Here is a 70,755-nt window from a genome sequence, read left to right as displayed (position 1 = left end):
AAACGGCATGAGCGGCTTGCATGCCGCTTTTCCTATGGCTGCTTTGCGCATATGCGTATATAGGGTGTTCAACCTAAGGCTTTACACAATTTTTAAAAATGGACTTTTTGTTTAAGAAGGCATTATCGACATAGCATTGTCAGTGCAGTAGCACATCATTATTGAACACGCAAACGTTTTAACTTACTTTTAGCCTCCTTAATTACTTAGAGGCGTGTAGACCACCGTAAATAATATCCATATCAGTTTTAGAATTTCCAAAACGCAGTCACCCTCGGCACTGGGGCCCAGCAAATTTTGGCTACATCGCGACAAAATACATGCGCTTTCGAGAAGCTTGCAGGCAAAGCAACCTCTCCAGTGCAAGCAACTCGTCGAAATAACCAAAATTTGTTTGGCCACAGCGCCGATGGTAACAGCATTTTCGACATTATAAAAACAAATAGGGATATTACTTGCGCTGGGCTACACGGCTCCCAATAATTAAGAAGCCTAACTGGAGCAGTTAAAAAGTGAATTATTCAGTATTAGTTAACCTGCATGCTAATTAGCACGTCTTAGCTGTACTGTAACGTAGTACATCGCAGACAATGCTATACCGAATAACCACACACTTCTAACTCAAACAGCCTATTTTTAAGAATTGTGCGAAGCCTTATCTGAAACACTCTGTGTACTGAGGCATCCTCCAGAAGTGTGTTCGAGGGAACGACTTAAGCATATTTCAAGTTAGCATGGAAGCGGTCAACGTGTTAGCGCATAATTTCTGTGGCAAAGGGCTACAGTTTACTGAAGTGACGAATATTCCTAATTGGTTGGATGTCTGAGTAGGCGGGTAGGAACTGAGATGTGAGCTCTGCACACACCTGTGCGACCTTCATGCCGCAGCCGTCAATAGCTGGCTGCGCCTCGACGCGATAAGAAAATCGTCTTTTTTTTTATGACCTCCACATTCCGGAAGCTTACGTGGCAAAATTTGCTGCAGTATTTTCTGCTCTTCCAGTATATTTCTAGTGCGAGCTATCAGTACATTCCAAATATCCTCGAATTATACATGTACGACCAAGGGATAGCCCCAAGCAAATAATACACAGGGCTCTCATCAAGTGTGTCCCCCATGTGCAAAAGAGAGTCCACACGCTAGCAGTGCACTGACGTAAGGTATTGCCTATGGCACATGGCCATAAAATTCGGTACTGAAAACCATCTTTTTACTATTTCCATGTCGCATTTTCATGTTAACACTGGCCTCACTTACAGTAATGCAACTAGAGCACATGAAAACTGTTTAAGGTTAGTCTAAACTCTCGTGTAGTTTGGAGTTACCAAAGATTTGAAAGCACAAGCAATGGCCCAGAAGTAGGTGATAATTTTTATTGAACTGTATCTCAGATGACCAGTTATTGTAAAATTTATAGTCTGTTTTATAATCTCCTCATGGCTTAGCCAGTGATGTCAGTTGGTTTGATTGCGGATGTCTTGTCAGCTACTGCTGCCTTGAATGTTGTGTTCAGTGCGCGAGCGATTTCTATCTCTGTTTCAGACACAACATTGTCCTCAAACTGCTTCATAACGTCGCAGGGGAGATCCATGGACGGGCGGAGAGGCTTCAGCTTCGCCTTCACAGGGCCCTCGATTTCGAAGATTATCTGCTTCGTATCTGCGCAGACGTACACGTGGAGGCGCTGGTCAGACAAAAAATTGTGCGGACTTCTTTTTTGCCTTACTCACTTCGTAGATTAGTTTTGGGAGAGTCTCAAAATAGGCGCCAAACAAAAAAAACTCTGACATGGTTCCTTTACGGCGAAAGATTATGCCTCTTGGCACATTTCTTGTTTGAAAGCACGAACTGATGGCCGAGTTGGTTAAGCATTCTATGATTGAAAGAGCGCAAGGCCGAAGACCAAAGAAGAGAGCAGAGAAGAAGGAAACGGACAACACAGCGCTGAACTAACAACTGACATTTAATTGGCACGCTGCTCATATTATTTTATTATTTACAAAATACTGCGGACACTGAGTCCAAGCAGGGTGGGCGAACAAAGTCAATCAAGAGACACAAAAAACGCAACATTTAAAAAAAAAACAACACAATATAGAAAAAATAATAGGCTAAAACTCTTGGGATAATGGTTTAACTAGCTCATTCCAATCTGTTATTGTGCGTGGAAAAAACGAAAACTTGTAAGTGTCTGTTCTAGCGAATATAGGGGTTAGAGAACTGGGATGGTGTTGACGAGTTTGTCTGGTTGGTGCCGGCGTTAAGTATGATGAGGGATCCAAACCAAGTTTGTTATGTAATAAAAGAGAAATAAATTCTAACCTAAGCTTTCTTCGCCGATGTTCAAGTAGTTCAATTTTATTAATCTCCATTAAAGTGGTGGGGGAGTCAGACCTTGCATATTTATTAAAGATAAACCTGACAGCTCTTCTCTGTATTCTCTCCAGATTTTTTACGTTAGAAAATGCATTTAGGCACTAAAATAGAAAACAAAGCAAACAGCTCATTCATGCACTCGGATTCTTAGCTTGTGTTGGCGTGCAGTAAACGATGCGACATCGTGTGCAGATAAGGCATGACAACAATTTTGACAAAAAAAAAATTGCTCTCATCCCTTATGTGCACGAGTTTTCGCATCGCTTTAAGAGGGTAGGGGACAAGCATGGTGTGAAGGTTGTTTTTTCTGCCCCTCGCAAGCTGGGTAAGTTAGGGCCAGCAGCTCAGAGAAAACAGAAAGGTGCCAAACGGAAGACTGTCTGCAAGGTGAACCATGTGAATAAATTCGTTAATTGCAATATAGTTGTTCTATACCAAATTCCATTATCATGTGGTCGTACTTACATAGGCCATACAGGCCGTTGCATTAATATTAGACTTATGGATCATGGCAATTCGTTGCAGAAAAAATACACGAACCTGGCAAGTCATTGCAGTGTGCGTAAATGCGTACCATTCTTTGACGACAGAGAATTGTTATTTTTCATAGTGACAAGACTACGAGAGAAGTCGCCGAAGCATTCCACATCACCAGAAAATCTAGCTTTGTTAGCGAAAGAAATGACATTGCTGCACAAAGGGCAGATTGGACGCAGGTACAACACGTGCGTTTGTTGGGGCTTGTTGCAGCTTTTATCTCAACTTTGGTGTATGACTATGCGCACGTGTGCCCATTTTTGTTCGTATATATTGACATTTTCCTTCAAATAAATTCAGTTGTATGTTCAGCGCCGTGTTTGTCTCTTCCTCTTCCTGGTCCTGTTGTTTAGCGCTGTTTGAATTTTCGCGTCACCATGGAACACCAGCACACCCAATCTGCCGTCCTTCGGCTGCGAACTTCAACACTGGATGCCTGGGATCAATCTGCCTTTCTCACAGATATCTTATGTAATCTCTGGTTCACAAAACTGAGGTTTAAAAGGAAGTTATGTGAAAAAAAAAATGTGCATGCCATACTTATATCATTGATTACAAGCACTTTGAGAGAAAATGCTCTAATAAGAGCGTATATCCTACACAAGGAAAGAATGGGCGGCTATTATGTCATAGATGGATGCACGAATTTCTCGGCATTGATTCTGATTGGGGTGGTAGCAGCAGTCACCTAGCCTTTTAAATTAAACTGCTGTTGAATTACCTACTCAACGCCAACGTGCACATGGCATGCTAGACAACAAGAGAAACTCTATCCGATCCCGAGTCATCGTTGCCAGTAGTCGCGGGATGTGCTCTGTGAATAAGGGCAAGTCAGAAGCTGGATGAGTCATGTCATTAGTGCCTCAGTGTTCGGTATGAACTCGACTTCGCAAAATCATACTCTAAGCCTAAATGCTGATAACATAGTGCGGTTGGTTTACAGTGTTAGTATGCTGTAAGCATCCACTCTGAAGCTTACCCCAGAAAAGCTCTCGCAGTCTCGCGAGGGGCAAGAAAGCACATGGCTCAAAGGTTCCCGCGTACTGCTACCATGTCTTCGTGGTAACAAGGCACCTTATTCCGATACCATTTTTCCAAAGGAAGACCCCCTCGCAAATTCATAACTGATAACTGCAGTATGAGAGCATTCATTTCATACAACTGGCTTTCATTAGTACAGTGCAAACTGCCCCTCAACGCTGTGCGGGCTAATGGGCTTAGGGCAGGATGCTTGCGTAAAAACGCGTGAATTCTGAAAAATATATACATTGTCAAGCTGTTTTATCCTATTTCAACCAACTGTTTGGTACAGTTAATCGCTAGAAAAAAAATAAGCTTATTAGGAAAAAGAGGGAGATTTAGAACCACTCGTAAAATTGTTGACAATGCCAGCTGCACTGCAATGTTAAGGCTGTGTAATAGGCTTACGAAAGCGAGAAATTCCGTGGCGTCTTACCTGATTGTTACGGTAGACTGGAAGATCGGCATTCACTGGCAACCTTCTTGATGCAGGCGCTTATATTGGGCCCCGGAGACTGGTATCCACTGGTATGGAGACGCCCACAATGCGTTGCAAACGTGTCACGAAACTGATAGCATTATATTTAGTACCCGTACACATACTGCACCGGGTGACTGAAAATAACTTTATTAGCACTGTGGAGCGATTCGCCTGCGCACGGCTTCTGGAGGACTTATTGTGTTTAGTGATGTGTAATCTGGCCTGAATTCTTGAAGCTAGAACAAAACACTGACGCAGGTTGATAGCGGCGTTTGAGTGTTTTTCTCTTGTCAGTGTCGCAATACACGCGTTATCAGATATCCGTTCCCGTGAAAAAATAGGAACTTGCAGGTTTAATAACGTTCAAATAGGGTTTCTTTCGCTAATCAGATTACTTTTTGTCACATTGGCCGTAGAATGTTCCGAGTTCTTTGTACTAACATTTGGTCTACCCTGTGAGTAATAGTGCAATTAATTTTTCAGGCTGCCACATGCCACCTGCTTCACGCCCCTAGACTGGTCCAAAATCGGGCCCGCTAGATGAGGTGGGTGCATGTCTGCCTGCTGTGCGCGCCCTCTGTCCACGCTTTGCTTGGGTTTTCGCAGCCTTTTTTTTTTTTTTGCTGTCGTAGCACGTTAAAATTTGTTGCGCTGCCGGTCAACAATGGCAATCGCATAACAGAGAACAGAGAACACATTTTTCATCGTTTTATTGACACACATATCCCACCCGTTACATTCACTTTAAAAGAGCTATTTCTCAAACTAATCTGCATGTCTATGTTACACCATTCTGTAAAATACAAATAATAAGCGTCGACGCACCACGGGTGATAAGTTTGTCAAACGGCGAAGCTGACATGTCTGTACATCATATCATGCATCATCCACGCAATACATGCGCGGTCATTCCCACATAATATTCACGCAATAGAGAAGGATCAGTCTGTGCACCGTAAGTGCTTGCAGCTTAAAACGTCCACGATGTACCTTGCAATCGTCATCATCCTAATCACCAGCCTGACTACGCCCACTGCAGGGCAAAGGCCATGTTCGACCATCTTGGGTTCTTCAACGTACACTGACATCCCACAGTACACGAGCCTTTAGCATTTCGCCTCCACCAAAATGCTACCGAAGTGGCTGGGATCGAACCCGCCTCTTCCGGATCAGCAGCCGAGTACCATAAACGCTGAGCCACAGCAGCGGCTGGTGGCCTGCTTGTGACGACGCCACGCCAAAGGGTCACGTGACCCGGGTGGCCCACCTAGGTTGTTTCTCCGGCGGGCGGCCATTTGGGCCACCCTACGCCGCCGGATTTTTCGCTCACAACGCCGACCTTCTGGACAGCGGTGCCTGTAACTGTGTCGCGTTAACATAGCCTCTGTGAATGCAACTGAATATTCTAGGCAGAAGGCGCGTCAATCATGAACACATGCACAATCAATGCTACGCAATTCACGCAAAAAAAAGCGGTAAATCGTACGTGTCCATCTAAAGGGGTTAATCCTTTGTTCAAGCAAGCACGGGATGTTCCGCTTGTCTCAAGTCCGTAACGGAACTGCCCTTCTGCGGGCTACACACAACCAATGCGCACTCGGAAACCGGCAGTCACCGCGCTTTGGCGGCGCGTCAGGGAGGGCGCGCCGACGGCGAAAACACTGTGTGCAATGGTTTGAGGTGGCGAACGAGGATCTAGAGGGATTAGTACACGCACTTCCTGCAGCAGAGGTGAATTCGCAGCCTCCTTCGTTGTCCGCGACACCCCAGTGGCCGGGCACCCCCTTCGAGCGAACAAAACATGAGCGTTGCGCGAGGCGCTCGATGCGCTCGCAGATCGCGCACAAAAGCTGGAAACCACGTTCACTGCTCTCTAGGCTTCTGAGGTCGAGCCAAGCGGCGCAATGGAGGTTCAAATCCGGGCGGTTGGAACGTGCGCCTTGTTCCCCAGGTGGAAAAAAAAAGTACTTACTGCCGGCGTAAATAGAGACATTAAAGTCTTCATATTAGCCACCGCACCGCGAATCGAGGCTCCGTCCGAGGTGCTCAGTTAGGTCGGCGTGCGAGACAAACCCGGCGATTAAGACTGTCCTGATTTGATGGTGTTGATCTCTTTTATAATCAGTTCTGGTAATTCGCCCGTATCCAGACCTGCATCGATGACTGCAAGCATACACAAGTTCTGCAACGTCGGTGCTAAGTGCAACACGTGCAGGTCCGTCAGCTCCTCTTCTTCCTCAGAAATGTCCTCGAGATGCTCTTCTTCCTCAAGCCTCGGTGGAGGCCGGAAGCCACCGAAGACCAACACCCTCTCTCCAACCACACAGCAGCCGGGCGAGTGCCTCGCAGACGGGCCTGATCCAACTGGCGTCACTTTAGTCCAGCACGACTGTTCAACGTCATATTTGTGCATATCTGCAAAGTAGGTGTTCAACATTCCGTTGTAGCCACCGAAGATATACAGCTCTTTGTCGTACACGAACGCAGAGTGACATTCACGTCCCTCCGGGGCCAAGCCTTGCACTTGTGGGCGGACCCACGTCGCAGTGGTCGTTTCCAGATAGTATAAGCAATTGTCATAAGGGTCGTCGATTAGTGAGTCTAGTAGGCTGCCACCCCAAACGTACATCCGGGTTCCTATGGCAGTCGCCGTGTGGCAGTAGCGCCCGAGGGGGGCCTCTCCGCTGGTCGGCACACGATGCCACTCTAGGGTCTCCAGGTCCAGAAAACGTACAAAGTTCGATGAATCCCTGTCCATGCCACCAAATATGTACATCCGGTGACCCAGCACACACGCTGACTTGTTGATGTCCGCTTCCGGGATTTCACCGCTGACGTCCGAACGTCTCCATGTCATGGTTTGAGGATCGAAGCGGCATAGACCATCAATTACTGGGCTGATGTGCCATCCATCCCACAGGTAGGCGCAGTGGCCGTAGGCCACAATTCTGCGGCCCGTGATGTTCATCGGCTCATCTTCGCGAAGTGACTGAGTGTGCATCCTATCCCACCGGTACGAGACGGGGTCGAAGGTGTACACGTCGATGAGGTAGCCCGAGATTTCATCACTGTCCGGGTAGGAGATGCCGAAGCAGACGAACGAGTAAACCTTCCCTTCGATGGTGACCGACGTTTCGTTGAGGAGTCCTGGAATACGGTTGAGCCTCGCCGTCCACATCGTTCGATGGCAACCAGTTCTTACAAAAGATGAACCGGGCCTCCTTTCTTTACAGCTATCGGGCGCACGCTGAAATCAAACCTGGTAGGCGTTGTTCGTTTCTCAGAGTGAGCTGCTCGTGCACCGTCTGCCGGAATCACGGTGCGGTCGGCTGTGTTCATATCTGCACGGGACAAAGAGAGGAGGAAGACGTGATAGAAGGCTCTCTTCGGGAGAGTGCTAGGCGATGGGAAACGCTCTGCACTGCGGGCGGTGCATGCGCATGCGCGTGCGAGCGCGACGCTTATCGTATTCCTCTTCACCTCTATTGAGCGCATCGTTCGGTGTGATGACGTGACGAGCGAGAAATATTTGAACACTTGACTAATGAACATCTTGTCTAATTTATTTGCATGTAACCGCTATTCAGGCCCTGTGCACGTGCACTACTTCAGGCGGGCAGGATATTTCGAACGGAAGAGAACAGATTCCGCGACGACCGATAGCTCGACGTGAAACTTAGGCCGGGAGAAACAACGAACATCAGAGCTAGGCTTCCAAAGGTGCAACCGTGAAGCAGCGTGTAAATGCATTCGAAAATCTGGCTGCAAACGAAGAGCGCACCAAGGTCGCTCATATCACGTGATTCGTGGGCACGTATCACCGCTATCTTAGAAAAAACACGAGCCCTAAAGTATACGTGCCGCGAATTTTGTCGCTGCAGTTCCCGTTTACAGGTGGTAACCGCGCTCTCCGTTTGGTGCTGATTGTAAAGATTTATACTAGAATAAAGGGAGCGCAAACAAGATGTTGGAACAAGAAGGGCCGATTTAATGTTAATGTTCATTTTTATACCAAATTAACATTTAAAAATGGTTTCTGGGTTTATGAGGGTTTAACGCCCCAAAGCGACTCGAGCTATGAGGGACGTCGTAGTAAAGGGCTCGGGAAATCTTCCGGAGGCTGCGGAGGCTTTCTGTGAAGGGCTTCATCCTGCAGTAGAAAGCAGCGGGCCATCTGATCTATTTAAAGCATTGGAGTTTGAGGACAGAGTAGGAAAAATAGATTTTAAGCAAGTAGATATAACCAAGCGAAGGTTATCTGATTGGTGGCTAAAAATGAGACAAAAGTGAAATTTCGCGAGTCATGGCTAGGTGGCGTGAGCCACTGCCCCATTTATAGGGTGCAGCCTTATCCATCTATCCACCCTGAAGGCAAGGAAATAATCGCGGGGCTACCGGCCCGAATGGGAGCGCTTTAGTCTTCGCCAGCATTTAGCAGATAGCGCACTGTATGTGCCATCAAATTCATATTTCTTTGCGGTGATAGCGACCGCGTTTGCCTGTAGCGGCCTTCACTACCGGCGCCGCCAACTGGTCGTCTGGATGTGTACTACTCGTATGCCCTGCCCAGCAAAGGGAAGGCTGCTGCAGCTTAGCGCCGAAGGCACTGGCGGTGTCATATGATGGGAGAACTGTTTTTTAGAGGACACCATTCATCGCTGCGCGTGTTCCCTCTGCGGGGTGATTTCCAGGAGCACACTGCTGCTGCCTTGCATGGCCTGCAAGACCGGCATCTGCCAAGATGACGCCGGAGGCCTTTGTCCTCTGGACCGGGAAGCCTTCGACGATGAAGAGTGCACGAAGATTTCTTTCCCCGAGAAGGAAGTCGAGAGTCTTCAAGTAAGTGCGCAGGGCCGGATTAGCAGTTAACTTATGATTTAACTGTTCATTTTCCAAAGCTGTCTTGAAGCGGAAAATTGTTGGCCCTCGTACGCCTATATTCGTTTACCATTTTATGCACGGATCTTGAAGCCATAACACATGATACCTGCGAGGCATTATCTTATTAATTTTTTTACACCCAGCCACGTAGGCTGAGTTGTTACGGCGTTAGGCTGCTGGCCCGAAAGACGCGGGTTCGATCCCGGTCACGGCGGCTGAATTTCGGTGGAGGCGAAATTCTAGAGGCCCGTGTAATGTGCGATGTCAGTGCGCGTTCAAGAAACCCAGGTGGACGAAATTTCCGGATCCCTTCGCTGCGGCGTCCCTCATTGCCTGAGTTGCTTTGGGACCATAAACTCCAATAAACCAAACCAAATTTTAGAGGGTTAGCGCCACTGGTCGCTCTCCGAGCCTCCGAGTTAGGCTGATTCCAAGGATGGAATCCAAGATGGCGGCCGTCATAGCAACGACACTTTATTAGAGCGTTAAGCTCTACTTCTCTCTTTCCGGGTCTCAGCGTTATGCGTTAGAACGCAAATAGTAACCGAGTGGTTGCCATGGCCACCGAGGCGGTTACGGCATGGAATAAAATAATAAGAGGCGTCAGCCTAATGCCCGAGCACCACAACTGGAGAGTTAATTATGTAGATCCGGTATTTATATATTGGGTGTCCCAGCTAAATGTAACCAACGTTTAAAAAAGGCGAAGTGTCCTAGTCGAGTGGAACCAACTGAGCGTTGTTCATAGTTGCTTGGACTTGTCTTGAGTATTTTTTTCGCTTTTCGAAGTTAATTAATTAGATAAGGTTAAATAGCTAACTTTCTAATAGCTAACAGCTAACATAGCTAACAATCTAACGGCCCCCTGAATTTTTTGGCTTTTTCCCCTCACAATACTAGGTGGGGCCCCTACTTCGGGGCCCCATTGGCAAGCAACGCCGCCCGCGTACGTTGAACCAAGGCTTTTAGGGTCTTTAGGTCTTGGCAGCCGAGCAGGACAGCCTCCCAGTCCTCTCTGGTGGGGTTGGGGTTAGGGGGGGGAGTTAGAAGACCGCCCGACTCCGGCGGTCGAGGCGTCAGCAGTTAGAAGCGCGTTCGGGCATTTGGGATGAGTCTGGCACCGTCCTGTGGCGTAAACTCATGGTGCTTACCCCTTTGACAGGCGGATGCATACACGCTCGGAAGCAATTGAAGCAATACTGCTTGCACTTTCAGCCCGCCGCGTAGCGAGGCCGGTAGCTACCAACCGCGGCCTAACTCCAGCTCCTGCCACGCGCGGCGCGCTTAGCGGTCTGACGTCACAGCTGCAAGAGCGGGGCTCCAACTCGCGCCGTCGCGTAGCGAGGCCGCAGCTACCCAGCGCGGCCTAACTCCCGCTCCTGCCGCTCTCAGCGCGCGTAGCGGTCGGTTCAGGTGTCCACCTAGATGACAGAGAATTACTGCGCTGTTTTCTTTCCTCAAAGAGCGGTGCGTTAAAAGGGCAAGGAATGGCGCAGTAATTCTCTGTCATGTCGGCGGACACCCGAATCACAGGAAGGGAGGAATGCCACCACCCGTTCGGCGCGATGCCTTGCCCTTTGAACGCAACGCTTTTTGAGGAAAGGAAATTCTCTGTCACCTCGGTGGGCCCCCGAACCGCACCGTACAGGAAGGGAGGAAGTGGGAGTGAAAGAAGAGGGAAGCTTCTACTCAATCGTCCGTTAGCGTCAGCCGCTCGTTTTGGCGACCGAGACACGCATAAATCTCCCAGCACGTGGGGGCCCTCGTTTGGTGAATATAATGCCATGTAAAACAAATGGGCAAAACTTTCATAAATAAGCTTTACAAAGAGCACTACTAAGACACACCACCAGGCTAACCAGGCGCAGCCAGGGCTATTGCTTTCGCAACTTACCGGGCTTAACCAAGCTAAGCCTCTGCCAATTTTTTGAGGGCTTCCGCATCGTTCTGCACTTCAATGCCGCCACCATCACAGCTCCTTAAGCCGAGTAAAGGAGCTTGATGGAAGGAGAGGTAGGCGCAGTCTTGGGGAAACCGCTCGCTCTGCGAGCTATACGGCAGAGCAGGAGACTGGTGGCCCCTGCCGTCAACGCCATGATTTTGCGGCTGCTCACGGAGGTGACAAGGCCGTCACGGACCGCGACTGCTTGCCCCGCACAATTGCAGCCGAACGCTTTGACCTGTCAAGAAAAACCTGCGAGAGACGCTGAGTGCGCTGCAGTGTTGGATGATGATGATAATGCTGAAGATGAAAACTTTTGAAAACCAAAAGGACTTGGGTTACGCGAAGACTGATCGGGCCATTTTGGAACAAAACTGCTTGTAGGCGGCCCCTTTCATGATTTTGGCTAGTAACAGCTACAGCCGTTGCGCTATGTACGCAATCATTTTATGCTTACAGCTACTCTCGATTAAGGGAGAGGCAGTAACTTCTGTGAATGGATCGGCGAGATCATCGTGCGAAATTTCCTGTGCCTTTGGCGTGGAATGATCATTAAACGCGAAAACCGAGTATGGAGTTTTTTCGTCACGATTCATCATGGTCTCCACCATTATCACGCATCTGCTAACCTGTCTGTTGTAGCACGTCTGTCGTCATTATGCGGCTTCGCACACAGAAGGCGTGCTTTTCAAACGTGCCCTTTCACCTTGAAGGTAGTTAATCCTTTCTTCGCGCGCTAAAGAGATCTATAATGACGGTAAGTCTACTATTACGGGTTGAAACCTGCGATAGAATTTCGAAAAAAAATAAGAAAGAGGAAGTGAAGCAGGGTGATGACATGTATTAATTTACAATATACATTCCTGGAAGCGGGCTGTCCTCAATCGTAGTACTTATGAAATAAATTAGCATGATCTATTTCAGGACAGGCTAAGGATGCTGTAAAAATGAATGCCGCTCAGATTTATTAAGGCGGAAGCCTTCAATGCCTCATCGTTGTAAGCAGGAGTTGTCGACAGAAATGTCAAGCTTTTCAATTGGTGGAAATGGTCATGACGTCACAGTGAGCGAATTTCGGATTCGCGCCAATTGTACTTTGGCTAGTAACCATGCAACCAATTAAGGGGATCGTACAGTGATGCCCCAAGTAAGTGGGAATGAGTTTAGTTAATTGCTTAATCACCCAATTAGCCTAATTAACATTACTAATCAGGCGAGATAAATAAATAAAACAGAGTAGGAAATTTGTCGAGTTCGGGAATCGAACCCCGGCCTCCGGAGTGCGAGAGAGAAAGAGACAAAGAACTTTATTGCACAAGGAATTCGGCGCACGCCCCAGGGTCCCCGCACGACCCCACTGCATTCAAGTGTTTATGTTCCTAAGGTCCATAACACTGGCAGCCCGGCCGGTTGCGATGGCCTGCACGGCCGGGTCCTCCGAGCGCAGCCGGGTCTCCCAGTCCTCCCAGGTCTTAAGGTTCTCTAGCTCCCGCGGGGGAGGGTCCGCCGGGCACAGAGAAAGGATGTGAAGGGAAGAGGCGAAGGGTTCTGGGCATAGGGCGCATGCCGGAGTGGGGAAGGAGGGATGATAGTGGGCTAGGGTAAGGGGTGAGGGAAGAGAGTGTCTGTAGTCTGCGCCAGAGCGTTGCGTGTTTGTTATCCAGGGAGGGGTGGGGCGGGGGGTAGAGCTAACGTGAGGCTCTGTAGGCCTCCGTCAGCTCGCTGAATGAGTGCATGCGCTCCTTCGTGAATCCCCGATCCGAGGGCACCTGAGCCCGGTTTCATAAACCTCGGGCTAAAAGGTTGGCGGCCTCGTTTCCGGGATTCCCGGAGTGCGCGGGCACCCATATCAGCTCCACTTGGCGGGGCGGGGGTGCATCGGGCGAGTCTAGTATGCCAAAAGCAGGGACATGGACTCGGCCTTGAGCAAAATTTAGAATCGCAGTTTTAGAATCACTCAAAATGCACCGGGCTTCCGTGCGGGTGATAGCAAGTGCAATGGCGGCTTCCTCTGCAGCTTCTGGGGAGGTGTCTGGAGGGAGAGGTAGTGTGAGAAGGGCGGATAAAGAGGTGTCCACCACAGCTGCTGTCGCTTCATCACCCGTGCAGGCAGCGCCCACCCTACGGCGTCCGGCTCGGGGGGCCGTACGCTCGATGGAGTGCCTTCGCACGGGCTCTGCGGCGCTACTCATGGTGGGACGGGTGCATATTCCTCGGGAGCGGCCTGATGAGGAGCTCCTGGTGAAGGGGTCGTGGGATGGCGAGGAGGGTTGGGTCGTTGGCCGGTATTTTGATTCCCACGGAGTCCAGGATATACCGACCTGTGGAGGTTTGTGTGAGCCTGATGTATTGTGGGTGGGCCTCCACCAGTTCCCCGATCGTGCTATGGAGGCCCAGGCCTAGTAGTCTGTCTGTGGGTGTGTTGAGGGGAAGATGAAGTGCTACCTTGAATGCCTTGCGAATCAAAGCATCCAAAGCATTTATGTCATGCTTGGATAGTTGTAAGTACGGGGTAGTGTACAGCACACGGCTGAGGACAAAGGCATGAATGAGGCGACATAGGTCGCGCTCCTTCATGCCTCTGTGATGTCCCGAAACTCTTCGGATGAGGTGCGATATCGCGCCTAAAACCTGCTTGAGTTTCTTGAGGGTGGTGGTGTTTTTGCCATCGTTCTGGATGTGTAGGCCCAATACACGGAGGGTGCCAACCTCAGGTACCGGGTCACCATTCAGTTCAATGACAATGGGGGAGCGGGGACAGCGGTGGTTCCTAGGACGGATGAGGAGCAGTTCGGACTTCTCTGGGGAGCAAGACAGTCCGATGGTCCGTGCATAATTTTGGGTGAGTGTGGCTGCTTCCTGTAAGGTGTTCTCTATGAAGCCGTCACTGCCGTGGGTGGTCCACAGGGTGATATCGTCGGCATAAAGAGTGTGCTTCAGGTGGGGAATGGTTGCCAATTTTAAGGCGAAAGCCTTTAATGTCTCATCGTTGTAAGCAGCAGTTGTCGACAGAAATGTCACGCTTTTCAGTTGGTCGAAACGGTCGTGACGTCACAGTGCGCCAATTTCAAACGGGGCCAATTGTACTTTGCCTAGTAACCATGCAACCAATTGAAGGGATCATATAGTGATGCTCCAAGAAAGTGACTCAGCTTTAGTTAATTGCTTAATTACCCAATTAACCTAATTAACTTTTCTACTCAGGCCCCATAAATAAATAAAACCGAGGAGGAAATTGATCGAGCTCGGGAATCGAACCCCGGTCTTTGGAGTGCGAGACGAGCATGTTATCCACTACGCCATGCCAGCTCTTTTTTTTTTTTTTGTCTTTATTGCCACGCCATGCCAGCTCGATGGTTTGGAATGAACAAAGGCGCGTCTAGTGAATACGGTGTCTTCGCTCACTGCCATACTCCTCCCTTCCCTTCCGGCGAGGTTTAGGTGTCAACCGAGATATGAGAGAAGGATAGATTTCCTTTCCTCAAAAAACAATTTACAGACGAGCGAGGCGTAGAACCGAATGGGGGATGGCGTTCTATGGACTCCCTGGCAGCGTTGCAAGACGCTGTCGTGTTCCACTCTTAGAGGCGAAGCTTAACATCTTAACCACACACCAGTGACCGCACTTTAGGTCAAAAAAGTGTACCCCCAGCCCACCCCCTGAATTTTGACGGGTGTCCACCGAGATATGTGAGACAGTTACTGCGTAATTTCCTTTCCTCAAATACAATTTTCATTTTCTTCATTACGGGTCATCTTTGTATTTCTTCTTTCACTCCCACTTCCTCCCTTCCTCTACGGTGCGGTTCAGGTGTCCACCGAGATGAGAGAGAATTACTGCGCCATTTCCTTTCCTCAAAAAGGGTTGCGTTCAAACGGCAAGGCATCGCGCCGATTGGGTGGTGGCGTTCCGTGGCAGCGCTACAACACGCTGTCGCGTTCCACTCCTAAAGGCGAAGCTTAAGCGTCATTAATTAGCAGTAAATTAGTATACAGGCATTAATCAGTAATTAACCAGTAATTAGTGATTTGTCATCACTTAGTAATTAGTACTCAATTACATGTGATGCCACCAGTGCCACAGAAGCAGCCAAAGTGGTGCGTAAAACGCTTTCGCCTCTACGCACTTTAGACAGTCAAAGTGGCCCTGAATTTTTCGGCGAGGGGGATGAGGGTAATGTTAAAGAGAAAGGGGGAAAGGATGCATCCTTGAGGGGTGCCGATACTCTGAAGCGTGTAGTAGGGGGAAGACAAAGGGCCGAAGTGTATCTCAGCTGTGCGGTCAGTGAGGAAAGTCCTTTCCGGAGTGCGAAACAAGCATGCTAACCAGGAGTGCAAACTGCGGGGCTAGTTGTGCCTTCTGTGTTCTTGTCTTGCGTCTGTTTTCGCTGGTTCCCTTTCTATGCATGCTAACCACTCCGCCACGCCAGCTTTTTTTTTATTGCAAGTTCCGCCACTCCAGCTCGATGGTTTGGAAAGAACAAAGGCGCGTCTAGTGAATGCGGTGTCTTCGTTCACTCCCACCTTCCTCCCTTCCCGTTACGGCGAGGTACAGGTGTCCACCGAGGTATGCGAGACAGATACATTTCCTTTCCTCAAAAACCAATTTACCGACGAGCAAGGCGTAGAACCGAACGAGCGATGGCGTTCTGTGGACTCCCTGGCAGCGTTGGAAGACGCTGTCGCGTTTCACTCTTAGAGACGAAGTTTAACATCTTAACAACACATCAGTGCCACAAGCAGCAACACCGCGCTTCAGGCTTTCGGCTCACCGCACTTTAGGTCAAGAAAGTGCCCCCCTGAATTTTTCATACGCCACCACATAGTTTAAAAGAAACGCGTGTTAAGAACAGGTAGTTTTGATCAAAAGCAATAGGCTCATGTTGGGCTTTGGCACAACTAACACATGTCCTACGAGTCCAGCAGTATATTTTCAGAATCACACGACATTTATTGCAAACTTTTTTGTTAGAAAATATCAACATAACCGGATTATATAAGAAAATGCCGCATAGTCAACGAAACATGTTACGGGAGTCGACTGCCGTCTGTATCGAATGACTTACGCGACCAGCGTGGCGAAATGCTCTTCCGTGTTATTTTCTCTGAGGCGCTTTGTCGCCATTTCGAGTGAGCGCAAGATGCTTATGCGTGGCTTCGAAGGAGTTGCTCAATAATTTTCACTACTAGAGACATATGGGCTACCTTCTTCGTTGTCTCTGCGTGAAAAGGAGCGTTGCATGCATCTGCCAGTTTCTATCCCCTGTTTTTGTCACAAAAAGTGCAATGTTAACTCCCACCGTCAGGCACCTAATTACCTACATACTATAAATTAACTTTCCAGTCACTACGGCTACCGCCAATGTTTATATTAGTCGCATTTATAGACTGCTGCCTTCGGTAGAATTCATCTAAAGCACGCGTGTTGCGAGATATTTCGCTTCATTTACGGTAGCAAGACGGTGCCAGTCGACGTGAAACTCCTACCAAGTTTGACGCAGCTGTTGCATGGAGCGTTTATTCCATTCCGGAATCCCAAAGCCAAAGGCCAACTGTTATCAGTTTCACCATAAACTCTACGCCGTTGGCAGCCGAAACGCCGCGCCACGCCGGCGGGTCTTTCACGCCGATCGCCACCGCCTTGCACGCGCAATTTTATGATTCCAGATGAAAATTTGGGTGGTAAAATCTAGGAGTATTTGCGTGCTAGGAGAATTATACCAAAATGGAACCGTGAAAGAGCTGCCTCTATATTTCCACTATGAACATTCTCGCTTACGACTGGTACTGGAAAGGTTCATTGATTCATTTTGATTGATAACCTGCCCAAAGGTGATAGTTACGTGACCTTGCGTGTCCCTTGTGCACAGCTTCATTTCATGTACCTCTCAGCGAGTACATTTCAGAAATTTGTTATGCTTAACATTGTCCATGCTCTATAGTTAACGCAAGTGTAAGCGGTTCACTGCTTAAATAATATAATTAGTAAATAGCCTGAGTATAGGACGGCACCGCTGAAGGGTAGATAAGAGTTTGCGTATAGAGAAGTTGGTTTGCGTTTCTGGAGTCTAACATTGTAAAGTGACTCAGGCTATGATGGATGCAGTAGTGGAGGGCTACGGATAATTTCGACCACCTGGAGTTTTTAACGTGCACTGACATCGCACAGTACACGAGCTCCTAACTTTCGCCTCCATCGAAATGCGACCGTCCTGACCGGCATCAAACCAGCTTTTGCTAAGAGAGCGTCATACGAATGGAACCAGACAGGACTCGATTTGGACACCTGTAATGTAAGAGATCCACTTATTGTTGAAATAATACAATATATACTAAGTAGAGCTTAACCCCCCAGCCGATAGTAGGCTATGAATGGGGTTGTAATGAAGCGCTGGCTTCATTACAACCACTGACATGAACTGCATTTTTTTTTGTTAAGGACTGCATTGCTAACGTAAGGCATTGATACTGTTTCGAGTTTAACATAACGTCGCTGCACTCGTACCCACATCAGATTTCAGTGCTTCGTGAGTCCCTTGATGGAAAATTGCTACTGGCTCAGCAACTGTTGTTTTACTTCAATTTGACAAAGAAATTCTCGTCATATATTTTTCCTTCCGCATCAGCAGAAGCTGCGAGCAGGCAACAGATAAGCTCTGTGCGTGTAATGTGCGTTTAATGTGCACCATTCCGCTTTAAATTCAGTGTTTCAGAAAATGAGTGTCTGAATGAAAACTAATATCGTCGTGTAATCACCCCAAGGCGACACTGTAGTCTTTGTCAAAAATATACAGCCGGATTCGTATGCTTCTAAGCCATTTCGCAGGGCTCTACCGCACATTTGACAGTCCTAATATTGGGAGGGTTGAAAACCTAAGTTCCTCCAGCTTTCGCGAGATTAGAGTCCCTGAGTATGCAAGAAGTGAGTATGCCGAGCTCGGAAAGCAGATCCCTTGGGCTGCATACATTTAACAACGACTGTACATGCACGGGCGGTCTGCAAGTCTCCTCTATAACGCTTGCATCACTTCAGTGACAAGAGGGCTACAAATGTTTCTTCCTCGCGTCGCCTGTAGGCGCCACCACATCCCTATTTTGAAACATTTTGATTCGTTCCAAGATGCCCCCCGTGGCATAGTCATCCAATTGTCTCTTTAGCCCCGGGATTAAACTAATTGTCCAGCGTCCAAATTTAGTGTCTTATTCACCAGCACCAGTTATCCACATTTTTCCCCCTTCAACCTTTGGGCACTTCTCTTCAGGTGTTGGTCTTCTTATCAATTTCCTTGTGATTGTTTCTGGATGACCAGTCTATTACCGCAACAGGAGGGAAATTTTAGCGCCTGAACCACCCGGACCTCTTCTTGACCACGCATGTCTGGGGCAGCGGAGGCTTCAAGCGCTTGCAGACAGTGTCCTTGAACTGCTTCTGAAGCTTCTTCTGGTAGCGTTTGTTGAAGTTGCCGTCAATGACCACGCTAGGCACGTAGTTTATGGGCGGCTTCAGGGACATCGTCCGCAAGCCCATCTTCCGCAGAAGGACCTTGCCCTGCTGCGAAGAGGCGCAGCCCGTGATCTTTGCGGCCTCCATCTTGTTCGCGTTAGCGCACTTGATGACGGTCTTCTCCGGCTTCCAGGCACTGAGCGTGCATGCGATGAAGGGCAGATGCTTGTCCGTGTCCGGGTAGAGGTTGATGGCACACGCGTGGATTAAGCTCACCTGGCACTCGGCCTGCCCATGCCAGCACGAGAAGGTAACTGTGTTGCCAGAGCCCGGGAGATCCTTCATGCGGGCCCTTCCAAAAGGAACCATCTCGACGATGAGGTGCCTTCGTAACTGGCCGTAGACGGGGAGGAGCTGCTTGGTGATGAACCAGGAGCTGTCTTTGCAGTACGGCTCGTAGAGCACCGTCACGTTCACCTGCGAGGGGAGCATATTGTTTTTTGTACGTACAGTCAGCGCGTAGTGGCACCCCTTTTGAAGCTAATAACGAACCGTTAACGAAAACGGCACAGGCAAAGCACTCGTGTCCGTATTACGTTCTGGAATTTCCTACGTCCAGGTGAAACAAAAAGTGCAGACACCAGATTTCGGTCGTGGGTTCTTTCTTAGCAGTGATCCGCGGCATTAGCAACTTGCCAAATTAAATTCGTTTGCAATTGGTAAGGAATTAAAAGTTAATTTTTACCTTAATTTTGCTTTTTAGTTTACGCTTTGGAAAGCTAAATAGTGCGTATGAAGTCGAAGTTTATTTCAGTGTCGTGGCAGGCACTCCGCATCTTAATTCATTGTCGTTAGGGATCTCGGAACAGGCTTGTCTGTGAGTTGTATTGAAATAGTACAATACACCAGATACCAGATTTTTACGACCAGCCTGATATAACTACATTTGTATGTCGCAACGAGCTCCACTCTGCTAAAAATGAAGCTTAGCGAAAAGACATCAAGTTCGAATAAAAATTATTATCTCGCCATAGGTGAATACCGCGAGGGCATCCAAATACATTAGCATGTTATGCAGGATTCTAGAGGAGAAAACACGCCACAGAATAACGCCGTCTATACTATTTACAGTTTCAAACGTGGCGAAATGGTGAAATCGGGAGACATCACGATGATAATTCTTTTTAAACGCTGTAGGTAAGTCACAAAAATCAAAAGACAACAAGGGTAATCGCAATATACATCGTAAGAAAAAAAGAAGTTAAACAGATGATTGGTAGGACTGCTCATTTAACGTTGTATAATTTACTAGCGTATATGTTTGCTTTTCAGTCGAAACAGCCGGGAACTTTTCAAACAAACATTTTGATTTTTTTAATGCATTTTGTCTAGACACGTTCTCCTCACTTTTTGTTACTCCTATACTGGCGTGCAACGTGGAACAACTGGTCGAAAAGCATGTGTGCGATGGTTGTGGTACTCAACGTCGGACGTGCTTCTGCCTTGAAAACAGCGAAGCGCTAATAAAAGCAGTGGTCGCTCCCTTTGGCTATAGCGCCGCGCGTCTTCACTTGCTAACCTTATAAGCTTCGACATGCTTCTAATGTTGGCGCCATACTCCAAAGAACGTCCAAAGCGACAGCCACGCAGAAATGGCGGCCTTAAGGACCTTAAGTGCCCATTCGTAACTAGTGCTACTGCACGATGTTCTATGCTTAGCCTTGCTAAACCATGTGCTTATTTTTAAGCTAGCGATTAGTCCCAGAGCAACTAACCGCAGCCAGACGCTCCTTGCGACCGGACTTTACCTATATGCACTTAAGTCAGTGTTTCATCCCGCTCACTTAAATTCCTTCCTTTGTTCTCTTCACTCACCGTGTTTCCCGCTTTGTTCTTTGGTATCATATTCCTTTAATCATGTAACATGGTTTATCGTATTCACACTTGTTTCCTTCATCACGCTAACAGTTTTGTTTGCGTCCTCGTTCTGTTCTTGTTCACTGCATTCCGCCTAAATAACTGCAGCTATTTTGCGTTTAGTTCTGTGTTCCTGTAATATGTAGTGCTGAAAAGTTGGCTTCATTTTCGGCGTCGATGACGTTGAACGAAAAATCCACTAAAAATCTCCGAAGGAGCAATCTAGGGGCAGGAGGCAGTTTAACGACTGATCGCGAGAGGTTGACATAGGAAACAGCAGCCTGTGCCAGACAGGCAGCTAGAGTAGATATCTCGAGGGCAAGTTTTTTAATAGAATCGCGCAAACGGGATTGCTAGCACAATAAGTATTTATGGCCAACATTCGGCATAAAACTCCCAGGAGGCGCCAGGTACCAACGACCTCTCGGCGCGTTGAATCATCTGCGGCAAAACTATTTTAACGGGAGGAAGCGCTTTAAAATAAAATGATAATGGCAATACTAGCTGTGCATAAATAACCTAAAGCGCTTCACCGCAACATTTGTTCGGCGTGATCTACAGTTGCCCTATATGGGAACAAACCACTTATGGAGTCTAACACGTGTGAAGCTCTTAGTGACTTTGCTGCACGACCTGGGTACGGAGGGGGATATTCCTATGAGTTAAAGACGCACGCATTCTTTGTAGGAAAACGCTATATTCATCGCATGTCTCCTAACAGCTAGGCAAATGAAACGCCACAAACGTTCTTTCAACATGAGAATTAAGGCTTCCATTGCATCTGCGAAGACAGTGCTTACGACATTGCGACTCCTCAAATTGAAATCATAATTATGTCACTCTTGAAGGAAAGTCGTGAGGAACGTAGAAAGGCTTCCGAATAGTTTATTTGGTGCGTTTACGTTTCACAATGACTTTCATAGTGTTTAGCTGAACGATCTAAGCAACTTGCTCAGATGCCATAACGTTTTAAAATTTATTTTTGTTCCAAAGCTGCTCATCAGCGAAGCGCGTGCATGGTTACAATGCTGAAGGAAGTCTGTAACCGGTCGATGTTCGATCATTCTTTGAATACCTTGTGATAAGGTTAGTACTGGGAGCCTAACACGTTCCAAAAATGTTCTGCCTATTGGAAAAGAAAAAGACTCACACCGAGAAATTTGTGATTGATGCTTCCTTAAGTTATTCCCCTCAGATGAGAGCTGCTTGCAGACTAAGTTGGGATAACAAGAGACTTCCTCCGCGAACTACCTCGCATGAAAGGCAGAAAGGGTCAATATAAAGCGCTAATAAACTCGTAAAAATCACCGCTTTCACTGATGTAAATAAATGACCCGTTCCATCGGCTAGCCCCACATCTAGATTACTTCCAACATCAGAAAAGACTGGCCGTCGTTTGACGACACAGTAGAGCTAAATGAGCATCTACCACATCCCAATAATTAAAAAAACTGCAACTGCAACTCTCCAGCAAGCGCCCTGTGGTGCGAAATCACACAGTAAGCACTGTGCACCATAAATTTTACTAACAAGGGTACTACTATTTCTCCCACTACGTTATCTGTATAAAATACGGAACTGGAGAGACAGAGAGATCTGGGCTCACCTTTTGCGGACCGCCAATAAACATTTCCGTGGTCGGTTGAGCTGGCGCTGCCGGCTTGACTGCTTGTGTCAGCTTGGTCTGGGTGAGACAGGGAACAAAGGCGGAAGCTAGGATTCCCAGCGACAGGATCAGCAGGTCAGCCCCCATGCCCCTATTTTGCAGGCGCTGGTGGGGCGCCGGCTTCTGTGGCGACGCGAATACTGCCCCGAAGCTCTGGACTCAGCTTTGGGCTGACGCTGGACCATCGCCTCAAAGGCGAAAATTTTTTGCTGCTAGAGCGCTACGTGTAGCGATGGCGATTAGTCCTGCCCGTCTAAACTTCTTTTTCAGGCACTTCTACGTCTTCCATATGGGTCGGTGGAACACTTTGACTGATGATGCATCTGAAGTAAAAAAAAAAGAAACTCGGGAAAACGAGAGAACTGAGTCTGAAGGGCACAGGACAAGCGTTGATCCTGAATACTTTTTTTCAAATGGCCGTGTTTTTGTATGGTATGGTAAGTGTACTCCAACGTCCCGCTGCTGCACGTGGGTTATGCAGGACGCCGTAGTTGAGGGCTACTGATAACTTTTGAACTGCGTGGTTCTTTATCGTTCACTGAGATGGCGCGCCACACTGGCTGTTATGTCTGTCGCTCGCATAGAAATGGAGCCAAGGTGGTTGAGATTCGATCCGAGAACTTCAGCTCCTGCCTTTGAACGTCGTGGGCATTCCCCAGTAGCAACACCAGGTCCCAGGAATATCCCAATCATATCCGCATATCCCACCTCAATTCTGTACTTGCGTAGGATGCCCTTATGAAGTCGTTGTTTTTGAAGTCCTGACACGTGATCTGGTGGATATCTCGTTCGGGCTATAATGCGGACGCTTACTACATATGCATTCTTTCTGTAATTCTGCGCGTATCCTTGTAAGATCTGCTCCCGCAGTAGAATCTTTGCCTCGATATATGTTCACTTTGTATATCAGGCGCCTTTTATATGGGTGCATGGCTCTCTCCGCCGTAATATTTTTGCCATGCCAGATGTATAGTAAACACTAGAGCCTTGAGTGCAGAGGTTCGAGTCGTTAATTCACTTTTCGATCAATCTAGCACTAAACACGACCTCATGTTCAGCACGGGTGGCGATGCATTTTATTTCTGGGTTCTTCCTCGGTAGGCCGCTAAACTTTCAAGTTTGCCACGCTCGGATGTCGGCAGTGGAGAGTGGATAATAATTAAAAACCTAGAACCAAATGTAGAGCTCTTTTGACACAAATTTAAATACAAACGTGTTTTGTATTTCATACTTACTCTGAAACAAACATTAAGTGATTGTATATACGAAGCCATTTACGTGCTGCGGTCCTGCCCTGTTAATGTCGACCGCGCTGGCAGCGCGGGCAAGGTAGATGTACTATGGTAGCGTAGGCTCCATAGAAGCCCATACGTTCAAAACATGGCGGCTTGTGGTGCGCAGCCAGCGCCGTCTTCGAAATGCGTGGACAACTAAAAACTGACGTCATAATTAAAACAAAAACGCGACGTCAAAGTCACGTGTTTTAGTGACGTCATACACGTGACGTCAGCGTCAGGTGCTGCTTGGCGGGAAAAATAAACTGCTGAACGCCGCTACGCTTCAGCGCGACAGAAGAGGAAGAGGACGGAGCTGTGCTGACGTGTCTCGCATGGGCTCCCGCCTCGAAGCCACTTTTCGGCATAAAGAGTCAGCCTTCGGGCTCGAATTTTTCGGACGACATCCGGGCCATTGTCCAGTGCCTGCTGAAGCCGGATTTTGCCAATCTACGGACACCTAGGCATATTGCCGGCTGACTGCCGGCCTAGCCATCGAGCTCGACCTAGCTCGGACACCAGTCTAGGTCCAGGAAGAAGGAACAGGGTGCTACCGGAAAAGGAGGAAGCCACAGCCGGAACAACTCCAGCTCCTTCCCGCCCCTGGGGAACCCTGCAGGGAACGACAAGAGAAGCTCGAGCCGCGGACGCAGCGATAGCCGCTCCAATAAAAAGGTGAGCTGGCCAGCAGAGGCCTCCCAATCTATTGACGCTCGAGAGAAGGAGTTTCAGATCCAACTACAATCCCGAGACAGAGAAATTTCCAGCCTTAAAAAAGAGTTGGCTGACATTAAACGCCTGTTACAAGCGCATCAGGTACAGAATGCCACTGCGGCTAGAATGCCACCCACCGCGTCCCAGGCTTCGACCAATAATGCGATGGAAACAGACGCTATTTCCCACACTCCCTCCACCGCGTCCCAGTCTTCGGCCCATAACGCGACGGACCCAGACGCCAGAATAGCAACTAAAAGACCGCTTTCTACAAAAGAAAGCGAGGAATCCAAAAGAAAGGCCGAGGCTTCGGAAGCCGACACCCCACAGCCATCGAAAGCGCCTACCAAACTCAGGGCAGACATCAATACTCTGTCAGAGAGAACTAGCGCTATATCAACAGAACAAGCAACCTTCCAAGGCCTCGTTACTACCAAATTTGCAGAGATAGATATTCGCTTTGCAACACTAGAGGGACAGGTATCCCAAATAGCCACCTGCATGCAGCAAATAATGGATAGGCTTACAACTATCGAGGCCCGCCTACCCCCCATCTTGGATCTGTCCACGACGCCACAACCATCTATAACCCAACATGGCACCACGCCAAAAATTTGAAATTTGGCAATGGAACTGCAGAGGCTTCCGCCGCAAGCGGGCCCACTTGCAGCTCCACATCCAACAAGCACCGTCTGTTCCAACCCCAGACGTGATTGCATTGCAAGAAGCTAGCGGCAGGGCTACACTGCCAGGCTATAAATCATATCTGCCACCTCATTACGATACTAGTAACGCAGCCGGCTCCTTCACAGCCACTCTGGTGCATAGAAATATCACCGCAATTCAACATTTTATAAATGATTCGGAAGAAGATTACACCCTACTTGAAATAGTACCAAGGCAAAAAGGAGACTCAAATCTCTTCATCCTTAATGTATACAACCCGCCCAGAAACAAAGGCAATGGACTTCCACACTTGTTGATAAACACGGTAAGGCTGGCTGCTAGGGCTCAACTAATAATTGTGGGAGACTTCAACGCTCAACACCCAGCATGGGGATATACCAAAGCAACTCCGAAAGGGAACCTGCTCTGGCAAATCATACAGTCACTAGGGCTCACAATGCTAAACAACCCGAGTGACCACACACGCATGGGTAACAGTGTATGTGTAGACACATCTCCAGACTTATCCCTCTCTAAAAACGTCAAGGACGCAAAGTGGGTCAACACCGGGCAAAACCTTGGTAGTGATCACTTCATCCTTAGCATCACCTTCCCCACGACAAAACTTAAAAACAAAGCAAAAGAAATACGAACCACGGATTGGGACAAGTTCAGGCAACTTCGCGACAAGACAGCTCCAAAGGAGATCTCTAACCTTAGCGACTGGGTTATCTCCCTGAATGAGGATGTCAGCTCCACTATGTTGTGGTGCTAGTTGAGAAGGAGGAGCAGATTGCAGACTCAAAACTATTACACCTGTGGCAGGCACAAAAAGGCCTCCAAAAACGCTGGAAGAAGCAAAAACACAACAAGCGACTACGCAAAAAGATCGCTGACATCGAGAGGCGAATCGAGGAACATACACTTACTCTCCAAACACAACAATGGCACCAAATATGTGAAAGCGTCAATGGACAGCTCGGAAATAAGAAGACATGGCATCTTCTAAGACACCTGCTCGACCCAGAACAAACACGTCCCGTGCAACAAAGTCAACTGTACAGACTCATACATAAATATGAGGGCACAACTGAAGACCTAATCAAAGAGCTAGCAGAACGTTATCTAAACACGGATGATGGTACCACACAACCAGACTACCGGGGAACTCCTAATCCAAATTTAGACGCAGACATCACAGACGCAGAGGTCTGGTACGCAATTGGAAAACTGCGGACAACATCTGCGGCAGGACCAGACAAAGTAACAAATAAGACTCTCAGGAACTTAGACGCAACGTCGATCGCGGCGGTTACAGACCTTATGAACAAATACTGGCATGCAGGCAACATACCACCAGAGTGGAAACACGCGAAAATCACTTTTATTCCTAAAGCGGGTAAGAAACTCAGCACTGAGAATCTACGCCCAATTTCATTAACATCATGCCTAGGCAAACTCATGGAGCATGTCATCCTCAATAGGCTCCAAAACTATGCGGAGGACATGAACCTCCTACCTGAAACAATGTTAGGATTCAGGGCCCAACTATCTACCCAGGACATACTCTTGCAGCTTAACAAGGACATAATTGAAGCTGACGAGGGAACAGGAACGAAAGCAATATTGGGTTTAGACCTTGTTAAAGCTTTCGACAACGTCACCCACAAAGCCATTTTGACAAACTTGTCAGAAATCAACCCCGGAGAAAGGACGTACAACTACATCCGATCCTTCCTCACTAACAGAACAGCAGTGATAACGGTCGGAACAATAGAGTCTGCCCCAATCACACTAGGAAGTAAAGGAACGCCACAGGGCTCCGTCCTGTCCCCTTTCCTTTTTAACCTCTCCCTCATCAAAATTCCCCCCAAACTGGCACAAATACCAGACCTACATCACACGTTCTATGCAGATGACATCACACTTTGGGTAACCAAAGGATGCGAAGGCTACATAGAAGACACACTCCAAGCAGCAGTGGACATCATTGAGGCATGCGCATGGGAATCCGGCCTCACTTGTTCTGAGCAAAAATCTGAACTCTTCGTGATCCGTCGTAAACAAAGAGGTTGGCGTACCACAACATCCCCCCCGCAAATAAACGTCTATGTTAATGGACGACCTGTCAAAGAGGTACAGACCATGAGAATACTGGGGTTGTATTTACAAACAAATGGAAAGAATACTGACACACTCACTAAGCTAAAACGCACGGTAGAAGCGACGGCGCGATTAATCCGCCGCATAGCTAACCGCAGACAAGGGGTGAGGGAAAGAGATTTATGCCGACTAGTGCAGGCCTTTGCGCTAAGCAGGATACTCTATGCCACCCCTTATCTCAAATTTTCGAAAGCAGAAAAGGACAAATTGGATAGTATGATACGGCAGGCCTATATACAAGGCTGCGTTAGGACTCCCACTGAATGCCTCAACCGAACGGCTTATGAGGTTAGGAATACATAAGACCTACAATGAACTGAAAGAAGCCCATTTAATGGCTCAAACAGCGCGATTAGCCAATTCCAGAACTGGCAGGAGTATTCTTACCAGGCTCGGAATTAACTTTCAACCTACGAATAACGATGCTAAAGTAGACTTACCCCGCGACTATAGGACGGCCCTACTAATCAAACCACTCCCCAAAAACATGCACCCCTTACACCATGAGGGTAGAAGACAAGCACGAGCCAAGGCCTTACATAACAAATACAGACAGTGCGCTGCAACACTTTATGTAGATGCGGCAGAATACAAAAATACCAATGCCTTTGCAATTGTGGTTGTGAACGAGAATGGCGACCAAATCGTCTCGGCGACAATCAAAACGAAATCCTCTGAAACGGCAGAAGAGGCGGCTATAGCCCTCGCCCTAGCACATACCCAAGGGAACATCATCCTCAGCGATTCCAAAATGGGTATCAATAATTTCGCTAAAGGGCGAATTACAAACACCTCCCTTAGAATCCTTAACGCAACCAAATTCTCACCAAATTATTCCGAATTGATATGGGTCCCAGCCCATTCGGGGAATCCGGGGAACGAGGCAGCCCACAATAAAGCCCGAGGTTTCGTCGACCGGGCAGTGGATGAGTCTGGCTCCCTGAATTTCACGAAGGACTCCATGATCACATATCATGATCTCACCAATCATTTTAAATTAGAGAGGAGAATTTTCCCCCCTCCAGACAAAAGACTTACTAAAGAACAAGAGGTTACGTGGCGTCGTCTACAGACGAGATCGATACGCACCCCATCACTCCTCGCGCACATTTATCCAGATCTTTACAGCCAAAACTGCAAACACTGTGGCCAACGTGCTACCTACGATCACATCCTGTGGGACTGCAAAATAGAGCCACCTCCGGGTGATCTAGTTACAGCTCCTTCTCTCGAGCGGTGGGAGACCGTGCTGGCTAGCTCTGACCCCAGAACGCAAGTTTTGGCGGTGGAGTGGGCTGACAAAGTCGTCGAGGGCTATGTACTCTCGACCACTTAACGCGACCTCTTGCCAAGCTCTTCCCGGCGAATAAAATGTTTTACAATCAATCAGCGCGACACCCGACACGAGAACGAAGAAAGAAGACACGAGTGCCGACCACCAACGCTATTTTTAGGTAGTCAGTTCTCGTTGTGCCTTTTTCCTTCGTCCTCACCTCAGGTGTCGCGCTGAATGTCGCAGGTGTCGCGCTGACGCTGAAGCGATGAAATGTGACGCCGCCAGACAGGTTATCGCTCGCACATCGTGCAACCGCACACCTCTTTTTTGCGTACGGGGGCGCCATGGCCACAGACGATGCCCTTTGGGGGCAAAAGCGACAGAACCGCACCCAACGGAACGAAACTAAACAGAAGCGCTGGCAAAAGGCAAAAGCGGAAACTGTACACGAACGATGCACACCAAGAACTCGAGCAACAAGCAACGAGGTAAAAGTAGGGCTAGTAGAATCGAGTTTCAAACAAAAGCAAGCAGAATGGTCAAAAGATATGACCAGGGTATTACATCAGAGCACCGTCAACCTTGGCAGCGGGACGATGCCATTGCCGCTACTCTGAGCGAACGCTGTCATAAATTTTTACTAAGCAAGCGCTATACTTTCTAACAAAATGCACACAACTAAAATATTTTAAAAAGGAATCACTGCAATTGTTTTTGATTGCTTTTGAAACGCAAAATATGTCCTAATTATTTTCCTCTTCTAGTTGTTTGTCCACTCATTTCATTTTGGCGCTTTAGTTCCACCCATAATTTGATGTCGCTAGCACTTGGTTCTGGACCGCATTCGGGCTCCGGCTTCGCGACCTATTTCAATAGACCTTGGCGCGGGCAGAGGCACGGGCGCGGGCTTTGGCGCGCTTGGCTAGCGCGGGTTTTGGCACGTTTGGCTAGAGCAGCTAGCGTTTGGCGGGTGTGTCTGCATTGTCTGCGCGCTGTCTGTCACCAATTGAAACGCGCGTTGAAGCGTGGCTGGCGTGACCATTAGCACGTCCAAAGGCAAGTTATTTTTCACATCTTGTTCATGCGGCTTCTTTGCACACAGGTTCTAAGGTAGCCACGCAACCGTTATTTAGTCTGTTCTTTAGTCTTAGTCCTGTATGGTGGTGGTGTTCGTCTCAAAGGAGCATGTCTGTATGCATGCTTTGTTTCGCCGCATAAGGTCACTGCAGCATCGGGTACTCCCTATGCATAACGTTCCTTTATGGAGTTTCCGCACAAACTAAACTGCGACGGTGACAACGCTGGGCGGAGGCCACGGTGGCCATTATGTTGACGCGTGGCAAGTGCTCGAATTTTTTGTGCTGTCCGTTTACATGGAACTTTGGAGCCAAATATGAAAGTGTATAAACAGACACTTTGTGCCGAGTACAATTAAGATAAGTGCCGCTCGGTTGCAATTAAGATAAATGCCGCTCGCTCGCGGCGCTGCAAAAATATAGGAGTGTAGAATGTGGCAATATTTTGAGTGCTTAAAAAGTGTTTTGAAATATACTAGACCACTGCAGTCGACATTTGTTTGCAAGCGCTTCCTCGTGGATATCAGCTTGCTTGAGACACCTTCGCACAGAGAAAGCTTTCACTTCTTTAAACCTGTTTTTTATACATTTTTCTGATTTGAAAACCACTTTCTCTTTACAGGCATTCTTTATTGATACGCAGGACACGACACGGATCAGTCTGGACGCTCATTTCAGCGTCGCGTTAGAGGCGCCGTAGACGCTAGCCTTGAAGTTGCGTCATCGCAGCAATTGTGCACGAGCTTGCAGGCGCCGTGCGGAGCTAAAATTGATTCAGACCAATCAGACGAAGAACCGAAGCAATATGATTCTTCCTCAGACCTTTTCCGTCCTCAACGCTCGTTTCAGCGGCGCGCACGCCACAGTGTAAACTCGTTGCATGCTTATCGCCCGGTGCACGTCAACACGCTCATGTGCTGCCACCAGAGATGTTTGAGTATAATGTTAGCGACAGGCAAACAGGGTGCATTAAGGTCCGTTTCAGGTACTGGGCAGTTAAATTCAACCTCTCGCACCGCTTCCTTAAAGCACTTATGAAATACCTCCTAAAGTCATCTCCAGCGGATCTGACTCAACTACCGAGGTCCGCTGTGTCGTTGCTGGGAACGCCCAGGAGAACAGCAGGAATAGTCAGCCTCGGAAACGGACACTACTTCCATTTTGGTCTCGCGGCTGGTCTGCAACATGCGTTGGGGGAAACGTGCAGCATATCTCAACTTCTAGAACTCGTTGTCAACATAGATGGCTTGCACCGTACTAAGAGCACCAACGCGCAGTTCTCGCCCATACTGTGTCAACTGAAAAACGTTGAAAGTATTGAGCCTTTCCCCGTTTGCGTGTACTTTGGGCACAGCAAACCTGCGAGCAGCAATGAGTTGTTGAAGGAGTTTGTTTTAGAACTCAGAGAAATCCTAGCCCTAGTTTGTGAGGCCCCTGTCCGTGCATTTGCGTTGTCGGTAAAAGGACACAGTTTACACTCCAGCTGTACTAAGTGTATAACAGCGGGCAGGTTTGTTAATGGCAGAATGTGCTTCCCAGAGCTGCATGCGGCCCCTAGAACAGATGTCAGCTTTAGGGAAAACACCGATGAGGACCATCATATCGGCACATCCATTCTTGAGGACTTCTCTCTCATTTGACTCAGTCACACAGGTTCCTGCTGAGTTCATGCACTTGGTGTGCGTAGGGGTCGTGCATTATTTGCGGCGGCTCTGGTTTCAAGGTCAATATTCATTCAGAATGGCTTCTGGAATAAAAGATGAGATTGCTCAAAGAATTGAAGGCCTTGCAGCTTGTATTCCATGCGAGTTTAACCGCAGACCAAGGTCACTGAGCGAGATAGACAGGTGTAAGGCGACAGTGTTTCGGCTCCTGTTGCTTTACCTGTGGCCTGCAAAACTTTATGACCGTGTACAGAGTGATTTTCATGGGAACTACATGATTTTACATTGTGCATTTACAATCCTAGATTCCTCTAAATTGTGTGTGCAGTTTTTAGAATATGCCGAACAGTTGCTTCAGCAGTTTGTCACCACCTTTAAGGACATGTACGGGATAGATTTCGTGTCTCATAATGTCCATGGTCTTTTACACTGTGCAGAAGATGTTAGAAACTTGGGGCATCTAGACAGTTGGAGTGCCTTCCGGTCTGAAAATTTAATGCAGCGATTAAATAGGCTTCACCGTAAGCCCAGCAAGGCACTACAGCAGCTCTGCAGGAGAGTTAGTGAGGAGAGTGCTGCATCGAGCAGGGCACAGGCAGTAAGAAATCAGGTAGAGCCAACGTTGCTTTTCCTTCATTATGATGGTCCTTTAAAAGATCACTCGGAGGGCCAACAGTGCCGTAAGCTTGTACAACACCAGTGTTTCACTTTGACTGTAGCATGTCCTAACAACACGTGTCTCCTGTTGGATGTAACAGTGATTGTTGTGGTGAACATTGTTGCGCAGTATCACTGTAGAGACGTGCTTCTTGCTGGTCGCAAGTTTTCTGTTAAGCGTGACTTTTATGAATACCCTCACTTGTCATCACTTCTAAGTGTGCTCTTTGTCTCCCACCCCTGTGTTCGGCGTTCTTTTCCATTGAAATTAAATTTGCTTTCCCATGCAGACACACCACTGTCGGATGACTTCTTTTCAGTCTAAGCATTAGCTTGAAGCGGCGCACTCCGTTAGTTTTCAAGCACGTATAGCCGAATAGTTTCAGTGCTGAATGATCACTGCGTTTAATTTTTTTTTCAAATTTCATCCCTTTTATAACATCACCTTAGTGTTGGGCTTCTAACGCAAAAAACAGACCAAAACCGGCACAACACTTTGGAGATTGCAAGTCGCCGCTGCCTGCTTTCTGTGTCGTATTTTTTAGCAGTGATACAGACGACTGGTAATACATAAGGTAGTCCTAGTCTACACGCGTGATCGCTGCCGGAAATTTCAATTAAGGATCCTGGTTTACAACGGCTGCCTGCTGTGCGATGTAAGTGAGCCTAATCACCACATGCAGCCGGTACTAGGCCGGAGCCTCCTATCACGCGTTTATTCCTCCTTTAGTTAACGCTCTTTGTGCAGGCTTTAGTATTCACTTGGTGCCCTAAAACACATGGGGTCGTTGCCGTGTCACTAGGGCAAAATTTTGATCCAGGAGGGTAGCATATACGTGCCTTCATTGTGCGCTGACAGCGCGCAATACAAAAGCTTATGTCGTCGAAATTTCTCAACAATAAAGTCAGCAGAATTGGCGCGTAAAATTTTGAGCACAAGAGTTTAAGGGAACCTGATCGAGAAGGAACTAGCAAATGCCGGTAATGAAACTGAGCTTCCAAGGTGGCGAAATGCTTACACTCCCTTGTGCTGCGCGATGACATTTCATGTTTAAAAACTTGTGCTTGTAGCTGTCTCAGCCGGAACCCTCTGTTTGTTATTTCGCTGCCTCCTCCGTCCAATCTGCAACTGCTTGGTAGAGCTGTACGCCGACAAAGAGGAAGCTATTGCGCTATTTTTTCCCACAACCTTCCTTCTCATCATAGCCGATTTCTTGAAGGCTATTAAGGAGTTGATTTTTAATTCGTTCAGCCCTGATACATTAGGGACAACGCAGAATAGCTGTTACAAATGGGAGTTTAAAAGATCTAGAAACTGAAACCAGAACTGAGCTGACTCCCAAAACGTCTCTATATTCTTCTTCTTCTCCCTCAGTAAAAATGGCACATACCCACGTGGGGGGATTGGTCAAGGTACAGTGGTGAATTCCAAGGAAGCATTTGTGAGGGAAAAAAAGCGTGAAGCGGTGAATTAAAATAGTGGAGTGAATGAAAGCAAGAAAAAATACATATTGATTGAATTAAAATAATAAAATTATAATAATTGTTGAATAATATTATAAAATAAACAAATATTGAATGCAAAGCACAAACTAAAGTGCACTTTTTGGACATTCGGCAGCATTTTATGTAGAGTTAACAACGCTAACCGGCTATGAAGTTAACCGACTATCATGCCCTTTGTTGGTTAGCCAGCCTCCGGTATCCCGCAGCGCGGCTCGCAAGATGGAGCCGACGCCTTCAGGAATTCGATATTACTGTGACGTACAAGTCCGGCAGTAAACATCTGTACGCCGACTGCTTTTCCCGTGCTCCAGTGCACCCAGCTCCGGAAGCCCCTATTGGCAACGACGCCTTTGTGAACACCCTCAGTCCCACCGAATTCGTCGGCCAGCAGCGCACTGACCCGAATATCCGAGCCGTACTAGACTTCCTTCAAGGTACACGCGCTACGCTCCCTAAGGGCTTTAGCCGCGCTTTAACTTCTCTGTCTCCGCGAAGGCGTTCTTGTGAAGAAGAATTTTGCCCCGAATAGTCGCCAGTACTTGAGCTACTAAGACTACGCGACGAAATGTTGCACGCCTGTCACGACGGACCCCCTTCTGGCCGCCTCTGTTTCACTCCAACCCTCGCCAGAATTCAGGAAACGTACTTCTGGCGCGGTCTATACGCCGCCGTGGCGCATTATGCACGAACTTGCCGGGATTACCAGTGTCGTGCAGTTCTACCTTTCTTGTCTGCTAGTTTTCTCAAGCCCATTCCACCCCCGTTCGGTTCATGCCAAGAAATTGGTATGGACTTGCTTGGACCGTTTCCTATATCCAGAACTGGAAACAGAGTAATCACAGCAGCTATTCACCACCTGACGCGCTACGCGGAAACGGCAGTGCTCCCCAGTGGCACAGCCATTGAGATCGCCAAAATATTGGTTCATCAAATTGTCTTCCGGCACGGAGCACAAAAGGTTCTGATTACAGACTGAGGGCCTACCTTCTCGGCTCAGTTAATGCAGCACATTCTTGTTCTGAGTTTCACTCACCCCCACAGGACGACTACCTACCACACGAGGACAAACGGACTAACGGAACGGCTCATCAAGGCACTTGCTGATATGCTGTCGATGTATATGAATGTAGAGTGTAGAACATGGCATGACGTCTTACGTTATGAAACGTTCGCGCACAATACCGTCGTCTAGGAAACCACCAGCATGAAACCATTCTCTATAGTTTACGGACGCACGGTAAAAACAAAGCTCAATCCCATGCCTCCCCCATTAGGCCACTCCATAAGTGACGACTTTACCACTTTTCTCCAACCACCAACATGACACCATACTCTCTAATTTACAGACGCATGGCAACGACAACGCTCGAAGCCATGCTAGACGACCCGGTAAGTGACGACGTTACCACTTTTCATCAACGGGCCAAAGATACTGGCCAGCTTGCCCGGGTGCGCTTTCAAGGACAAGACAGGGATGCACGCCGCTACAGCCTGAGCTTACGAGATGCCGCATTTCTGGCTGGCGACCTTGTCTGGGCTAGAGTCCTTCGTAGTGTCCATGACCTCAACTACGAGGTTGTACCTCACGCAACACCCGATCCCCAACGACGCAAGAGCTCCGTGGTGTCCCACGTGGTCCGCCTCAAACTTTACAGCGCTAGGACGCGCTGTCTTTGTGTCGTGTGTGTCCTGTCGAGTGTGTGCCGTGGGTGGGAATCATCGGGTCGATGTTTCCCAAACGGGAGGGGGCGGGCCTAATGCCACCAGCGTTAAAGAGGGCAACAATGATTTCGGAGGAAGAAGTGTGTACGGCTGGTGCTCTCACCTCGGCCGTTCCGCTATGCACTCCGCCCAATCCCCTGCCGTGAGTTTGTGCCATTAAGCCTGAGGACATCATCATTATCATCATCTCGATGAACGCTGCGGTGCTTAAGTTTTCAGGCTTCGTTCTTGATCCGCCCGCAAGGCTACTTACCTACGTGAATGTATTGCCACGTATCATTGTACTGTTCGTTCGTTCGCGCAAGGCCGCAGAAAAGGGGTGTTATCATTTTTGTTCGTGACCTGTTATCTCGAAGTTTCCTTGCTGGCTTTAAATTGAACGATGCCGCGAGCAGCGGGCATTCTTAGCTCGGCGACTGACCAGCACGTTTGTTGCTTACGCCGCCGCCGAGTGATTCAGTTCTTTTGCGGGCGCAAGTCAGCCCAAATAAAGAGCTTCGTTCGCAAGTCTTGCTGGTGTCTTCCTGACGACTGGACTGCCGTCACTACAACGTGACATCTGGTGGAGGTGCTGGGTAGCCTTCCATGTACCGGACACCCCTACAAGCCGTGACGCCAGCCCTCTGAGTCATCAACCGCAGGACCTGAGTCCAGTCCACCGCGCTAGCCGACGCCTGCAAGGGGACGCACCAGAGTTCGGGAATCTGCCGGACCCTACCCGGAAGCGGAAGCCAGCCGCAACGTCTACCATGAGCCTGCCCCAGACGACGACTCCAATCATTCTTCACCAGCCCCGGGTGCCAACAACCTTCGACGCTTCGCCTGGCGCCGACCCCGAAGAATGGCTGGAGCAGTGCGACCGTGTGGCTATCTTCAACAACTGGGACGATGCCACGAAACTTAGGTACGTCTTCTTCGCCTTGGAGGGACCAGCAAAAGTCTGGTTTGAGAATGAGGAAGCTAACCTCAATAACTGGGAAACCTTCAAGGAGCAGCTTCTAAAGACCTTCACGAACGTCGTGCGAAAGGAGAGAGCCCAGCAGCTGCTACAGTCTCGCATACAACACCCAAACGAGACCGTTGCTGTGTACACTGAGGAAATGAAGCGTCTCTTCCGGCGTGCCGACGCGAGCATGAAGGAAGAAGAGAAGGTGAAGTTGCTTATGCGAGGAGTTAAAGAGCAACTATTTGCGGCCTCGTTCGCAACCCACCGAAAACCGTCGCGGAATTCGTAGAAGAAGCATCCACAATGGAGAAAACTCTTGACGCCCGAGCCCGCCAGTATGACCGCCAGCAGCGCTTTTTGTCAGCAAGCTGCATGGACACCGCTAACAACGATAACCTCCGGGAGGTTATACGTGAAGTTGTGCGAGAGGAGCTCCGACGATTGCTACCAACGGGAACGTAGCCGCAACTTTCATAGCTCACTGACGTCATCCGGGACGAGGTTCAACAGGCCTTGGGTGTGACGCCGACACCCACGCAGCCTCTGCAGCCTCCAGCCATGACTTACGCCGCAGCTGTGCGCCGTCCTGCACCTCTACGACGGGACCCAAGCCCCTATCGCCCTCAGCCAGCTGCGTTGGACCGCCGCCCACTCGCCCCAACCCGCCCCAACCCGCCCGTCCTACGAGCGACGCGCGCAGCCGAGGAAATGCGACGAGTGGAGAACTCCCGACCAGCGCCGCCCACTATGCTTCCACTGTGGCGAAGCCGGTCACGTCCTCCGGCACTGCCCATACAGAAGACTGGGCCTCCGAGGGTTCTCTTACGACGCTCCACGACCCCGACCCGGCCAGCGACCAGCCGAAATCGAGGCGTTTTTACGTCGGAAAGAATACTCATCGCCGAGCCGCCTATCACGTTCCCCGTCGCCATCGTCCCGGCGCTTTGTATCTCCTAGCCGAGGTTGCGCCGTGCGTGGACGCTCCCCCAGCCCCCGAAGGTTAAACTAAATAAAGCAGCCTCTGGAGGTGAGGTTCCTTCTAAGCGCAATGACAAAGATCCTCCATCGACGAGTACTCAAGACCATGCCTCAACTACGACGACAACACCGACGACGACAACACCGACGACTACGGCACCGACGACGACGGCACCGACGACGACGGCACCGACGACGACGACACCGACGACGACGACACCGACGACGACGACGACGCGGCCAGACTTGAAGCTTTTACCGCTGCCCAGTCAAGTAACGTCGCAGTACGCCCACCGCAACCTCACTACTCGACGAAGCCGAGATCGGACACAGAAGACAACGTACAATACGAGAACGCGAACAAGTGACCTTGAAGTTACGGTCGACGGTCACGCGGTTAATGCCTTGGTGGACACGGGAGCTGACTACTCTGTCATGAGTGGCCCACTCGCTGTCCGACTCAGGAAGGTAACAACAACCTGGGATGGCCCACTGATCCGCACCGCAGGTGGCAACCTGATTACGGCGTCAGGACGCTGTACCGCGAGAGTTAATGTAAATGGAAGAACCTATGCGATAACCTTCCTGATCCTACAGCAATGCTCGAGAGACGTGATTTTGGGAATGGACTTCCTGAACGAACATCGGGCGATCATCGACCTTCGATCTAAGTCGATCAAGCTTTCCGCGGAAAAAGCCATACCTGTTGCGACGGGCGTGACTCATCAGGTTGCCTTAAACGTCCTCGATGAAGCATTGAGCGTGCCGCCCCGGTCAAGTTTTCTCGTCGGCATAGGTACTGGAGACATCGAAAATACCGAAGGCGTTATCGAGGGGAACACCCAGTTACTCCTGGATCGAGGATTGGGCGTCGCGAGGGGAGTCGCCGAAATCCGAAATGGCCAAACCCAGGTGTTGCTAACCAACTTCACGGAAGAATACCGGCATCTAAACAAAGGTACGACGATCGCTTTCCTCGACGAGCTGGCAGACATCAGAGACGTATTTGCCCTACCCGACTGTGAGGATCTGTGAGATTGCAGGTCTTATTTTAAACAAACACAAAAGTACAAACAATAAACGAGGCGGATTTTATCGGAAAGGAAACCAATTTCAATAGGAGCGAGAAAAAAAAGGAAAGGAACAAGAGAACAACGCAACAACACACGGGAAAAACACACAGGGAAACAGAACAAGGTGCTTACGAAAAATGCAGAAAAAAGAGTCAAAGAGGAAAGTCACACTACTTGTCTTATTCGAGCAACGAGCGGAGAGGACTGGCTGGGTGTCGGGCAGTCAAGGAGTCTCTTGGCGTTCCAATGTCGATGCAACGCTACCGCAGCGTCAGCGTTCGTGGGTCCCGGCACGGTTCCCAGGTCTGGTATCCCGGAAAAAGTCACGTAGGCGCCAGAGGCGGCCTGTGTGGAGCAGCTGACGGATGGACGGAGAAGAGTAGCGCCTGAGCCTGGTGGTTGAGGCTCTCGACGATGGAAGTTGTGGGAATCCTGGCTTTCCGCCGTCGCCTTTGCGCGGCTAGCCGGCCTCCCGCGTTGTTTCTCTTCTCTCCCTTGCTCCCGCCTCAGGCGGTGGAGAGGCGGCTGGGTGACTAATCACCGTCATTTAGCCACAGCTCCGCCCCGGCTCCCCAAGGGCCTTTGCCATTGGCGCCTTTTGGCGGGAATCCGGGACCCGCTCTGGGCGGCCGCGCACCGCGCGACCGTCCGAGCTGGGCCCAGAGAGAGATCCCTCCGAGACAGCGTAAGGTGCGTACGTTACTGTTTGTCCGTGCCGGCCTTTGCCGTTCGGACCAGTGCTTACTCGAGCTCGCCCGCACGTGTCCTCTGACCTGCAGCGGCTCGAGCCTGTCCAGCGGGATCCAGCGACCTCTGACAGGCGTACCTTGCGTTGAATGCCCACTCTCTCTCGCAACCGGCCCAACAGTCGACACGAGAGAGAGATCGCAGCACTGCCGCGGGGACATTCTCCTGCAGCGGCGTGCTAGCGGTGCGCATTACTCGAGTCGCTTCGTGCGCGCAGCGGAGCCTTGCTCCTCGCGCGCCCCCGGGACGGGGTGACGATTGAGTGCGTGTGTACTGCTGAAGGACGACGTGAATAAACGTCTCCTTTGTGAACTTGGAGGCCTATTTCTTTGCGGCGAATCGCTCTCCTCCCAGCGGAGGTTGAGTGCGCTGCAGCGGTGTCCCAGTGTGTGTGTGGTGACGGCTGATCGGGGCCCTTGGCTCGCGCGAAGCTCGAACCCGCGGTGGGTGGTGGCCTGTGTCCACTTAGAAACCCACAACTGGCGCCCAACGTGCTAAGTCATTGGCGCTTACGCCTTAGATGGCACATTAGCCGAGCAGGTCGCCTTGACGATCACGCTTGCGCACCAACACCCCCAGCGGGGCACTCGGCAGCTACATGTCGGCTCCCTACGGAGTTGTAGCGTCGTTTTATCCGCTGGCTGCTGTTCCTTCGAATAGCTAGACACCGTGGTTGGCCGCGGCCCCCATTGGGGTTTACGGCGACACAACCCAAAATGTCGACCACGCGGCTCCCATTGGAGCTGTACCCGGAGCACCCTGCGGTGCATCCGCTGGTCACATGCCTCAGCTGTGCACGCTTTCCGCCCAGTGCGAAAGCAGTTCGTGTCACGCTGCCGCAACCGGCAGTTTCGAACAGCAGCAGCCGTGCCCCGCGAGCAGTCAATTCTGCTCTGGGAACGGCGAGGCGCTGGCCCGGTTCCCTGTGGAAACCACGCCGCTCATCGAACTAGGAGCCTTGCCTCCCTCGTTCGTGCAGCCCGCCCAAGCCTCCACTGAGGAAGGGGTGAAGTAGCTGAGGCCGGGGCTCCATTGAGCCAGATGCGGAGAAACTTCGAGCCATACTCGAATTTCCCGCGCCCAAGGACGTACGCGGCCTGCGCCGTTGTGTGGGAATGGCCAACTTTTATCGTCCTGTGCCCGCGTGCAGGCACCCTTGACCTAGCTCTTGGGAAAGACTGCCGCGTGGCGATGGGAGCCCGAGCAAGAGCGATCCTTTCGCCTCCTGTCTAGTGCCATTGCCGAGACAGCGCAGCTCAGGCTACCCGACCTGACCAGACAGTTCGTAGTCCAGACTGACGCGAGCGATCTGGGTTTAGGAGCAGTTCTCCTACAGGAATTCGATGGCGTGCTGCAACCGCTGGCCTTTGCCAGCCGCTCCTTGCTGCCCTCGGAGAGGAATTATTCCGTGACCGAGAAGGAGTGCCTCGCCATCGTGTTTGCACTGCGCAAATTCGACGTCTACCTTGATGGAACGCAATTCGTGGCGCAGACAGACCACAGTGCGCTCAGCTGGCTGATGCGGCTCCGCGAGCCTGCGGGTCGGCTGGCGCGCTGGGCTCTCCTCATACAGCATTACGACTTTTCGGTGCAGTATCCAAAGGGGAGCACAAACGTGGTAGCTGACGCGCTATCCCGTGCCCCACTCGCCAGCGGCGCCTTGACGCCTGTAGGCGGAGGGGGCGAAACAGCGGACGAGCCGCCGGGCGGCAAGGAGGGGGAGCCCGCAAACGGGTTAACCCATTCCGCTAACCAGGCAAGCAGCGCTTCGCAAAGCGGACGAGAGGCAAAGCTCTTCGTGAGCGCCTCGGAAGTGCCGACGCGAACGGAAATTTTGGCTGCAAACCTGAGTGGGGACGAGACCATGCTCCCCTCTGGGATGACTGGAATCGTTTTCATTTGTAAGAGCTACTGAAAGCCCAGCAAAGTGACCCCTTTTGTCGCGAGGTGAGCGACGGTCTCAGGGAGACGGAGCGCCGTGACGCTACTTGTATTGTAGCGGGCGCAGGGAGGGCAGAAGCCAGCGTGTGTCGCGGCGAACCCCGGGGAGTCATATTTGCTGGACCATGACGGGCTCGTGCTGAAGTAAATAGCCACCGATGACGAGTCCATCGACCCGTTGAAGGTGGTTATCCCCAAAAGTCTAAGAGGCGCACTTTTGCGATTCTCTCATGACGAACCACTGGCCGGTCATCTGAGTGGCTCCAAAGTTTTTGCAAAACTGAGTCAATCGGTGACGTGGCCCGGCATGAAGCGTGACATTTTCCGCTATTGCCGTTCCTGCCATGTCTGTCAAGCGGTGAAGTCACGGGGCGGCAAGCCGCCTGGAATGATCAAACCGATTGACAGTGTGCGTCCGTGGCAGATGGCCACCTGCGATTTGATGGGGCCTTTCCCCAGGAGCAAGCAGGGGTTCATTGAGCTGAAGGCCTAGGCGCCACGGTCTGACGAGCTTGCGCCGGTACCCATTGGTATCAAAGGCAAGCGCAAAGGCACAACTGGTGCTGCGGAACGCAAGCGTACGGAGCACCGGTACAATCTGAGGCGACGGTCACCGGTGTGATTGATGCCGGACGGCGGACTTTTCCGCAACCGAAGGCACGCAGCCTCAGCTAGCTGGCGAGCTTTCTCGTCAGGCCCTACCCAGGCGAAGCACGGTGTGTTATTTATTTTTTTTTGCAGCATGATCAGTTCCAGCCTTGTGTGTTTATCAGTTTATTTATCTGTTTGCTTTAGTCAGTTTTTAGCCACTTTCGTTTCCAGCTTGTTCGTCTGTTTTCGTTCTAACGTACCGAGATGTACATAGGTAACATGCGTTTGTGTTGGCGTTCAGTTTTTTTTACCAGACTTGTACATAGGCAAACTTCTGCCCGCTCGTGCTTGCTCTTATCTTCTAGAAGCAAAAGATGGGTGTCGTTTGTACGGCGCGCCTCTTCTCATTTCCGGCCCGACTGTGGGTGGTGGGCTCGTTAAGGAGCCGTGTGTCGCGGTGCGAGTTTTGTGCGGCCCGTATGGAGGGGAAGTTGGCGGGGCGTTTGGGGCGATGGGGGGGGGGGGGGGCGGAAAGTGCACCCTTTGACCCTCGCCGCGGCGCCTCTGGACGCTTCTGATGGGGGGGGGGGGTCGTTGTCGCCGACCAGCGTCCGCGCACTTGCGGGTGTATGCGTGGTTGTGGCTGTGACTGTGTGCGCGCGTAACCATGAGCCAAGGCGACGCCTGTGAGTTGTGCCGTTGTGTCCTTCTGCGTGAGCGCGAGGATGAGAAGGACCCCTCGCTGTGGCCAAGGTTACACATCAGGACGCCGCCGAACGTCCTCGCCCGTTTCAGCCGGCGTGAAGGGGGTGCACTAACTGTCTTGTGCCCGAACGTGATGTGTTCAAGGGCGCGAAGTCAGTGCTCTGCCGCGGCCCCGTCGTCATCAACGCACCCTACATCAACGGAAAGAAGACCGCCATCACTCGTCGGCCCTCCCAACCTGTTCAACTTGAAGTCTGCGAGCGGTGAGTCGCCGACAGGCCCACTGGGCCGCGCCACCGAACTTTGAGGCTGGCACCCACCTGTAACATAGTTGTACAGTTGTATTCACATCTTCTTGTGTACCGTGTATATAATCTGCAAGCTGTTTTGATTTACTGAAGCGTATGCAAGTGTTGTTTGCCTTGTTTTTCCTTTGTTTTTTTTACATTGTTCTGGCTGGAACTGAAGTGCAGCTAGTTTTTTTTTTGTGTATTCATTTCTTTATTTTGGAAGTGAAGTGTAGTTTTTTTTGTGTATTGATTTCTTTATTTCTGGCCGCGTGCTTTGCCGATGGGTAGGAGGGCATTTAAGGAGAGGGGGATGTGGGAATCCTGGCTTTCCGCCGTCGCCTTTGCGCGGCTAGCCGGCCTCCCGCGTTGTTTCTCCTCTTTCCCTTGCTCCCGCCTCAGGCGGTGGAGAGGCGGCTGGGTGACTAATCACTGTCATTTAGCCACAGCTCCGCCCCGGCTCCCCAAGGGCCTTTGCCTTTGGCGCCTTTTGGCGGGAATCCGGGACCCGCTCTGGGCGGCCGCGCACCGCGCGACCGTCCGAGCGGGGCCCAGAGAGAGATCCCTCCGAGACAGCGTAAGGTGCGTACGTTACTGTTTGTCCGTGCCGGCCTTTTCCGTTCGGACCAGTGCTTACTCGAGCTCGCCCGCACGTGTCCTCTGACCTGCAGCGGCTCGAGCCTGTCCAGCGGGGTCAGCGACCTCTGACAGGCGTACCTTGCGTTGAATGCCCACTCTCTCTCGCAACCGGCCCAACGGTCGACACGAGAGAGAGATCACAGCACTGCCGCGGGGACATTCTCCTGCAGCGGCGTGCTAGCGGTGCGCATTACTCGAGTCGCTTCGTGCGCGCAGCGGAGCCTTGCTCCTCGCGCGCCCCCGGGACGGGGTGACGATTGAGTGCGTGTGTACTGCTGAAGGACGACGTGAAGAAACGTCTCCTTTGTGAACTTGGAGGCCTATTTCTTTGCGGCGAATCGCTCTCCTCCCAGCGGAGGTTGAGTGCGCTGCAGCGGTGTCCCAGTGTGTGTGTGGTGACGGCTGATCGGGGCCCTTGGCTCGCGCGAAGCTCGAACCCGCGGTGGGTGGTGGCCTGTGTCCACTTATAAACCCACAAAGTCCAGGTCTGGTGGCCCGGACGTCTGCGGCTAAGGCCCAAGCCCGGAACTCGGGCAGCCAGCAGAACTCGTCCACGTCCGTCGCCCACCGCGCTCTTCTCTTCTCTGCCACGTAATCCTCTTCGACCTGTCCCGGCGTACCCCTCAGCACGCGCTCCTCGTGCTTTGTCTTCTTCTCCTCACGAACGCCGCTGAGTGGCGCTATCTCCTTACACCGACCAACACGCAGAACCATCTGACCAAGGCCATCAACCCACGTTCGACATCAACCCGGCATTACCCCGGAGCAGACAAGACCAAAGACGCAGTCTTCTTCAAAGGTACACCGATTGCTTCTCATCAGCATCCAATGTGCAACGAACCCGGCTTGCCAAGCACCGCATTGTCACAGACGAACACGCACGACCACTGCGACAGAGCCCCTACCGCGTATCGCCGCTAGAACGCCAAGCTATCCGCAAGCAAGTTCAGCAAGTGCTTCGTGACGATGTCATCCAGCCATCGAGGAGCCCCTGGGCAGCACCGGTCGTCCTAGTGAAAAAGAAATACGGCACCCTTCGTTTTTGCGTCGATTACCGCCGCCTGAACAACATTACGAAGAAGGATGTCTACCCCCTCCCCCGCCTCGACGATACACTGGACCGGCTGTGCAACGCTAAGTACTTCTCATCGATGGACCTGAAGAGCGGCTACTGGCAAATTGAAGTCGACGAAAGAGATCGCGAGAAGACTGCGTTCATCACGCCAGACGGACTCTTCGAGATCAAGGTGATGTCATTCGGCCTCTGCTCTACCCCAGCGACGTTCCAGCGAGTAATGGATACGGTGCTCGCAGGCTTGGAGTGGCAGATTTGCCTAGTCTATGTAGATGACGTTGTTGTCTTCTCCTCAAGCTTTGAAGACCACCTCAGAAGGCTTCGGATAGTGCTAGAAACGATCAAGTCTTCAGGCCTGACACTGAAACCAGAGAAGTGCCACTTCGCCTACGAGGAGCTGCTGTTCCTTGGTCACGTCGTAAGCAAGGATGGAGTTCGCCCAGACCCCAAGAAGACGGCTGCGATCGCAGAGTTTCCACAGCCTAATGACAAGAAGGCTATACGCAGATTCCTTGGATTGTGCGCTTATTACCGGCGATTCGTCAATAATTTTTCGCGCATCGCTGAACCTTTGACCCAACTTACCAAGGCTGACGTGCCTTTTAAATGGGAAAGGCCGCAAGAGGAAGCTTTAAACGAGCTGAAGCGCCGTTTACAGTCCCCTCCTGTGCTTGGGCACTTTGATGAAAACGCCGAAACCGACGTTCATACCGATGCAAGCGCGGTGGGCTTAGGAGCGGTCCTCGTTCAGAAAAATGGCAGACAGGAGAAAGTTATCGCGTACGCTAGCCGTTCACTGGCGAAAGCCGAAGCCAACTATTCGACGACAGAGAAAGAATGTCTCGCCATTATTTGGGCCACGTCCAAATTTCGCCCCTACCTATATGGACGACCATTCAAGGTTGTGAGCGATCACCATGCTCTGTGCTGGTTGGCCAATTTGAAAGATCCCTCCGGCCGCCTTGCTCGTTGGAGCCTGCGTCTTCAAGAATTCAACATAACTATAGTCTACAAATCTGGCCGCAAGCATTCCGATTCAGACTGCCAATCGCGAGCCCCCGTAGACGCAGCACCAGAAGAGGAAGACGACGACGCTTTCTTAGGACCGGTAAGCGCCAGCAGTTTCGCGAAGCAGCAGCGCTCGGATCCTGAGTTGCAAAGCCTAGTTGATTATTGGAAAGGCAACACCGCATCGCCTCCCCGGGGGTTCAAGCGCCAACTGTCGTCCTCCGTCCTTCACAATAATGTCCTTCTGAAGAAGAACTTCGCGCCCAACAGGACAGTGCATCTTCTTGTCGTGCCCAAAAATCTCAGGCAAGATTTTATGCAGGCATGTCATAATGAGCCGACTGCAGGGCATGTCGGGATTGCTCGCAAGTTGCACCGCATCCAGGAGAAGTACTATTGGCCGCGGCTAGCTACCGACGTTTCCCATTACGTGAAAACGTGCCGTGAGTGTCAGCGACGCAAAACGCCTCCGACTAGACCAGCCGGACTCCTGAAACCCATACCACCGCCAACTAAGCCCTTTCAGCAAATCGGGATGGACCTCCTCGGCCCCTTTCCGATTTCATCATCAGGTAACAAGTGGATCATCGTGGCCACCGACTACATGACCCGATACGCCGAAGCAAAAGCGTTGCCTAATGGTACCGCAACAGAAGTCGCAAAATTTTTTGTCGAACAAATTCTCCTGCGACACGGCGCCCCCGAAGCGCTCATCACAGACAGAGGGATGGCATTTACAGCGGAGCGGACGCAAGCCATTTTAAAGTACAGCCAGACAAGCCATCGGAGGACAACTGCCTATCATCCGCAAACCAACGGACTCACAGAGCGTCTGAACAAGACCATCGCAGACATGCTCTCCATGTACATCGACACCGAACACAAGACGTGGGACTCTATTCTGCCCTACGTGATCTTCGCATATAATACTGCCGCCCAGGAGACAACCACGTTTACTCCATTCCAGCTGGTATACGGCAGGAAGCCCACGACAACACTCGACGAAATGCTCCCGCACGTTTCCGACGAAGACAACCTCGACGTCGCCGCCTACCTTCATCGCGCCGAGGAAGCCCGAAGACTTGCGCGGCTTCGCATTCAAGACCAGCAGCACACCGACGCCCGACGCTACAATCTGCGCCGACGAGACACGCATTACAAGCCAGGTGATCGGGTTTGGATATGGACGCCAGTTCGCCGCCGTGGATTGAGCGAAAAGTTGCTGCGACGCTACTTTGGCCCGTACAGGGTTCTCCGTCGCATCGGTGACCTCGACTATGAAGTCATCCCCGACGGCACGACAGCATCTCAGCGACGCCGCCCACGCCCGGAAGTCGTACATGTCGTACGCCTGAAGCCATATTATGAACGCTAAATGACTCGAAGTTTCATTCTCCGTGTTTGTTTTCATTTTAAGGGGGGGTAATGCCACGTATCATTGTAGTGTTCGTTCGTTCGCGCAAGGCCGCAGAAGAGGGTTGTTATCATTTTTGTTTGTGACGCGAGAAGCGACCGGACTTATCTCGATTGTTCACAGCCATGAACAGCTGTATCTACGTGTTTCTAGATTACACTAGATGATCTCGACCTGTTATCTCGAAGTTTCCTTGCCGGCTTTAAATTGAACGATGCCGCGAGCAGCGGGCATTCTTAGTTCGACGACTGACGAGCACGTTTGTTGCTTGCGCCGCCGCCGAGTGATTCAGTTCTTTTGCGGGCGCAAGTCAGCCCAAATAAAGAGCTTCGTTCGCAAGTCTTGCTGGTGTCTTCGTGACGACTGGACTGCCGTCCCTACAACATGACAGTATTATGGGTGCCTTTGACAGCATTGGTCAATGTGCTATCATAGATGGTCTAGATCAGACACACTGACGCTCGCATATACAAATATATCTCGACCTTCATCATCGCCCGAACTGCCACGATAGACATCGAATCTGCCAGGTCGTCTCCCTCCCAAAAACTCCAAAAGGCACACCTCAAGGGGCCGTCATAGCGCCACTGCTATTCGATATAGCCATGGCCCCTCTCGCCCACAAGCACTCCGCACTCTCTGACATCGGATATACGATCTATGCGCATGGCATTACCGTATAGACAACCCGAAGATCCCTCGTCGCCAAAGACCAAGCCCTACTAACAGCTATCAGTGTGGTCGAGCGTTTTGTTCAGGCGTGCAGTATGCAACCTGCACCGAGCAAATCGAAAATCATCTTTATTCACGATCCCCGCTATCGGTTCCTCCGCCCAATCATGCTCGAAATTTACAACTGCCCTACAGAGGAACAATCGCTCATCCAGGTGCTTGGCCCCTGAGTCCCTCATAAGAAAGAGCCCACTCACACAACTGGTACTCTACGAACGTCCAGGCTCAATATCGCCCATATGATACGGCGTTCCGCTTTTCATAGCAAGGGCATACGCGAGGACGAGACTATCCGCCTCGTCACAGCCGTAGCCATAAGATGAATCCAATTTCGTGTTCCATACTGCAATGGGATCGCAATGACAAGTAGGATTTATCCGCACCCTTTCTAAAACAGCTCTGCGCCTCCCCATGTGTGCATTCTCGACTAGACTTCTCGCTCTGGATGTTCACAAAACGTTTTCGCAAATCGCGGATGCTGTTCTGAAACTCCCAACGGAATCGTCCCCTCACCACCTCGGTGAGTAGGGTCATCCTTTCAAGAATAGGTGACCGCAAGCTACCAAGGCGCAGGCGCTGACCAGAATTCTGCTCGCCACTATCCGCTCCAGCCTTTACATAGACCTGGTCCCTCTTCACATGAACCACGTGTCACAGGCCCCCCGCCGTCAGATACGTCTTAGCAACCTCCGTAGGCAATACGGCCAAGACAGCCCGGCATGTGTGTCAGTGGGGCTTCGTGTGGACCGCCCGATAAATACGCCTCTGCTGCTGCCAACCGCACCAACACTGCTTGTATTGGAGTGTCCTTCGCGGCACCGGGCCCAGCGGCTGCAGGAGCCTCACCATAGCAATTATCATTAAAATGAGGACACCCACCACATGGCTTCCACATTTTTAGACTCCGAAGCCGACTAGGTCTCTTGACCCGGCGACGGTCGGCACCGTTTCGCCACACAGGCCACACTTTTGAAGAGAAAAGCTTCACTAGGCTCGTGAACACCGCGCTTCGCGTGAGCCGTGGATGGATGGATGAATGGATGAATGGATGGATGGATGGATGGACGGACGGACGGGCGGACGGGCGGACGGACGGACGGACGGACGGACGGACGGACGGACGGACGGACGGACGGACGGACGGACGGACGGACGGACGGACGGATGGATGGACGGATGGACGGGACGGGACGGGATGGATGGAAAAAACTTTATTGTTAATAATTTTCAAGTGTTCTTGACCCTTACGGGCCACTGGGTGCCGTGATCGATCCTTGGTCCAGGATGCCGCACTTGACTGCTGCCATTGTGGCTCGGCGTACAAGAAATCGCTGCGCTTCCTCGTCCTCGCTGGCCAGTAAGTGCTCCCACTGCATTCTTGGCTCTAAGTCTGCCTTAGGGCAGGTCCATGTGACATGCTGTAGTGTAGGTTGGCCCTGAGACCACGTACATAAGTCCGCATGTTGTGTAGGGGAAATCTTGTGTAGTTTGTGCAGGTGTGGGTGGACACCTGTTTGTAGTTTGCGCCACTCTACCGCCTCCTTTTTGGTGAGCCTTTTGTGTGGGTCTGGGTAGCGTTTCCGCTGACCCCTGTAATGATCGAGTATATCTGAGTACGTGGGGATAACTGGGTCAAAGGTGCCCGTGGTGCAAAGTGTTGAGTCTGCTCGGTTGACGTACCCTCGAGCTAACTCGTCTGCTGCCACGTTGCCCCTCATCCCCTGATGTCCGGGATCCCACAGCATGCTATGTTTAGTGTTTTTTTGACTTCTCGTCGTGTGTAGAATATGATTGGCGATGCTGTCGATCCTGCCTCTTGTGCAGTTTCTACATGCTTGTTTGGAGTCCGTCACTATAGTGAGGTCGTGTCCTATTGCGTTGCCGTGCGATATTGCCAGAGCAATGGCGGCTTCTTCAGCAGCTTCTATGTTTTGGGTTGTTTATCGTTGCGCTGGTTATTTCTTGCCGTCCTTCGTCTGTTACAACGGCGATCGTTTTGCGTTGGTATCGATACTTTGCTGCGTCCGTGTAGACTACGTTGGGATTGTCGCTGAGTTCCCTGGTGAGGGCTCGGACTCTGGCTTGTCGTCTTTCATGATGTATATTGGGATCCATGTGTGGGGGTATTGGTCTTACACGGATGTTGTTTCTGTCTTCATTATTAATCTGTTCCTTGTCTCTTTGTGTGCCTAGAGGTAGCCGTAATATCTCCAGTAGGTGTCTTCCCGTTCTGGTTTGAGTGAGTCTGTCTAATTGCGCCCTACGTTGCGCTTCTCGTAGTTCGGCTAAGGTGTTCGATACTTCCAGGGCCATTAGGTTTTCGGTTGGTGTGGACATTTGAAGTTTGAGCGCCGTTTTGTACGCTTTGCGTAGTATGGTGTCAATTTGTAGTCTCTTGCTCTTTTAGTTCGTGGTAGGGGAGGCTGTACGTTACCCTGCTCGTGGCGTGGCTGTTTATGAGTCGTAGGATGTCCTGTTCTCTCATCCCCTTCTTTTTACTGCTGACTCTTCGCACGATTCTGGCGACTTGCTCTGATGTATTCTTAATAGAGGCAATGGTTTTGCTAGATGTCCTGTGTTTTGCAGCCACATTCCAAGTACTCTGACTTCCGTTTTCTCAGGTATTGTCTCGTTTCCGAGTTTTAGGGTGATTAGGAAGTCGTATTTTCGTGTACCTTTTTTGATTCGTACGTATTCTGATTTTTCTGTTGAGCACGATAATCCTTTGGCCCTGGCGTATTGCTCAGTATGGTCGATCGCTCTTTGTAGCCGCTCTTGTTTAGCTTCTAGGGAGCCTGTGGTTGTCCATATTGTTATGACATCTGCATACATTGCGTAGCTGATGTTTTCTATTTCGTCGAGTAGTTTCGTGAGTCCTATCATCGCTGTGTTGAATAATAGCGGTGATATTACTGAGCCTTGAGGGGTACCCTTGTTTGGCACCGTGAAGCTCTCCGATCTTGTATTTCCGATGCCTGTCGTAGCCGTTCGATCCGTCAGAAATGCTTTGACATAACGGAAGGCTCTGTTTCCACAGTTTATGTTATTGAGACCTTCCGTGATGGCCGCATAGTCAATGACGGCAATCTGCAAAACCAACATAACGGATACGGACGTACACCACACTCTACTAGAAAGTGTACCCGAGAAACCAGCCGATGACAGCACTTTCAGCATAAACGTGTACAGCCCCCCCAAACAAAAGAACCCCAGAATACACGAACTGTTAAAAAAAGACAGCGATATGGCAGGCCAGAACCCACTGTTGATCCTAGGAGACTTTAAGGCGGCAAACCTCAGTTGGTGGTACCAAAAACTCGATGTCAAAGGTAAAATCATAGCAGAAAGCGCAGAAAAATACTGCATGGAGCTAGCTAACGACACTCCAACTACGACAAGGATAGGAAACAGCATCTGCAAAGACACCACGCCTGACCTAGCTTTCTCAAAAAACACCGAGAATATCCAATGGGAAAATACAATGGAAACCTTAGGGAGCGACCACTTCATCCTTAACATAGAAATAGCTGCAGGAGAAATGAAGAGATGCCTAGGGACTGCCAAAATCACAGAGTGGGAAGCCTTCAGAAACCACAGCGACGAAATAATAAAACCGATAACCAACATAGAAGAGTGGTGCACGGATCTTACGAACGTCAGACAAAAATACACGAAGATGATCGTTCGCATGGAACAACACCCAGACGTAGGCAGCCACCTTCTTCACCTATGGGAAGCACGAAGAAGCCTTATCAGGAGATGGAGGCAGCAAAAACGCACGAAACTCAAGCTGAAGATCGCAGAACTAACAAAGAAGGCATCAGAGCACGCGTGAGCCGTATCCCCCGGACTGACGTTATGCACAGCGCAGGCTACAGCGCATGTGCGCCGCTGCTTCTCCTCCTCGCCACCGTTTGACCTTTCGCCACAGTCGCGCGCAGTGCGGATTTGTAAGATGCGTTTGCCCATATCACAGCCGCAGACACTCGCCATGGAACGAGGACAAGAAGCAACAGACAGTGCGCCAGCAGACTGTCATATTTCGGCGGACACCCGAACCGCGCCGTAAGGGAAGGAAAATGAAAAGAAAATTGGTTTTAAGAAAAGAAAACGACACCTGTCTACCCGAACCCGAACCGCGCCTTAAGGGCCTTAAGGAAAAATGAAATGAAAATTGGTTTTAAGAAAAGGAAACGCCTGTCTCTCACATCCTGGTGTACACCCGAAAGGAATGATTCACACGAGGCGCAAATAAAAAATAGATAAAATACTGACAGTACACCAGGAAACTCTCACATAACGGTGGACACCCGACCCGCGCCGTGAGGGAAGGAAAATGAAAATAAAATTGCTTTTAAGGAAACAAAACGACGCCTGTCTCTCTCATATCTCGGTGGATACCCGAAAAGCGCCGTAAGGGCCTTAAGGAAAATGAAATGAAGTGACAATTGCTTTTAAGGAAAGAAAATGCCTGTCTGTCATATCTTGGTGTACATCCGAAAGGAATGCACACCACAGTACATGTCTCTAAAGCAACCTTCTAAGACAGCAAGTATTGACTACAAGCGCGGCTCCTCCTCCACCTCGCCGCAGCCTTTCGCTTCGAGATGTCTAGGCTTAACCTTAGCTAAGCCACAGACAATTTTTTTGTCCGGGCAGGGCATGTGTCCGCCCGGTGGCCCACAATGTCGCACTGTACGCAGGCCGGGATGGTTTTCTTGTACGCCCGCACAAGGGCCATCTCATATCGCTGCACGACTTTGCCCACGAAGGTGAGCGCTGCGACGACTGATTTTCCAAGCTTGCGGATATAGGCAGGCTCTCCAGGACGCCACTAGATCTCGTTTTGGAGCGACTCACTGGTCTCGTGCTTTGGCCGGTATGCCAGCGTCATGAGCCTCCGGGACATGAACGTTTGAGTGCATTGGGGCCGTGCGGGGGCCCAAGGACCGACGTGTCCAAAACTCCCTTGTTCCAAATAAAGTTTTCATCATCATCATCATCCACGATGACGACGTCGCGGCACAGGAGTTTCAAGTAGCCGAACAAGGCGAGCCGGCCCTTCGATGTTGTGATTTCAAAGCCACGCAGAATCTTGTCCGCGACGTGCGGCTCTGGTGTGCCTGCGACTATGAGGTTTTGCTCCCATGTGGGGAGCAGGCCGAGCGATGCTGCGACCTTGTCATCCAGTTAGGCCGCGAACGCTGCTCCCAGCTCGCCATGTTGGTACACATCCTTGAAAGCGACGGTCACTCGGGGCTTCAGAATGATGGCAATGTCTTCGAGATGAAGCCGCGGGAGCAGCTTAGGTTTCCAAGACGGTTCGGTCTTACATTGGGGCCCATCGTGAAGCGCTGCAGTGCGCGCCGCAGCGTTTTGCCTTTTCCAGCGGCCGGCTGAGGTGGCGTCCGCTTTCTTGGAGGTAGCGTGCCGCTTTCAGGAGCGGCGTTCGATTAGCTTGGCTGGCAAAAACCTTTTAAGGCGAAAGCCTTTAATGTCTCATCGTTGTAAGCAGCAATTGTCGACAGAAATGTCACGCTTTTCAATTGGTCGAAACGGTCGTGACGTCACAGTGCGCGAATTTCAAACGGGGCCAATTGTACTTTGCTAGTAACCATGCAACCAATTGAAGGGATCGTACAGTGATGCTCCAAGTGGGACTGAGCTTAGTTAATTGCTTAATTACCCAGTTAGCCTAATTAGCTTTTCTAGTCAGGCCATATAAATAAATAAAACCGAGTAGGAAATTGGTCGAGCTCGGGAATCGAACCCCGGTCTTCGGCGTGCGAGACGAGCATGCTATCCACTCCGCCATGCCAGCTCGATGGTTTGGAATGAACAAAGGCGCGTCTAGTGAATACGGTGTCTTCGCTCACTCCCATCATCCTCCCTTTCCTCCTGGCGAGGTTTAGGTGTCCACCGAGGTATAAGAGACAGATACATTTCCTTTCCTCAAAAACCAATTTACCGACGAGCGAGGCGGAGAACCGAATGGGCGATGGTGTTCTATGGACTCCCTGGCAGCGTTGCAAGACGCTGTCGCGTTCCACTCTTAGAGGCGAAGCTTAACATCTTCACCACACATCAGTGACCACACTTTAGGTAAAAAAAGTGCCCCCCCCCCCCCTGAATTTTGACGGCTGTCCATCGAGATATGCGAGACAGTTACTGCGTAATTTCCTTTCCTCAAATACAATTTTCAATTTCTTCATTACGGGCCCTCTTTGTCTTTATCGCCCACTTCCTCCCTTCCTCTACGGTGCGGTTCAGGTGTCCACCCAGATGACAGAGAATTACTGCGCCATTTCCTTTCCTCAAAAAGCGTTGCTTTCAAAGGGCAAGGCATCGCGCCGAACAGGTGGTGGCGTTCCGTGGACACCCTGGCAGCGCTACAACACGCTGTCGCGTTCCACTCCTAAAGGCGAAACTTAAGCGTCATTAATTAGCAGTTAATTAGTATTCAGGCATTGATCAGTAATTAAGCATTAATTAGTGATTTGTCATCACTTAGTAATTAGTACTGAATTATATGTGACGCCACCAGTGCCACAGAGGCAGTAAAAGTGGTGCGGAAAACGCTTTCGCCTCTACGCACTTTAGACAGTCAAAGTGCCTCCTGAATTTTTTCCTTCCATGTACCATACTTAATAAAGCCACTTGGAGGAGCGGCGTTCGATTAGCTTGAGGCCAGTGCTAGCAATAATCTTTTTTCCTTCCATTTACCATGTTTAATAAAGCCACTAGCAGCAGCAGCGTTCGATTAGCTTGAGGGCGGTGCTAGAAATAATCTTGTTCCTTCCATTTACCATGCTTAATAAAGCCACTTATAATACTACTCAATGGGCGCAGAATCCGGGCTATCAGGTGCTGGAGTTGCAGGACACTCGGACCAGGCCATGATGTCCGGGTCGTAGACACGCTGTATTATATTTTGAGACCCTATCCTGCCGCGGGTGGGCGACTCACGGCCGGGCGCCGGCGTAGGCGTCAGGCCTAGCGCCGCCGCCACGATGCGCAAGTGAAGATCGGCCTTAAAAGGCCTAAATGTAGCACCACCTGGGCGCGAGTGGTATTCTCAGATAGCTGTCAACTTCAAGGAGAGAGACGCAGCTGCGTTGATGGTCCCGATCGGACCATCGGGGCTGCAGCCAAAAGTTGGCGAAGCCGATGCACTGCTAGTCTTCTCGTTCCGCACGCTCACAGCGCTCTCCCACTTAAGGGGGAAAGGAGTCTCACAAAGCATGCAATTCAAGGTGCATATGTGAATTGTTCAAATTCCTGTCGCAAGCTGGCCTCAAACTTGGCTAAAATAAGTAAGCTGTAAGCCAAGAGAAATGCTATGACATAAGAGAGAATTTGCAGGATGAATGTTTGCTTAAAATTTTGGTAAATTTATTCAGGAAAACTGTCACCCCATTGAGGTCAACCAGTGATGATATTGACGAGATTTCGTGTGACTTCTAGGAGATATGGGTGTTCATCGCACCGTCGTTTCGGCGAGCGCGGTTTTGTGCCGCGCGTCTGTGCCTGTTATAGCTATGGTCTGCACGTGGCAGCGCTTTTCTATTAGCTCGGGACACGAGACTGCACAAACTAGTCAATCGCGAGCCAAGTCTAACAAGAGGCGTGCATCGACTCCCTCTGATCGGGCCACCAGCACAGCTACTACTCAAGCTTCTAAGATACAATCACGGACTCCATCAAGCCATAAGGTGAGCGGTGCAATATCCCATTTCCATCTCGCCCTCTTCTCGTTCTATTCTACACCTGCCTGAGGCCCTTCACACCCTTTCCACCGTCACTCATCTGAACTTAGGCTGCTATTAATCTTATACGATCCCTTGCACCCTTTATAATGGTCCTTCAACAAAGTACATACATCGTCCCTTCGATTCCTTGCCGCAAGCTAACGTGCAACTTGACAAGCACGTTAGATACATTCGACGACAGATGCTATGGCACCGCCTGGAACGCTCAATTTTGGTATGCGTAACATAAAGGGCTGAGAGTGTATATTGACGAATGAGATGTATAGGGCTTTCTGGAGTGATGGTGCTGGGATTGCAGTGCGCACCATACGTGCGCTTCATGACGTCACCTTATTTTTCTTGCCATCGGGGGGATTTTCTCTACCTTGTTCGAGTGCACACACTCGCCGCCGGCTTTTTTCGTAATGAGACAAGTAATGCTCTAGCTATAAAAATGATGCTGTTCGACTTCTGCTGAATCTGGTTATACAGCGAAATTATAAGCGGCTTGTCGTCGGTAACGTTGAGTGCTTGGCGTCTGTTTTTGTTTATTGGGGTTTAACTTCCCGAAGCAACTCAGGCTATGAGGGACGCCGTAGTGAAGGGCTCCTGAAATTTAGACCGCCTAGGGTTCTTTAACGTGCACTGACATCACACAGCACACGGGCGTCTAGAACTTCGCCTTCATCGAAAATCGGCAGCCCCGGCCGGGATCGGCCCCGCGTCTTTCGGGTCAGCAGCCGAGCGCCGTAATCACTGAGCCATCACGTCGGGGCTTGGCGTCTGTAACGTTGAGTGCGTAACGCCAAGTGCGTTCCGGACATTGCGTTCCAGTTCGGGACGCACGTTGAGTGCGTTCCGGGCAGCGCACCCACCCTGACGCACGTTGAGTGCGTTCCGGGCAGCGCACCCACCCTGCCACCCTGGAAGGTGGCAGTTAATGGTTGATCGCGACAGTTTGCTCACCCAATGAACGCTGCGGCCTATTACAGCCGTGCCACCTGTATGTCATAACGTTGTCAGCATTAATGCATGCAGCCCACATCTTTCTGTCTCTTCGATCACCCCACTTACGTATTAGCGTGGTTCACGCACACACTGAGGCAGGGGTCCCCCTATGCGAATTTCTTTTCGTTAAAATCAACGCAGTGTAGTACGTTTTCAACGCACAAGCAATGAACGCCGACGGCCCATGGCTTCGATGCAGCGTTTCTGCCACTGTTCTCAATGCCAAAGCGTGCAACGAACACCTGTCACTACCACCGCGTAGCTTAAAGCACGACTAAGGTGTCCACTGTCCCAGGGGGCCAGTTATGCGCCTTTTCTTTGCTTTAGAAGCTCAAGGTCATTTGAAGATAAAATTTTCACGGTCCGCGATTAAAGCCTGAGGTACCGTAGTGATGCTGTCGCTTAAAAGTTACCAATGCGTAAGCACTGTATGGTATGCTGGCGGTTTCGTGTCATCGCAAGCTTGTGCGCGCGATTTCGTCCGAAAGAATGGGTTTATTCGAAAACGAATGGTACCATCGGATAGACCATCAAAATATCTCGTACGGGAAATCGAGAGGTTGAGGTTGGGTAATCAGTTAACTATTATAGGCAATGAAGTGCGAAAAATAGCCACAATGCCCGCTATGTTGGCGGTTCCGCGTTATCACGAGCATGTCCCCAGGATTACATCTGAACGAATGGGTTTGTATGTAAAAGAACGGTACCATCGGGTGCCGCAGTGATCTGTAACGTTATTCCGAAGACCAGCGAAATTGAGCCTGTAATCACAGGCCACAAAACAGCGTTGCTTCGGCGAACAGAAATTAAACCTGGTACATGCGTTACCTTACGGCTGTAGGTTAGCGAGTAGTGTGTTACTAGAGAGCGGGGAAAATAAAATTCAGGGGCGCTTTGGCTCTCTAAAGTGCTGCAAGGCGAAAGCGTTTTCTGGCGCACTGTTTCTTTTATTTATTTTTTATTTTTCATATTTTGTTTATTTTTCATTTTTTATTTTTATTTTCATATCTTACTTTTACTTTGTTTTTATTTTTGTTTATTTTCTTATTTTTATTTTTCCTTTCCTTCACTTTGTTCCTTTTATTTTATTTATGAAACCCATGCATTCACTAGATTCGCCTTTACTCATGCTCGAACCGTGAGCCTTCTCGGCAGAGTGGTAGCGTCTCCGCTTCAAATGTCAAAGGCTCTGGTTCGATTCCCACCCTCGGCGCAGTTTCTTTTTAAGCAATAACGCCGAAAGGCGGACAAATCTGCCGACGCGTCTCTCGACACGGCTGCCGACAGCGTCTGCTAGCGACAGTATGAGGCATTAAAGGCTTTCGCCTTAATATAAAAATAAAGCATAGAAACAACGTCAATAAAAAAGTGGCTGGCGGTTGCAAAGCAGGAAATGTTGCACGAAATAACTTGTTTCTTTTGCTTGCAGTTGGTGACCACCGACACGTACTACAAAGCGCGATTTCGGACTCCACTAACCCAGGGAGCCAACTATGCTCCAGGCAGCTTTCGTTGCGCAACTTCTACGTGCAACGCCCTTTGTCCCTCGACGAAGGCAAAACAGCACCCGTTCAGACCCTGAGACCTGCAGCGCCTACCGGAAGTGTGAGCCAAGCCTCGTTAGAAAATATTGTGTACAACGTTGTCAACATGTACGATAATAAACAGAATGGACGCCGGCGACCTATTGCTATAATAAATAGGTTTCAAACGTAATGGTGGTGGTGGTGAAACTTTATTACCAGCGGATACAGAGGAGCGATCCGAAGCCGCCTCCCGCTTAAGCGACGGCTCCCTTCGGCCGTATCTCTTGCCAGGCGTTACACATTCTCCTTTCTACTGCACCCTGTTCCAACTCTCGCTTACTTCTTTGGGCTCCAGCCCACGAGTCGCTCAGCGGAAACGCACAGGCGCACACTCTCGCCCGAGATCTCAGCTGCCGAGCAGAGTGTATGATCGGCCTCCCTTCTTCCTCTGGCGCTAATATCTCACGCGCTTCTCTACTCACCACTAACACGGACATAGTCCGGCACTACCGGCTCGAAAGATGTCTCTATCCTTCCGCACACCGTGATCTAGCAAGACGCGAGGCCGTCCAATGGCGCAAACTACAAACTGGCAGTTTTCCATACCCCCTCTTATACAGCAAGATCTTTCCGCAACAGATAGACCCCATGTGCAAACACTGCTCAACTCCAGCCACTCTCATACACATGGTGTGGACTTGTACACATTACAACACAAACAACCCAAACACCCCAGAGACGTGGGAGTCTCTCCCGCGTACTTCCGAGCCGGCAGACCAACACCGGCTTATCCAGCGCGCGGTGGAGGCCGTGACATCCCAAGGGATCCCCGCCGACCTCCTCTAAGCCAGCGCAACCGGTCCTTACACTAGTCCCCTGTTTTGGGAGTAATAAAAAATTCAGGGGGCACTTTGACTATCTAAAGTGGGTAGAGGCGGAAGCGTTTTCCGCACCACCTTCACTGTTTCTGTGGCACTGGTGGCGTCACATATAATTGAGTACTAATTACTAAGTGATGACAAATCACTAATTAATGGTTAATTACTGATTAATGCCTGAATACCAATTAATTGCTGATTAATGACGCTTAAGCTTCGCCTTTAGGAGTGGAACGCGACAGCGCGTTGTAGCGCTGCCAGGGAGTCCACGGAACGCCACCACCCGTTCGGCGCGATGCCTTGCCCTTTGAACGCAACGCTTTTTGAGGAAAGCACATGGCGCAGTAATTCTCTGTCATCTCGGTGGACACCTGAACCACACCGTAGAGGAAGGGAGGAAGTGGAAGTGAAAGAAGATAGATAAAGAGGAGCCGTAATGAAGAAAATGAAAATGTATTTGAGGAAAGGAAATTACGCAGTAACTGCGTCACAAAATTCAGGGGGGCACTTTTTTGACCTAAAGTGTGGTCACTGATGTGTGGTTAAGATGTTAAGCTTCGCCCCTAAGAGTGGAACGCGACAGCGTCTTGCAACACTGCCAAGGAGTCCATAGAACGCCATCGCCCATTCGGTTCTACGCCTCGCTCGTCGGTAAATTGGTTTTTGAGGAAAGGAAATGTATCTGTCTCTCATTTGTCAGTGGACACCTAAACCTCGCCGGAAGGGAATGGAGGAGGATGAGAGTGAGTGAAGACACAGTATTCACTAGACGCGCCTTTGTTCATTCCAACCCATCGAGCTGGCAAAAAAAAAAAAGAGCTGGCATGGCGGAGTGGACATGCTCGTCTCTCACGCCGAAGACCGGGGTTCGATTCCTGAGCTCGACCAATTTCTTAATCGGTTTTATTTATTTATATGGCCTGATTAATAAAGCTAATTAGGCTAATTGGGTAATTAAGGAATTTACTAAGCTCAGTCCCACTTACTTGGAGCATCACTATACGATCCCTTCAATTGGTTGCATGGTTACTAGCCAAAGTACAATTGGCCCCGTTTGAAATTCGCGCACTTTGACGTCACGACCGTTTCCACCAATTGAAAAGCGTGACATTTTCTGTCGACAACTGCTGCTTACAAAGATGAGACATTAAAGGCTTCCGCCGTAAAAAGAAATCACCACCACCACCCTTCGGCAGCGGCGACGTCTTGAGCCAGCTGGAGGACATTAATCTGTGTTCTCAAATGGGGCCTGACATTAGAGGCTCCCAATGGTCAGAGTCGGTAATGTTGTTGCGTCTGAAGGAAGGATGAAAGGGAAAGAGCACGGGCCTGCGCACTGGCTCAGGTTGGCCACAATCGCTGCCACGTGCTGAGGAGAGTTGAGAGAGAGAGAGAAAACTTTATTTACAAAGGAATTCGGGGCACGCCCCAGGGTCCCCGCACGACCCCACTTCACTCAAGTGTTTATGTTCCTGAGGTCCATAACACTGGCAGCACGGCCGGTGGCGATGGTCTGCACGGCCAGGTCCTCCGAGTGCAGCAGGGTCTCCCAGTCCTCCCAGGTCTTGAGGTTCTCTAGGTCCCGCGGGGGAGGGTCCGCCGGGCAGAGGGAAAGGATGTGGAGGGAAGAAGCGAAGGGTTCTGGGCATAGGGCGCAAGCAGGAGTGGGGAAGGAGGGATGATAGTGGGTTAGGGTAAGGGGCGAGGGGAGAGTATGTGTTTGTAATCTGCGCCAGAGTGTTGCGTGTATGTTATCTAGGGAGGGGTGGGGCGGGGGGTAGAGCAGGCGAGAGGCTCTGTATGCCTGGGTCAGCTCACTGAATGAGTGCATGCGATCCTTCGTGAATCCCCGATCCGAGGCCACCTGAGCCCGGTTTAAAGAACCTCGGGCTAAAAGGTTGGCGGCCTCGTTTCCGGGATTCCCGGAGTGCGCAGGCACCCATATCAGCTCCACTTGGCGGGGCGGGGGTGCATCGGGCGAGTCCAGTATGCCAAAAGCAGGGACATGAACTCGGCCTCGAGCAAAATTTAGAATCGCAGTTTTAGAGTCAGTTAAAATATACCGGGCTTCCGTGCGGGTTATAGCAAGTGCAATGGCGGCTTCCTCTGCAGCCTCTGGGGACGTATCTGGAGGGAGAGGTAGTGTGAGGAGGGTGGATGAAGAGGAGTCCACCGCAGCTGCTTTCGCTTCATCACCCGTGCAGGCAGCGTCCACCCATACGGCGTCCGGCTGGGGGCCGTACGCTCGATGGAGTGCCTTCGCACGGGCTCTGCGGCGCTGCTCATGGTGGGACGGGTGCATATTCCTCGGGAGCGGCCTGATAAGAAGCTCTCGGTGAAGGGATCGTGGGATGGCGAGAAGGGTTGGGTCGTTGGCCGGTATTTTGATTCCCAGGGAGTCCAGGATATACCGACCTGTGGAAGTTTTTGTGAGCCTGATGTATTGGGCCTGTCGGTGGGCCTCCACCAGTTCCCCGATCGTGTTGTGGAGGCCCAGGCCTAGTAATCTGTCTGTGGGTGTGTTGAGGGGAAGATGAAGTGCTACCTTGAATGCCTTGCGAATCAAAGCATCCAAAGCGTTTATGTCATGTTTGGATAGTTGTAAGTATGGGGTAGTGTACAGTACACGGCTGAGGACAAAGGCATGAATGAGGCGACATAGGTCGCGCTCCTTCATGCCTCTATGATGTCCCGAAACCCTGCGGATGAGGTGCGATATCGCGCCTGCAACCTGCTTGAGTTTCTTGAGGGTAGTGGTGTTTTTGCCATCGTTCTGGATGTGCAAGCCCAATACACGGAGGGTGCCAACCTCAGGTACCGGGTAACCATTCAATTCAATGGCAATGGGGGAGCGGGGACAGCGGTGGTTCTTAGGCCGGATGAGGAGCAGTTCGGACTTCTCTGGGGAGCAAGACAGTCCGATGGTCCGTGCGTAATTTTGGGTGAGGGTGGCTGCTTCCTGTAAGGTGTTCTCTATGTCGCCGTCACTGCCGTGGGTGGTCCACAGGGTGATATCGTCGGCATAAAGAGTGTGCTTGAGGTGGGGAATAGTTGCCAATTTCCGGGCGAGGGGTATGAGGGTTATGTTAAAGAGAAAGGGGGAAAGGACGGACCCTTGAGGGGTGCCGATACTCTGAAGTGTGTAGGAGGTGGAAGACAGAGGGCCGAAGTGTATCTCAGCCGTGCGGTCAGTCAGGAATGCTTGAATGTAGGCATACGTGCGCACACCCACATTCAATGGGGATAGAGCAGTCATGATCGCCTGATGTTCAATGCGATCAAAAGCTTTGGAGAGATCCAAAGCTAAGACTGCCTTGGTGTGACCTGGAAGAATCGGGTCAAAAAGGTCGTGTGTGAGTTGCAGCATGGCATCCTGTGCGGATAGATGAGGGCGGAATCCCACCATGCTATGCGGGTAGAGATTGTTGTCCGCCATGTGACTTGTGAGTCTCGCTAACACAACATGCTCGAGGAGCTTCCCAAGGCATGAGGTTAGCGAAATCGGGCGAAGGTTTTGAATGGTGAGTGGTTTGTTGGGTTTTGGTATAAATATTACCTTCGCGTGGCGCCAGGACTGCGGGAGGTTACCCTCCCTCCAGCACTGGTTGAAGTATTTCGTAATGTGGGTGATCGATTGGTCATCCAGATTACGGAGCATGGAGTCTGTGATTTGGTCTGCACCAGGTGCGGAGTTGGCGCGGAGAGTCAGGAGGGCCGCTCTCACTTCCGTCTCCGTGATGTCGGTGTCGAGTGTTGGATTTGCTTGTCCTGTGTAGTGCGGTAGAGGTATGGGGCCGCCTGGAGATGTGTACATGGTTTGAAGTGTGTCTAGAAGGGTGTCGGGATCGTCAATGTGTTCATGTGTGAGGCGTGTCACGTGGTGCTGTGCTGCTGATTTGGTGCGTGTGGGGTCAATGAGGTGTCGGAGGAGTTGCCATGCACGTTTGCTGGACAGGTTTCCGGCGATGCCGTCACATATCTGTCCCCAGTTGGATCGACAGAGCTCCTCAGAGTGCTGTTGGATTTGTGTCTGCAGCGCGGAGAGCCGCTTTTTAAGTGTTCTGTTGTGTTTGTTGCCTTTCCAGCGTTCCAGGATGCTGTGATAAGCCTCCCAGAGGTGGGCTAGGCGTGTGTCAGGGGTCGGTGTTTCGGTTGTAGTTTCAATGTGTCGCGTGTTGTGGTGAACGTCATGCTTGAGTGATTGCACCCATGCATCGATGTCTGCGATGGGAGTGTCTGGGAGGGCGGTGCGTGCAGCGCGAAAGGCATCCCAGTTAATGAGTTCGTGTGTCATATTTGCGTGACGGGGTGGTTTGTATGGGACAGTGATTTGTATAATGTAATGATCACTGCCCAGTGTATGTTGTGTTCTGTTCCAGGTAACGCCGCGGATACAGCGGCTCAGCGTCAGGTCCGGACTGGTGTCCATGCTGACACTGTTGCCGATCCGCGTAGGCGTCTGAAACGTGTTGTGCACAGTGAGTTGGAGGTTCTGCAGGAGCAGCCAGAGCCTGCGACCTCGATGTGTCGTGGTTGTGTATCCCCAGTCAGTATGCTGACTGTTGAAGTCCCCACCGATGAGTAGGGGATGTTTCCCTGCTAGATGGTGTAGCTTTCGCAGAAGTGATTCTAGCGGGGCCATCGGCAGGGACGGGGGGTGGTATATGTTTGCTATAAATGTAGAAGGAAGTGAATGTGTGTGATGTATAATTTCCGTGATCACGCAGGGCGTCTCAGACGTAATGTGATGAGTTTTGTAGGTGAGGCTGCGGTGGATGAGTGTGGACGCCCTGGGTGTGTTAGTGGTATCGGAGTGTGTAGATGTGTAGCTGGGGAGGGTTGCTCGGTGTGCAGTCTCCTGGAGAAGAAGTATGTGGGGCGTGGGTGTGATGGTGGGAAGGAGAAGTTGCAGAGGTGCGCGCTTTGCCCTGAAGCCGCGGCAGTTCCAAGTTATAATGGGGAGATAATTAGTGTTCCCCCCCGCCATATTGGATGGTGGGGGGATTGAGGAGGGTATTAAGACGGGTGTCAATAGGTATGTGTGGCTCAGGGAAGGTGTTTTGTGCTTGTGGAGGTAGGATGGGGGGAGTGGAGGGGGTTTGAAGTTGGGTGAAGCGATGGGTAAGATTATGCTCCAAGAGCTCCATCATCTTGGTAAGCATAGCGTCCATGCGCTGCTCAAGTTTTTCGGTGAGGGCGGCGGCAAGGTGATTGAATCTGGCCTCGAGGCGGGCGTCTAGCTCCTTTAGTTTATGGTCAAATTTTGCTTCGAGTGCTGCTAATTTAGCGTCTATTTCTGGGGGCACGGGAGGGGGTGTGGCGTCTGTGGTGCGCTGTTTCTTTGTAGGAGGGGTGCTCGAAGTGTCTGTGGATGATGAGCTCGAATTAATGACAGGGGGTGCGGGTTGAGGGGGCATGGAGGGGGCGGGGGTGCTTAGGAGAGAGGAAAGGCGGCTTACCTCGTCACGCAAGGCCTTGAGTTCCTGGTCTCTCGGGTCTGCCTGGGAGGACTGGGGTGGTGTGGGTTGACGGGTGGTTTTGCCGGAAACGCGGTCTGCCCAGGTGAGACGCGTGGCGTTCTTGCTGCCATTCTGCCGGCTTGTAGAAGGCGACCGGGAAGCCGTCGAGCTGCGTCTGCTGGCTGTGCCTAGTTGATCGCAGCGGGAAAGCCGCGATGTACCCGGAGGAGAGAGAGCGTTCTTCGGGGACGCTAGTTTGCGGCCCCGTCCCTTGCAGTTCCCTGTGCCGGTCATATGAGGGCCTCCGCAGAGAATGCAGCTGGGGGTGCATGAGGGCACATCTTCCTTTGGGTGGGACTGCCCACAGCGGGGGCACTTATGGGATCTTGGGTGGACACACACGTCTGTCCGGTGACCAGGGACGCGGCAGTTAGTGCAGGCGTCTATATGCCCTCGATAGGGTGTGCACCTGTGGAGGGCTCCTCCATAAAGGACGGCGCGTGGGACAGGTCCAGCTCGGAAAGTGATTAGGATCGAACGCGTGGAGCCCATTCGGCGGGCGTCCACGATTAGGGCGTCTGGGTTGCCGGTGATCAGGTCTTGCAGGAGCTCTGTCGGGGTCTCATTCCAATAAGCATTGGAGATGACTCCGCGTACCGCTCCATCCGGCGGGGCTATATAAGCTGCGACGGCGAAGTCCTTGCCTTGGTTTTTGATGCTGGTTACGCTAACCAGGGCAAGCGCGTCAGCTTTTATGGGCGTGCTTACGGTGCACGTATTGTTTACGGGGTGTACCCTGATTTGGGTACGCGTTGGTTCGTGTAGCTGGGACGCCGCTTGAAGGATGGCTTCCCGTAGTTGTCGGGGTGGAAGCAGGTCCAGCTGCAGCCCGCCTCGTGATCTGAACACGACCTTGTATTCTGCAGCAGGAAGCGGCGGCTGCTGCCGCGAACGCTGCGCAGCTGTGCGCGTTGCTTGTAGGTGCGCTGACTTGTCAAGGCGCGCAGACTTGGGGGCACCGGTAGCAGAGGCTGCGGCCTCCTGGCTTCGGGATGGTGAAAGGACGTCCTTGGAGAGGGCAGGCACACTAAGAATGTGCGTCCAGTCCCTTGGGTCGTAGTCGTGGGGGTTAAGAACCTCTCCCTGCACCTGCACCTCCATGATGGTGTTGGTGGCGGAAGCGTCCGACGCAGTAGGCCTAGCTCCCAGCGGAGCGAGGCCTAGCTCAGGCGAAGAGGTCACAAAGAAAGGGCCGTGGGTGCCCGAAAAATGGCTTAGGCGAGCCAAAAATTGATGGCGTGTGGCACTCACATTCGTAGATCAGTGGATGGTGAAATTTGGGCCGATGATGCTGGCGATTGGCGAATTCCGCTGTCTTTGTGCGGAGCCGATGTGGGGTGCGTCTGTACTACTCGGCCCGTAGCGGTCACTCAGGAGAGTTGAAAGGTGTGAGAAGATCGAAAAACAGACGCGCGTCCCACAATGCGTCCGCCGACGCTACGACGCCGGCTGTAGCGAATACACCGAGCCAGTCAGTAATGCAGTGACTCGCGGGCAGGGACTCCTTGATGTGGTTTCTGAGGAAATGAATTGGTGCTGTAAATGTCTCACATCTCGATGTAAGGGAAGGAATAAAGGTGGGAGCGAAAGAAGATCCAGTTCCGCTTGTGTGCCACAAAGTTGTCAATGCTAACGCATGTAGCGCACATCTCTTTCTCATCGCCCCACGTGCCTACAAGCGCGATTCAGGTATTCACTCACCCAGAGAGCCAGTTATGCGCACTTTCTTTCCTTAAAATCATCGAACTCTAGTACGTCGTCAACGCCGACGCTAATGAGCGCAATGAACGCCGACGGCCTACAGGTTGAGTGCCGCGTTTCTGGCACAACGTTGTCAATGCCAACGCCAGCAGCGCACATTTGTCACTACTTGTACCTAGCCTATAACGCGACTGAGCTGTCCATTGCTCCAAGAGGGCAGTTATGCAACTTTCCTATTCTTTCCAAGGTCATGCTCCATTGTTTTTGTAGCTTACGGCGCGACTAAGGTGTCCACTTTCCCGGGGGGGGGGGGGGGGGGGGGGGGGGGTTCGCGCCTTCACTTCAGAAACTCAAGGTCATTTGAAGGTGAAAACTAGGCACACGGCGATCGAAGCGCGAGGTCCCGTAGTGAAGCTTTTGCTTCAAAACATAATTCGATGTCTGTCTGCGCAATTTGCTATTTTGTTTAATGTGATCTGGCCTCTAGTATCGGTTTTCTCTCTGCCCCAAAAAGAACACAGAGGATTGAAATCCCGAATTGCCAGGTATGAGTGGGTGGTTAACGAGCACCAAAAAGACCAAGACTAAGGGAAGAAGCTATACTTTTCCTCAAAGAAATCTGCCTCTCCCGTAACCGAGAGTAGAGTAAGCATGAAATGTTTACGGGCATAATGCGAAGCGCACGCGAACACGACGAGACGCAGGCCTGACAAGAATGTATATGCAGCGCGTTCGAAGCTGCCCGAAGTGCGTAGAGGCAAAAGCGTTTTCAGCACCATTTTGCGTATGTGACACTGGTGATGTTACCACTGGATTCTCTGCCATCTCGGTGGACACCCGAGCCGCACCGTACAGGAAGGGAGGAACGTCACCACCCGTTCGGCGCGATGCGTTGCCCTTTGAACGAAACGCTTTTTGAGGAAAGGAAATGGTGCAGTGATTCTCTGTCATCTCGGTGGACACCCGAACCGCACTATACAGGAAGGGAGGAACGCCACCACCCGTTCCGCGCGAAGATACCGGCGCTTGTATGCCGGTCCTCTAGGAGGGCTTAGAGAGTCTCGTTAAATCTCGTACGGTGCCCGGATGTTCTCGTTTCAGTGCCCGGATGAGTGGAATTCAGTGCCCGGATGTTGGCTCTGGGTCTTGGCGTGACTATTACCACACTGCCGACAACGGGAGCTAAAAGCATTTCATGCTTAAATACTGTGGCATGTATGTGCTTTTTATACGCGTTATTAGAAATCGGAAATTATAATTCCATGCGTTATCAAACGCACAGGTCGACTGATATCTTGATAAACATTGAGAAGGCACTGGCGGCAGTTATTTTTGTGACTCGTTTGGAGACCAACCGGCGCTTGCATGCCGGTCGCGTAGGAGGGCTTATAGACTCTCGTTAAATCTTGTTAAGTCTCGTACGGTGCCCGGATGTTCTTGTTTCAGAGCCCGGATGACAGTCCCCGGATGAGTGGATTTCAGTGCCCGGATGATGGCTCTCGGTCTCGACGTGACGTCACCACAATGCCGACAACGGGAGCTAAAAACATTTCATGCTTAAAAATCTCTTCCTCTCCCGTAACCGAGAGTAGAGTAAGCATGAAATGTTTACGGGCCTAATGTCATCTCGGTGGACACCCGAACCGAACCGTACAGGAAGGGAGGAACGCCACCACCCGTTCAGCGCGATGCCTTGCCATTTGAACGCAAGGTTTTTTGAGGAAAGGAAATGCTGCCATCTCGGTGGACACCCGAACCGCACCGTAAAGGAAGGGAGGAACGCCACCACCCGTTCGGCGCGATGCCTTGCCCTTTGAACGCAGCACTTCTCCCCCGGGCCCCTGTGCGCCTGCGCGGCTTTGCTTCGATGCGCGAAGCCCCTAAGAGATCACGTATGACAACGAAGTGTATCGTGGAATTTATGTGCTTTTTGCACGCGTTATTAGAAATCGGAAATTATAATTCCGTGCTTATCAATCGCGCAGATCGACTGATATCTTGATAACCACTGAGAAGGAACACGCAGCAGTTATTTTTTGTGACTCCTTTGGAGACCAACCGGCGCTTGCATACCGGTCGCGTAGGAGCGCTGTCGTTAAATCTCGTTAAGTCTCGTACGGTGCCCGGATGTTCTCGTTTCAGAGCCCGGATGACTGGAATTCAGTGCCCGGATGATGGCTCTCGGTCTCGACGTGACGTCACCACAATGCCGACAACGGGAGCTAAAAGCATTTCATGCTTAAAAAAACCAGCGCTCGATTTGTCCAGCGGGTAAGGCGTCGCGCCGAACGGGCGCTGGCGCTCCTTGGACTCCCTGGCAGCGCTGCAAGACGCGGTCATGCTGCACTCTTGAACACAAAGCTTAAACGTCCTTAAAATTTTGAAGCGAAAAGCTTCACTACGCTAGTCAAAACCGCTCTTAGCCTGAGCTGGCGTATGTCGGAGCAGTAGTGACGTCACGCACGGCGCAGGCTACTGCGCATGTGCGCTGCCGCTTCTGACACCTCGCCGCAGCCGTGCGCAGTGCCCATTTTATTTTTTATTTTTTATTTATTTCATACTGCAGATCATCTTACAGATCCAAGCAGAACAAGATAACACAGATACACGGATAACAAGTAAAATAAAAAGAAATAACAAGTAAAATAGAAAGAAAAACTAAAAATAAAAATAAAAAAGGCATGCAGGATGACTATGCGCTTACATTTTATCATGTCAGAGAATTCCACTCACTGATGCTACGCGGGAAAAAGGAAAATTTAAAAGTGTCAGTTCTAGCAAAGTACGGGGTAAGTGAAAGGGGGGGGGGTATATAAGGCGCGCTTGCCCATAGAACAGGCGGACGCTGCCGCGCGCTATGCGTCACCGGTTGGCGTTGGCCGCAAGCGCGTGTTTATCCAACACCACCTAGAAGTCTTCTAGGTGGTGTTGGTTTATCGCGGATCATCGCAGCTTTTCGCTTCGAGAGAGAGAGAGAAAACTTTATTACAACAGGAATTCGGGGCACGCCCCAGGGTCCCCGCACGACCCCACTCCACTCAAGTGTTTATGTTCCTGAGGTCCATAACAATGGCAGCCCGGCCGGTGGCGATGGTCTGCACGGCCGGGTCCTTCGAGCGCAGCAGGGTCTCCCAGTCCTCCCAGGTCTTGAGGTTCTCTAGGTCCCAAGGGGGAGGGTCCGTCGGGCAGAGGGATATGATGCGGAGGGAAGAAGCGAAGGGTTCTGGGCATAGGGCGCATGCCGGAGTAGGGAAGGAGGGATGATAGTGGGCTAGGGTAAGAGGCGAGGGGAGAGTGTGTGTCTGTAATCTGCGCCAGAGTGTTGCGTGTCTGTTATCTAGGGAGGGGTGCGGCGGAGGGTAGAGCTGGCGTGAGACTCTGTATACCTGGGTCAGCTCACTGAATGAGCGCATGCGCTCCTTCGTGAATCCCGCATCCGAGGCCACCTGAGCCCGGTTTAAAGAACCTCGGGCTAAAAGGTTGGCGGCCTCGCTTCCGGGATTCCCGGTGTGCGCAAGCACCCATATCAGCTCCACTTGGCGGGGCGGGGGTGCATCGGGCGAGTCCAGTATGCCAAAAGCAGGAACATGGATTCGGCCTCGAGCAAAATTTAGAATCGCAGTTTTTGAATCACTGAAAATGTACCAGGCTTCCGTGCGGGTGATTGCGAGTGCAATGGCGGCTTCCTCTGCAGCCTCTGGGGAGGTGTCGGAAGGGAGAAGTAGTGTGATGAGGGCGGATAAAGAGGAGTCCCCCATAGCTGCTGTCGCTTCATCACCCGTGCAGGCAGCGTCCACCCATACGGCGTCCGGCTGGGAGCCGTACGCTCTATGGAGTGCCTTCGCACGGGCTCTGCGGCGCTGTCATGGTGGGACGGGTGCATGCTCCTCGGGAGCGGCCTGATGAGGAGTTCCCAGTGAAGGAATCGTGGGATGGCGAGGAGGGTTGGGTCGTTGGCCGGTATTCTGATTCCGCTTCGAAATAACCAGGCTTAACCGTAGCTAAGCCCCAGCCAATTTTTTTTGACGGCCCCTTTCATTATAGAAGACTTAACGGCGTTCCAGGTACATGAAACAGGACGCTGAAAGAGAATTACAAAAACCTGTTATATATGAACAACATGTAAGGCATCCAGGGACTGCCATTAACAACTTTAGGTGCAGCCTCAAGCACAGCGCGTAAACGGCTGTGACGATTTCTATCTTTTGCTGGCCAAAGTAGTCAGCAAAAAAACAAATACATTCTCACCACCATAGGTTTCTGCGCGCAATGTGAAAACATGCGCGAATGAAGTATGTAACGACGGCTCCGTCAGCGCTGTACATCCCATCTGCACAGCAGTATTTAAAAGAGGCCGCATTGTCCTTATTCCTAAAAAGTCTCCTATGTCGACATGTCCGGCAGATTGGCGCCCTATCACCCTGCTAATTTCAGATTACAAAGTATTAGCGAAATTACTCGTTCGTCGTCTACGAGCACTCCTCCCGTCACTTGTTTGCTCCATCCCAGGCCGTGAAATACACAGTTTATCTTCTGTAACGCGAGACATCCTAGCGTATACTTTACGACGGCGCGCACAGGGTCTTCTTGTTGCCCTTGATCACGAAAAGGCGTTCGACTTCTTAGAGCACGAGTACATTTACGGGATGCTGGATGCTTTCGGCTTCGCACCTTCTTTCGTGCTTCTTATTAAAGAGATGTACAGAGATATTTCAAGCACTCTGTTCCTCGATGGCCGGGAAAGTACCGCATTTGATGTTCGCCGCGGCGTCCGTCAAGGTTGTCCGCTCTCCCCCCTCTTGTTTGTCTTAGCATTCGAGCCTTTCCTCTTGGCAGTCAATCGCCACTCCTTTATTAGAGGTCTGGCTTTGCCAGGCAGCGAAGCGGTACGCGTCACTGCTTACGCAGACGACATCACTCTGTACTTAGCTGATGAACGCAGCCTGCTTGAAACTTTAAATGTTTTCCGTGAGTACGCCTCCTTGTCTGGGGCTGCTCTTAATTACTCGAAGAGTTGTTACTTTTTTGTGGGGTCTACCCAGACTCGTATTACATCTTCAATACCTTTGCAGTGGTGCTCGCAGATGCGCATTTTAGGTGTGACCTACGACTGTGCTGGAATATGGAATGCTGTGTGGTCTTCGGTCGTCGAAGACATTACAGCTCGTGTGCGAAGGGCGCAGATATTCGACTTGCCTCTGCTTGAGAGGCGCTACCTGGTTCAGTCCGTCATGCTCGGTGCCTTCTGGTACCTCT

At 50.8% G+C, this 70,755-nt stretch overlaps 3 protein-coding genes, 1 long non-coding RNA gene and 1 pseudogene across 4 annotated transcripts; 2 read left to right on the top strand and 3 right to left on the bottom strand.

Annotated features, from left to right (window-relative positions):
* Positions 1 to 4,402: 4,402 nt before the first annotated feature.
* On the bottom strand, positions 4,403 to 7,593 carry LOC149336929 (kelch domain-containing protein 3-like). Its single transcript, XM_089554278.1, has 2 exons — positions 7,150 to 7,593; positions 4,403 to 4,459 (listed from the first exon to the last, which is right to left on the bottom strand). Exons 1-2 carry the CDS (start codon positions 7,591 to 7,593, stop codon positions 4,403 to 4,405), a joined length of 501 nt encoding a protein of 166 aa, XP_089410404.1.
* A 10,981-nt stretch (positions 7,594 to 18,574) lies between these two features.
* Positions 18,575 to 22,352, bottom strand: LOC149336928 (GILT-like protein 1). The gene is made up of 2 exons (XM_089554788.1): positions 22,206 to 22,352; positions 18,575 to 19,159 (listed from the first exon to the last, which is right to left on the bottom strand). The coding sequence occupies exons 1-2, from the start codon at positions 22,350 to 22,352 to the stop codon at positions 18,575 to 18,577; spliced, it is 732 nt and encodes a 243-aa protein (XP_089410914.1).
* Positions 22,353 to 30,363: 8,011 nt separating this feature from the next.
* Positions 30,364 to 52,519, top strand: LOC149336927 (uncharacterized; annotated as a pseudogene).
* Positions 52,520 to 54,595: 2,076 nt separating this feature from the next.
* Positions 54,596 to 57,558, top strand: LOC149336926 (uncharacterized). Its single transcript, XR_016284588.1, has 2 exons — positions 54,596 to 54,831; positions 57,305 to 57,558. It is a non-coding gene; the product is annotated as an uncharacterized LOC149336926 (long non-coding RNA).
* Positions 57,559 to 59,664: 2,106 nt separating this feature from the next.
* On the bottom strand, positions 59,665 to 65,176 carry LOC149336925 (uncharacterized). The gene is made up of 2 exons (XM_089553212.1): positions 63,739 to 65,176; positions 59,665 to 59,920 (listed from the first exon to the last, which is right to left on the bottom strand). Exons 1-2 carry the CDS (start codon positions 64,897 to 64,899, stop codon positions 59,855 to 59,857), a joined length of 1,227 nt encoding a protein of 408 aa, XP_089409338.1. The 5' UTR covers positions 64,900 to 65,176; the 3' UTR covers positions 59,665 to 59,854.
* Between the last annotated feature and the right edge of the window lie 5,579 nt (positions 65,177 to 70,755).

This window comes from Amblyomma mixtum, chromosome 7, assembly GCF_055824585.1.
Source record: "Amblyomma mixtum isolate Tamu chromosome 7, ASM5582458v1, whole genome shotgun sequence".
NCBI classification, from domain to species: domain Eukaryota; kingdom Metazoa; phylum Arthropoda; class Arachnida; order Ixodida; family Ixodidae; genus Amblyomma; species Amblyomma mixtum.
Note: the sequence above shows the minus strand (reverse complement) of the source record. Positions and strands in the feature narration are given on the sequence as shown.

Bases quoted from the DNA above. Each gene is read 5' to 3' on its own strand.
- LOC149336929 (XM_089554278.1), bottom strand. From the start codon at position 7,593: ATGTGGACGGCGAGGCTCAACCGTATTCCAGGACTCCTCAACGAAACG. The intron at 4,460-7,149 runs GTACGTTTTCTG...TCTCCATACCAG, and splicing joins ACAGGGATTCATCGAACTTT to TGGATACCAGTCTCCGGGGC.
- LOC149336925 (XM_089553212.1), bottom strand. From the start codon at position 64,899: ATGGAGGTGCAGGTGCAGGGAGAGGTTCTTAACCCCCACGACTACGAC. The intron at 59,921-63,738 runs GTAAGCCGCCTT...CCCTATGCCCAG, and splicing joins TCAAGGCCTTGCGTGACGAG to AACCCTTCGCTTCTTCCCTC.
- LOC149336928 (XM_089554788.1), bottom strand. From the start codon at position 22,352: ATGGGGGCTGACCTGCTGATCCTGTCGCTGGGAATCCTAGCTTCCGCC. The intron at 19,160-22,205 runs GTGAGCCCAGAT...CTCCCCTCGCAG, and splicing joins TTATTGGCGGTCCGCAAAAG to GTGAACGTGACGGTGCTCTA.